The sequence below is a fragment of the Xenopus laevis genome, chromosome 6S (genome assembly GCF_017654675.1).
Source record: "Xenopus laevis strain J_2021 chromosome 6S, Xenopus_laevis_v10.1, whole genome shotgun sequence".
NCBI classification, from domain to species: Eukaryota; Metazoa; Chordata; class Amphibia; order Anura; family Pipidae; genus Xenopus; species Xenopus laevis.
Window position 1 is genome coordinate 43,215,969 of NC_054382.1, and position 72,089 is coordinate 43,288,057.

At 37.6% G+C, this 72,089-nt stretch overlaps 1 long non-coding RNA gene across 1 annotated transcript; it reads right to left on the reverse strand.

The window, feature by feature from the left end:
• Positions 1–3,546: 3,546 nt before the first annotated feature.
• Positions 3,547–35,300, reverse strand: LOC121395032. The gene is made up of 3 exons (XR_005962193.1): positions 34,676–35,300; positions 16,128–16,196; positions 3,547–3,973 (listed from the first exon to the last, which is right to left on the reverse strand). It is a non-coding gene; the product is annotated as an uncharacterized LOC121395032 (long non-coding RNA).
• Positions 35,301–72,089: the final 36,789 nt, after the last annotated feature.

Sequence of the window (72,089 nt, forward strand, 5' to 3'; positions counted from 1 at the left end):
ATTGTTACTGGGAAGGGCTGAATATACTGTAACTCCAATAGATCCAAAGGAAATGGAGTCCTATCCTATATATTCAATGGTGCCCTAACCTCAAAATGTTGGAATGGCCTAGTGCTGCTGCAAGGCTACAACTGTTACAACATTCTTTGCAGCTAATGACTGGAATGTTAAGAATTGTGGAAGATTATGATTACACTGTACTTGCATAATTTCTCTGGAGCACAACGGACACTTTCTTAACATGGACATTGTCCTTGTAGGGTGAACTGATCAGAAAATAACTGCACCCTGGAAAAATATGATTCATGTTCAAATACTAGAACTTTCTAAAATATCAGGTAACCTGCACAATACATACATAGCATTGTGAGTTTATGATAGTTCTACCTTTTACAATGCCAATAGCTCTAGATCTTTTAAATTCCTTTACAATCCTACCACAAGGGCACACTGCATTTTTATTGGTGGATCAAACACCTTCCTCTAGGGCCAAAAGTCAAACACCTTCTTCTAGGCCATCCTGCTGCTTATAAAACTAGTTATAGCTAAAGTGCTGGCAGTCATGATTCACGCAATCCATTTTTTAAATCTGTAATTAAAGGGAAACTATACCCCTGAACATTACACTTCCATATAAAAATATATCAAACAAAACATCCCATTTGTAAAACACTGCTTCATCTAAATTAACTATTTTCGTAAAAAAAATGCATTTCTCTAGTAGTATATGCCAACGGGAACATCGTAAAAAGAAAATTGCCACTTCAAATACTACCCCCCCTCCCGATTGCATAATTCATGCACAAGAATGTACAGGGCTCTGTCTTTTACTCTCACACTTCTCCCTGATACAGTTATTGAGCTGCAATGTTTCATGCCAGGTGATCCTGGAGGGAGTTCATATGCCATTACAAAATGGTGGTTCGAAGAAAAAGGGCAAAATTTACTGATGCCTAAACAATACTATGAGCTTGATGATTTTATGATAATTTTACCTCGAACTCGCACTGGAAAGTGGGGAAGAGTGATGGAATTGGTTTTTGGAAGCCTCTTTCCTGATTGCAAAATTAAATTGCACAGCCCCTGAAATCGTTATGTAAATATACAATGCACTGGTGTTATTTTTGAACACTGTAATGTGACTATTAAAAATGTTAGGAAAAAAGATGTTCTCTTTGTTCGATTGTGGGCATGAATTTGTTTTATCATATCATCAGTTACCATTTTAATGGATGACTCTGCAATTCTACACTTATAAAGAGATCGATGCCAGCATGAAATGTTTCACCAAAAGGAAGTTTGCTATGTTCAAATAAAATGTAATTGGCTAAGGCTTTATCTTACTCTAAGAACAGTATTCCCAGTATGCAGCTGTAGTTCCATTTCTAAAGCTTTCCAAACTCATTATTGATAAACTATTGAACGCCTAAGCTTGATGCCTGCTAAGAAAGTCCTCAAGTGCAAATAAAAGTACCAGTCAACACCTTACGAGAAAAATTTACAATTTAATTATGCAAATCTGCAATAAAAATAAAAGTGAAAATGCTGGAAAATAAGGACACATATGAACCCAGAGTTTATAAATGGAAAGAAAAAAAATTATACAACACAAAAAACTAATGAAAATTTACTTATAATGTACTATTTACAATCTACAATTTATTGGTGAACTTCCCATTTACAGTGAGTTGATCTTAGAAATAGTCTGTAAACCACTTCACTAGCCTATAGGTTACTAAAACTTTTAAGCAGCCCAAAGCAGTGGGCTTAAGCGTGAAGGCCAGTTACAGAGTGAATTTTGGTGTATGTTCATTTGCTCTTCTACATTTTCTTGGTGCAGCAACTACAGCATGATGATTACAATATATATTTGTTTTTATAAATCTGTAATGGAGTACTAACAAGGGCGTGAGTCTTGCAGTACCCTTTGCTGTATGCACAAAATGTCCTTCATACTTTCATGCATACTTTCATGCACTGCATGTGATGTAGTGGCTCTTGTTTGCCTGCAACTGCAAATCTTGGTCCTAAGAAGGAACAGGCTCCAATTCAGTGACCTGTGAAACTTGCACTATGCGGTTTAAAACGATACCCTTGAAAAAATTCTAATTAACAAAAACAAAAAACAATTTACTGCTAAGGGCTGAAGAAATGTTGGAATGCCAAAGTCAAGCATATTCCTGACTTACAAGGTAAGGGATCAATCCTATATTCTCGAATAACCATATAAAAAAAATTACTTTGCTGTATATTTCACTAAAGCTTAACCAACACCGTGCAAGAAGGAATTGCAGTCACCTTGGATTTCATGGCTACAACTTGAAAATCATGACTATAAAGGGACCAGTAGAATTTTAAGAATGTATTCCAATTCGTTTACGTATTTTTTTTCACACAAAAATACCCAAACTTTACAGAATGTAGAAGGTAGAGCTGAACACCAAAAAATGTAACACGGAAAGGCTCTTAGATATTGGGTTTTAGAGTTTAGTGACTCACTCTGTAGGACCATTGTATATTTGAATTTTGGAAATAATTGGTAACACTTGGCAAATCTCAGCCATCAGCAAGCTGATTAAAGCCTTAAACTGCAGTTTATGTTTTATGCTATGATCTCCATTTTCCTGGAGATGATTTATGAGTATTGCAATCTTGTTATCTCCTTCCCTACTACGTACATTGTATTCAAACCTTCCATAATTAAAAAGTCAATACTCCAAAGAGAATTCTGAATGCCAGTAACTAGCTATCATATAACACAGAATGTAAACAACACAACAACAGACAAAATGAAGAAAAAATTAAAACTGAAAAAGTGGTATGAGTTTGGTAAGTGTAATAATGCTTTCTTATACATATAATACTAGAAATGTCTTAGAAAATATATTTGATGGTAAGTGTGACTGTTTCTGCTTTGTCATCTATCAGAATTTCAATAGATGTTCAGATGTTAATGGATGCATTATACATGTGCTATTATTATTACATTCATATCATATGCTCTTTTATTTTCTGTAGGCAGGGAGTAAGGAATTTCTGACAACTGCATATCCTGAATTCATTTAATGTTTTTTGTTTTACATTCTAATTTAAAATTGTTGCCTGTTAAAAATGTAAAAGATGGGTCGCATCATTCTCAACTTCTGTATTTTGATCCCTGTGGGGTTGAATAAAAAGACCAACCATTTTGTAGTTTTAACCTTGGAAAGCCAATTTGTCCCTTTATAAATCAAATGAAAGTTACAGTAGAACTAGTTAGATCATTGATAACTTAAAGGGGATATTCACCTTCCAAACAGCTGTCTGTAATGAAACCCAGGGATTCTGCTCAGCAGGGACAAAGATAAGAAATGTATCAACTAAATGCATCCATTTAGAACAGTTTAAAGGGTCGGCACCCCCCCCCCCTCCCAGGGCTGCTTCAAAAGGTGAAAAATGACACTTTACACTTCAATATTAGAAAAACACACATAGAAAATAGAAAGTCATTGGAAAAAGTTGGTATTTCTATCTGAAACCAACTAGTTGTTTGAAGGTGAACCTCCCCTTTAATGTACTAAAGGCGTTAGCGTAAACACACCTTGTTTAGATTTTTACTAGGTCCAACTAGCACTAGAGTAAAATATCAACATCACCAGCTCCGACCACTGAGTATTGATTATTGAGCTTGATTCTCCTTTAGAAAGGTAGTAAGTAATTAGAATGGTATTAATGCAGCTCAGAGGACTTCCCAGATTAAATGGATATAGCCATTTTGCTCTACATTTAAATTAGAATAACATAAAGGTTCCATAAATGTTGATAGTTAACATTTTTAAAAGAATGGAGAAGTAAGTTTGGGTATATAATACTTGCCGGCCATTCATCTTGAGTAAGCAGTAAAGAATATCTTTTTCTTTGGACACCAGCAAGCTATCGAGTTCCATGTTTTATGTTTCTGTACCATAACTGATTGGTTGCATGGTTTACTGTGCTGGTGGAAAAACATAAAAAGAATAAGAGGGAAGAAAGGACGACTGAAAGGAAGTACACAGTGTACCTTAAACCCTAATGTTTTCTCTTTCACTGTTTTATTTTAATACAATTATTAAACGTTACGTTTTAGAAAGACGGCACAAACCTTCCAAAATGTCCCACTGTGATATTTTTCCATTTCATAAAATATTAAAGTATATGAGATACTCTTAGGATGTAAGTGAATATGGAAGGGCAAAAACAAGGTGGCTATTGTTATGGATGTAGAAAAGCACAGGTAACTTCATCACATTTTGATTAGAAAAAATCTGACTCAAATATAACATAATATGTGGAAAATGCTGATACAAAACTATGCTGTAGCCCCTTCCAGGTTACCAAAATGATCCCAATATCTGATAATATATATCTGCATGAAAATGAGGCAGGAGTACAAGCAATGTGTGCAGAAAAATTCCCATGTGCACATTTATAAAACCTGTATGCTCAGTTCAGAATAAATACATCATTTTGTGTTTTCACACAAAATTCTTTGTGCATACCGCAGTTTGTTGTTTCCGCTGACCTCAAAATATGTGTGCGGCGGGACAACCACACAGTTTGGAGGGAACTTTGGTACCAGGAGAACACCTGTCTACATGCATAATGCAGATGGTAAAGTTTTGTGGAAAAAGTGGGTTTGTCTGGAGCTGTTTTCCATTCTTTGGGGCAGAGCTCCTGGTTCCATTTAAGGTTTTACCTTAAGGCTACAGCATACAATGACATTCTTGACAATTCTATACTTCTATGTTTGACAACTACTTTGCAGCTGTTTAAGAATAGTTCTTTCCTGTTTCGGCATAATAATGATCATTAAAGGAAAACTAAAGCTTAACTAAAGAAGTAGACTAGAAATGTTGTACATAACGTTTAGGGTTTCTGTACCAGCCCAAGCCAACCACAGCCCATTAGTAGGTAAGATCTGTGTTTCCAAAGATGCCCCAGTAGCTCCCCATCTTTTTTTTCTTCTTTTCACTGCACATGATCTGTGCTGCTGTCACTTACTGAGCTTAGGGACCCACTCACAATATACATTACACATAGAATATACTGTAAATGTCACAATATAAGGGTGATATTTAATATAATACAGATAATTACTACATGGCTGCACAGAAAACAGTGCAACTAACGTCAGAATTTAAAGGAACAGTAACATTAAAAAATAAAAGTGTTTTAAAGTAATGAAAATATAATGCAGTGTTGCTGTGCACTGGTAAAACTGATGTGTTTGCTTCAGAAACACTACTATTATTTATATAAATAAGCTGCTGTGTAACAATGGGGGCAGCCATTCAGAGGAGAAAGGGCTCAGGTTACACTGCAGATAGCAAATAAGCTCTGTCTATCTAATAGTGTTATCTGTTATCCATTAGTTAACCTGTGCCATTTAGCCGTTTTTCAATTTTTGTCATTGCTCCACAGCAGCTTGTTTATATGAACTATAGTAGTGTTTCTGAAGCAAACACATCAGTTTAACCAGTGCAGGGCAACACTACATGGTATTTTCATTAATTAAAAATTTTTTGGTGTTACTGTTCCTTTAATAATCAGCCCTGTAGCATTATCTTATATTACAGACCAACATAATTTTCTGCTTGATAATTTGTGACAACCCCTAAGCTTAGCTTCTCAACAGCTGCTCAGAGCCCACTGAGCATGTGAATGTCGCAGACACTTTCCAAGATGGTGGCCCCCTGTGAAAAGTTTGAAGTCCTGGATCACTGCTGCAATTGATTAGCTGAAACTTTAGGTGGATGCAATAAGTTTAGTACTTAACACTCTATTCTATGGATAGCTGAACACACGTCAAGCACATGAAAATGCAGCAGGCAGCATCTAAACAAGCGCAATGAAACGCAAATGGAGTAAAACCCAACAGCCAGGCAGAATATAATGGAATCAATTAGCAAATGTGATTAATTGCCCTCAAACCTGCATTTAAATGCATGTTAAATGCAGAAAAACGTCCATGTGTAAGAGCCATAACACAAAACCTGCAAAAGAGCTTCACTGGCATGCACACAGCTCTGACTTAGTGAACACCTCTGGGATGAACTGGAACCCTAACTGTGAGCTAAGTCTGATCTCCCCACATCATTGACCAACCTCACTTTGTAACAAACAGAAATGTGAACAAAAAATGTATTTGCAAGCAATGTTTCCTCTAAGGGCTTTTACACACTGGCATTTTTTTCTGCATTTAAACACGTTTGAGCACAAACGAAAACATTCACAGATTAATGCAGTTATATTCTGCCTGGCTGTACTCATGAGTGTTGAATTTTCTTGCACTTGCACATTCAGAGGGTAGCATTTGGAATGGAAAAAATACACTTATTTGCGAATAAAAAGCACAAGATATGTTTTTTTTTGCACATAGCATGCGTATAAGAGCCCTAATTTTTTTACACCAGGGGTCCTGCTGTAACATGTTTTTGAGAAAATGTAATAGTAAAAAATAAAAGTGATTTTCCCCAAAACCACAAGGTTGTTGACTGCACCACTTGTCATTCTCCATATTTATCCTGGCAGAAACTAAAGAAATGTTTCTGAAACCTGTGTTTTGACTCACAGAGATCACTGGCATTCTACAATTGGGGTTGCCATCTGGCCAGTAAAAGTGATGCTTGAAGCCAATCTTAATGTTTCAATATAGGTGCATTCCAAAAGAGCAAAACTGCAACATTCCCAAATAAGGGGAGATTACAATGCAAACCCCCCTCCAATCTCTCACTAACAGTTGACTGACCTGCAATATACATCCCCGCTAATTTTTTTAAGGTGTCTCCTTCACACTGCTGGCTCTGTATATATTTGTTAGATGATGCTGTGATAATCAATAATTAGGATAAGTAATGATTTGACTATGTCCTAACAAACCTACTGACAAAACATTTACTGTCAAGGGAGTAACAATGCAGGCAGAATGCTGTGTGGCTGCTGGGCAATAAGCATCAGAAGATTGTCATTGATTTTGCCATTTTGACTTCTGCTGAAGTCAAAAATCAGACTTTTTATCATAGTTTCAAAAATGAACATAATGATGGATTTAAGTGAAAGAACCCCACAGGTGTAATGTTTATGTGAACCATAAAAAATAAAACCTTGTGTGTGTTAAAGAGAAAATATTTATTGTGGTGTAATTTGTAGGAATTACAATAAAACTACCAATCCTTATTTGAAATAAATGTAGGGACATAGTAGTACACACTTTCTCCATCTACCTTCCACAATATATATATATATATAGCAAAGCCCATCATAATACAGGTATAGGGCCTGTTATCCACAATGCTCAGGACATGGGGTTTTCCAGATAATGGATCTTTTTGTAATTTGGATCCACATACCTTAAGACTGCTAGAAAATCGAGTAAACATTAAATACATGGAATAGGCTGGTTTTGCTTCCAATAAGGATTAATTATATATTACTTTGGATCAATCTGTTTTATTATTACAGATTTTAGAAATGAGATTTTTTGGGATAAAATTTAGTCTATGGTAGACAGCCTTTCCATAATTCTGATGTTTTTGGATAACGGGTTTCCGGATGATGGATCCCATACCTGTACATAGAAATGAATGGGATTCAAAGTCTGTGAAGGTTTTTATTCATCAATGTCCTGGTAAATCTATAGTAAAAAGTCAAGTCACCTGGATTTGATGTATATTTTTTCTCTTGAAGACGTTTCACTAGTCATCCAACTGGCTTTCTCAATTCAGGGATTTTGAACTGAGAAAGCCAGAAGGATGACTAGCAAAACATTTTCAAGAGAAAAAAAATACAGCCGGTCCAGTTGATTTGACTTATCACTATAGATAATGCAACTCAATGTGTGGTGTGTAAATAGCAAGCTATACAAATGCATATTTTGATTCTATTTGAGAGCCCCTCCATAATTTAGAACCCAGTGTGCCACATTTATTAATCCCAAGGGGGCAAGTACCGGACACATCCACAAAGCACTTGTGTACAGGGTATTTTCACCTTATGCTGAATCAACACAAAGCACAGTGATGTGGACACAAATCAATTATGTTCTTATAAAGTGTTTTACATCAAGGGGCAGATTTATCAAGGCTTGAATTTCGAAGTAATGGTAGTTTTTTCGAACTCCATAACTTCGAAATTCGAATAAAAAAAGACCAACCAAAGTTAATGACAAAATTTTCTGCGGGTGAATAGGCTGTATTCGATCGTTTGAATTGAAGTAAAATCGTATTTGATCGAATCTGATTCGAAGTATTTCCAAAAAAAACTTTGGTTTTTCAAAGTCCACCAACTGACTCCAAATAGGTTCTAGGAGGTCTCCCATAGGCTATAACAGCAATTCAACAGGTTTTAGATGGCGATAAAATTTTGATATTTGATTTTTTTTTAAAATTCAAATCTAATTTGGACTATTCCCTAGTCGAAGTACACAAAAATAGCTTGAAATTCGATTTTTTTTTTTACTTCAAATTTTCAATTCGACCCTTGATAAATCTGCCCCCAAATGTTGCTCCCTAGGTGGTGCATCTCAATGAAGCATGAATACAGAGATGCTGAATGCAGGCAGCAATGTATTCATGGGAAAACAGGTCTTTGTGCTCAATTTTGCTAAGTGCAGGCCAGGGTGGAAAATACATGTAGATCTGTTTGTTAAATCTTCCTCCACACTTGTTAAGGCCTTGTTGTGAGTTTTATTTACACCCATGCTCACTTGAGGGATCTATTAATAAACACTGATATAATCTAATGATACATTAATAATTGGCAATGACAATGGGTTAAGTGAGGCTGTTTTGTTGGGTGATGTTAGTGAGAAAGCACAGGAATCTGACTTAGTAGGCTAATGCAAAGACTTTCCATATATTGGAATAAATGAACAATCTTTCCAAGTCAAAAGGTTTTTTTATATCTGCCATAAATTGGCAAAAAAATCAAGCCAATTTCAATAAGAAAAACAGATTAATCTATCTAAATTCTCTCTGATAATTTAAAAGGAAGAGTTCTTTGTACTCTATTCCCTTTTCATGTATATAATTCCTTCTTTCAACTGCATCCAACTAAGTGTGGCTATAATTGGAAAGTTGATCTTTGCATTGCCTGGATGGTTGTGCAATTTGCGAGCTCTAAAGAATAAAATATCTTGAAGGAAGTTTTAATTTTAATTACCATGGTTCTTCAGCACAAAACCTAAAGGATCATTATTTTAACAAGTTAAAATGGAACAACATGTTTGAAATTGTAGCATATACTGTTTTGTAAAAACCTGGTCATCTTGGGTAATATACATCACAAAATCACAAGAAGGGAATCTACCAGATTAGGAGCAAACCCCTATATATATATGCAACTTCGGTGGTTAATTATGGGCAAAAATAAAGTAATGACTGTTATGTAATTGTATTATTGTGGAACGGCTGAGCAACTCTCCCCCTGTTTTTGCTATCTTTGGTTCTCTCTCTTACTCCTTTAATGGCTTTCTATACCGACGAATCCTACACATAGTACCTTAAGCTACTTTCATCTATTGCTCAAATGGTTAGAACAAGAAAGGAATAGGCAGACAAATATTATTCTGAGGTAAAATCATAGCAGGTATTCTAATTGATCTTTTGTACACCTATGTAATTTACTGGGATAATGTGCTTAAGTAAAATATAGGAATCAGATATATATCTTCTGAGTAACTAAGACAAACATATTTTGTTTAATAACTTTTGCATTCGCTTCCCTTGCTGACTACTTATTGTAAAAGGAAAATGTTTGTTTTCTTATATAAATAATATACAAAAAAAATTGTAGCATATATTTTAAAATGTAAGCCATCTAAATTCCATAAATGTTCAGATGAAAGTTTATCTGTTTTTGCTTTGTTCTGACACAGTATGACCAATATGAGCAATAGAGACCAAAACTGCACTACATATTCAACACACAGACTTTCCTACCCTCCTGTGAATCTATACCCTTTTTAATACAGGACAACACATTGCTGCCCTTCCTGATGCTTACTGGCATTGCTTGCTGCAGCTACGGTAAGTTTATTATCCATAAATTCCATAAGTCCTTATCAAGGGTTTGCCTAAAATAGTCCCATTTATAAGTGGCTTGCATATTTTTAAATCACAGGTGCATACCCTTACATTTATCAACAATGAATCTTAGCTGCCACTTATAAATCTTTACATTTGTTATGTATTTACGGTGTAGCCTCAATTTACATACCCTGATTCTAAGTTTTCCTGCATTTTACACTACTGTTCTGTGCTCCCACCAGTTTATAATGCATAATACATTTCTCTGAGTTCCAATTTTTCATGGTCCCCAGAAAAAGGCAAAATGGGGGTCCTACAGAGTCTCTCTCTCTTTTTGTGGAATTTAGATTTTTTTGTGGAAAGCACAATGTAAGTAGCTAAGTAAGTTAACCAATCAGTCATTTCAATTAGTTTGGAAAATATAAAAAATGTCAGCTATTAAAACATGAAGATTAGTGTGTAAATACAAGAACCTATCGAATAATAAGTTCTGATAAAGGAGCATTATCCTGTTTTCAGGCTCTGACTACTCAACATTCAACAATTTGTTTTTATAGTCGACATTCGCTGTAATAGCAATTTCCATATTTGCATAAAACATGACAACATGTTGCTGCATTAAGCACAGATAGGGCTGCTATAAAAGTTTTTTTTTGGCATTGCACAGAGATGTATATCTTTAGAACGAATATTTTGAGATTCACTGATTTGTAAAAAATAAGGAAGAATTTAACAAAAGAAATACAAAGCGAGTTTATGCTAAAAGGAATTGTTCAGTGTAAAAATAAAAACTGGGTAAATATATATGCTGTGCAAAATAAAAAATGTTTCTAATATAGTTAGTTAGCCAAAAATGTAATGTATAAAGGCTGGAGTGATTTGATGTTTAATAAGTCAGTCAGATCACTACTTCCTGCTTTTCAGCTCTCTAGGTTTCCACTGACTGGTTACCCGGGTTACCAGGCAGCAACCAATCAGAGACTTGAGGGGGGGCCACATGGGTCATATCTGTTGCTTTTGAATCTGAGCTGAATGCTGAGGATCAATTGCAAACTCACTGAACAAAAATGTACCATGTGGCCCCCCTTCAAGTCGCTGACTAGCTCAGAGTTATAGAGCTGAAAAGCAGGAAGTTGGATTCTGGCTGTTTAATTAGACATCTGTTCACTCCAGCCTTTATATATTACATTTTTGGCTAACTAACTATATTAGAAACATTTTTTATTTTGCACAGCCTATCTATTTACACAGTTTTTATTTTCACACTGAACTGTTCCTTTAAGCCACAAGCTATAGAGTAGCTTTTTGTGTAATGCTGACCAATGTGACTCCTGTGAAATAAAAAGATCTCTCGGAGAGCATAATATGGCTGCCGAGCTCTGACATCTAGTAGGACGTCAATAATGCAATCAGGTGGTAATGATTTTTTTGAATGCCATTTTATGGTTCATATGTTTAAGATTGTGTGTATGACATGCCTTTTATTCAGGCTGTCTATCCTTCCCATTGTCAGAAAACACACACAAATGTAAGATCTGGGTATATATCTAAGGTTGAATATAACGATCACCATAGGTGGAAAGTTTATAGTTCTTGTATAGAAGAAAAATCCTATACAAATAAATAAAGAGATGTGAAAATGCCCTTCAGGGAACTGATGTGAACTTTGATTTACATTATTCAGCTGGCTTCTGCTATATAATTTCAAGAGTCAGGGGCTGGACTGTAGAGAAAACTGCTTTTAATAGCAATTCTGTACATTTACATATAACAGTAATTTAAAAACCTGCTGAGTGGTTGTTATGGGTTTACTACTGCCCTAGCTCTGATTTTTTTTTTTTTTAAAAAGATCTATGGTATTCAGCTGGCTTCCACTACATTGTTTCAAAAGTCAGAGCAAGGAGTGCAGAGAATACTGCTTTAGCAATTGCTGTACATTTACACACAACATTATTCCAACTGAAAATGTTCAACTGATGTTTAGGTGAGAGCTACTTAGAATTGCATTTTCTTTCATTATACAAAAATGAAGTGCTAATAAATGTCACAAAATCTGTTTCAGCTTTAAAACCCCATAACAACCACTCAGCAAGTAGCATTTACCAGTCATCTCATTGGTAGCTTTTTATATTTGTATCCTCTATAGCAGCCATGCATATTTATAACCGAAGGCTAAATTCTATCTTTAATATAGCAGCACATTTTGAAGCAGTGCCTCAGAGCTGGAACAGAGCTAGTTTTGTTGAGGTTTATTTAGCAAACAATTTAGTGGATTCAATATTCAAATTATGTGCTAAGGGAAAATGGTGGACTCAGTTTAGTCTTCCTTATTTTCTATATTAGACAATTTCACTGTAGCCTTTTGCGGCTGGTAGAATTATTCACTGAGATTTAATATGTGTATGCGTGATAACTGCCTTGAAATAGTAGAGCTCCAACACAGCAAAACTGTATAAACATATATGTTTTACTTAGAGATAAAAGCATAGTGTTCAGGAAATGTGTATTCCCCAATTGTATGTGGTTCTGCTACATGGCGTATTTACAGGGCGCCTTTTAGGGATTATCATTGTTATTATTAACACATTTATAAAGTGCCAGCACATTCAGCAGCAGTGTACAATGGGTCTATACACTGAACATATAAATATACATACAAAATAACCAATACAAGATGTTAAGAAGGCATGCCCAAAATGTTTAGATAATGTTCTTAAAAAACGTGCAGCCACCAACCCTTTAGATTTAAAAAACATTGCAGATGGGGCAGGGGGCACCTTCCAGTGAATTAAATTGCTTTTTTCTCTACTGTTCATACACTAGTCTAATTCTGATGAGGGATGACTGGGAAAAGTAAGTAATACGGCGCTGCAATGCTGCGCTAATTTTTTACCAGGCCAGTGCATTTTCCCCCCAAAAGGAGCACTTTGACGGTGGATGTAATTTTCCAAGGCTTTTTTGGCCATACTGTACCATGTAGAGACATAGGGGTATATTTATCAAAGAGTGAAGTTAGAGATCATCACAGTCCTCTAGAGTGAAATTCTGCCACTCAATAGGGCAAATTCACTAAGATCCGAAGTTGCGCCGGCGATAGCTTCACCACACTTCGACAGGCGTAGTTTCGCCAGCGCTACGCAAATTCACTAAAATGCGAAGTTGCGCTCAGGGAGGCGAACGGTAGCGAAGTTGCGCTAGCGTTAATTCGTCAAGCAAACCATCCTTTGATAAATACGCCTTTCAAAATCGCATAGAAATTAATAGAGAGTGGTGGCATTTCACTCTAGCGGACTGTGGCGATCTCTAACTTCACTCTTTGATAAATATACCCAATAGTCACCATGTATAAGAAGTCTTATGTAGTAACCCATAATATTTAAATTCAGTATTTTTCTTTTCTTTGTTATGTCCACAATACAATTACAGACATCACAGCAAAAGAACAAATGTTGCCAGGATACCTGTCATGTTCAAAGCAGAGTAAGATTAAGCCTTTTTCATTCTTATGGCAAAGGGTAGGAGTAAATGCAGATTATAGGACCCATTAATTAACTTCCCTGCAGACTAACAGCCAGTAATTTATGTTAATTGCTGCATGTGAGTTGTAGTGGGGATGAGTCTGTGGAGGGATGTAAGCTTCATTTATCTTTATCTGCTTGGTGGATTCTTTAATAAATGGCACATGCTTGCAGGGAGAGGCCTAGAAGTTGTCATGGAAACATAAAGAATCGAGCATGAGAAGTCTGTGTGGTTGGGTACTGAAAGGAATTCTGCTTGGAAGTATAGTAAGAAACAAATTCTCACATGATGTTCGTTCCAGAGTGTTCTCTGCTAGACTTAACCAAACCAGGAATTTTTTTCTGCCTGTCAGTGAAATTAAAACAAAGTATTTTATCTTCATCCTATTTTTCTAAAAGTCCATGCCTGCATTGCATTGAACATCTCTGCTACTCATTCCTTCATTTTAACAAAATGTAGTTAAAGGGGAAAAAATACAGAATAAAGCAAGGATTGATCCTAGTGGATGGGGGCTACTAGCTGTTTACAGTAACTGCATATCCTCAATGGATAAATCCATGCAATATAAACCCCACCGTCACTTGTAAAGCTATAGTTCTTCTGGGTTTGCATAATAACGCAAAGTAGCCTGTACAAGCGTGGTTGGGTCTACTAAGATTTATAGTATCTGTGCATATAAATCCAAAATAAATTATTATATTTGTACAGAACCCTGTGGCTTTTCCAACTGTTGCGGAACTATTAGTTTAAGATATGAGAATGCTCAGTATGGTGGCCTTCTTATTCTTTTCCTTCCTGCCACACATTAAATTCTTATATTGCACAAATGATCAGGTAAGATTAGTCTTACTTTGAAACATACAACTAAACTGGAAAACAGCTCTAGTGTAGCAAGTGATCCACAGCAACTCATTAGTTTAATTGTATCAACAATAAAAATTTAAAGGGTTATTCATCTTTAAGTTAAATTTTAGTATGATATAGAATTCCTATTCTGAGACAATTGCCAATTGGTTTTAATTTTTTAAGGTTTTTGCGTTATTTAGCTTTTTATTCAGCAGTTTTTCAGTCTGCTATTTCAGCAATCTGGTTGCTATGGTCCAAATATTCCTAGCAACCAGGCAGTGACTTGAATGCAAGGCTGGAATATAAATAGGAGAGAACCTGAATAGAAAGAGGAGCAATTAAATTTAGCAAAGCATTTGTTTTTTTAGGTGGGGTCAGTCATCCCCATTTGAAAGCTGGGAAAATCAGATGAAGAAGGCAAATTATAAGAAAAGCTATAAGAAATAAATAATGAAGGCCAACTGAAAAGTTAACTTGAAGGTGAACAATCCCTTGAAATGCAAAGTCATTTGCCATGCAAATACAAATGTCACACCAACACCAAGGATGAATCCACTGATATCAATGCTAGCTTACAATCAGTTAGTGAGCACCTGTCATAAAGAGCATAAGATTTAATTTTGCATGTTTGCTCCAGAAGACAGGTAGGAGAGTAGGAAAGCACCAAATCTATAGTTTTAGATTCCACTATTTTTTTATCAAAAGATTTGCCCAAATGCTGAACCATATCCTAACCCTAGTTTGCATATTCAGATTTGAGTATACATAGATATTGTATCAATTGTGAACAAAAAATGGTTCCGTTCATCTGCCTACAGACTTAGGGGGTAATTTATCAATGTTCAAAACTGAATTTTTGCCACAATTCAAAGATTTTTGCAAAAAAAACTCACCAACTGAATTATTTCAGAAACTAAAATATTTGATATTTATTAAGCATAAAAAAACTTGAAAAACTAGGCAGGAAGTGACGTCACGCAAGGAAAAGCCACGAGGGTAATATACACGCTGACAGGAGGGCCCCTCAAGGAGAAGGAAAGCCTGTGAAACCTGTACATTACATGTGTGATTTACTTTGAACAAATGTGAGTGTTAAATTTGTTTAATTTAAAAATCTTTTTTACATAAACGGTATTACACTATCCTGGATTTGTATTTTCCATATTGAAACACGTGAGCTGACCCAGAAGAGAACGGAGATCTGCTAATACTACGGGCATTTTATTGCATTATCGTTTTGTGATTAGCCAATTTAGCCATATGGTGGTGGAAAAAGATTGGATGTAAAGGAATCTTGCATGTCACCATTAAGAGTGGAAGATTAAAGGGGAACTACACCTAGAAATAGATCCTGGCACCGGATGCTGCCGCAATATTTAACTATACTGCACTATTTTTTTTTCTCTGTTGCAATAAGCTGATCCATATAGTAAGCTGATCCATATATCATTTTTTTAGGATCAGCAAGGGAAAGTTAATCTAAAAGACTGATTTTTCTCCTATATTTTTTGCTTTTGCTAAATGTTACAGTATTGTACTTTCAACAGTGTGTTAAACCCCCCCCCTTTTCTTTTAATCAATCTTGTTGCATACATTTCACATAGTGCTTTATACAAACAGTATATTAATTTACCTTAGCCCAATTGTTTGCAGCTGTTCGCAGTGAAATAATTTTAAAATGGATTTGTTACATTATATGAAGATGGTTTATTAACTTACCCAAATATTCTCTATTCTCAAGCGTCAAATAAAGCATCAACTTGCCAGCAGCCAAAAGGTATAGCATTTCTACAAGATAGAAAATGAAAATAATCAAATTTTAGATATTCTTACATAATAATGACAACAATACATGTACATATACAATGTATTTGTGGCTGAATAAATGTAACTTTAGTCTAAGTAACAGGCAGTACAGCATATATACTGGCATTCTCTATATAGAAATATATTTCTACCCACAAATGCAGGCAAACCTCAATTTTACATACCCTGATTTAAAATTTCCCCCATTTTATACTTTTTTTTGTGGTCCCACTAATTTATTTTGCATTTCAGTGGGTGATTTTCCCTGATTTTACATAATGTTCCCAAAATGGCTGTTTATCCTCTGTGAATGTTATTACAGGTATAGGATCCATTATCCGGAAACCTGTTATCCAGAAAGTCCTGAATTACTGAAAGGCTGTCTCTCATAGACTTCATTATAATCAAATAATACAAATTCTTAAAAATGATTTCCTTTTTCCCTGTAATAATAAAACAGTACTTTGTACGTGATCCAAACTAAGATATAATTAATCCTTATTAGAAGCAAAACCAGCCTACTGGGTTTATTTAATGTTTACATGATTTTCTAATAGACTTAAGGTATGAAGATCTAAATTATCGAAAGACCCGTTATCCGGAAAGCCCCAGGTCCCGATCATTCAGGATAATAGGTCCCATACCTGTATTAGTGAAATTAAGAGGTTTGAAATACTAACCGAATGCATATTTTAGCCACACAACTCTTTAATCAACAATTATCACTTTAGATTGTGCATGTAATATGTAATCTACTATGCTTAACTCCTGTCATCAAGACAGTTAAGGGCATATTTACTAGAACTCTTTTAATAAAATAACTCACATTAATAAAAAAAAAATAAATTGGTGTGAAAAAAAATCACAAATCAAGCGTCAATTCGAATTGTCAGGCAGAAAACTCGCATTTATCGAGTTGTTGTCCAAAACATTTGAAGTTATCGGTTTTCCTAACTAAACCCAGCGCTAACAGCCTCAAACTATCGAGAATCCTGAAGGTATAAACATGTTCCAATTGTTAAGATCATCTGCCATTGATTTATAAGTGATTTAAGCTGGAGTATTTTTGGATTCAGATTTTTAGCAGCATAAGAGCACATAAATTTAGAAAAAAAAATTTCCTCTAAAAAGGATTTTTGAAAAACTCGACCAGAAAAATTTGAGGCTTTATAAACCCTAAATATTGTATTTCAATGTGAAACTGACTCCTGTACTTATATTCTTTCAGTACTTAAGAAATAACTTGCTTCAAGACATTTCCCTGATTTTACATTTCCCTGCACTTGGCACTATTTTTCCCGATCCCCTGAAAAACATTAAATGGGGGTTCTACTGTACAGTGTATAGGATAAAAAACTGTGAGGGTTGCAGACGAATATCTTGTATGAGAATTATACTGTAAATAAGAGAACATTCTGCCTTCATTATATTTATACGAAAAGCTTAAACTTATTCCTTGTTTACATAGTGCTGATATACTATAAAACACTTCCCAAAGTATGGCCATTCATCCAGACCAGTCCCTGCCACAATGGTTTACAATCTAATTTCCTTATCAGTTACACAGAAATAGATGAAGTGTAGGATAAAAATATGAAACATAGAGAAAACCCACCCAAGCATGGACATGGAGAACATACAATCTCTTCACAACATTAATATTAACCTGCGCAAATGTTATATATATTTATATATAATTTATTTATTTCTAATTATGATAAATAAATGATAACGTTTGAAACTTTTTTTTAAAACTCGTTGGGGGTAATATAATAAAAGGTGCTAAGTTTGCCCAGGAGCAGTAACCCATACAAACCAATCAGCAGTTAGCATTTACTGGTCACCTGTTTAAAAGCAAACATCTTATTGGCTGCTATGGGTTACTGCTCCTGTGCAAACTTTTATTGCCTTTTATTGCATATGGGGTACATTCATCTGTCTAAAGAGGACTAAGAAATCAGAGTAAGATAGCACCTGGGTTACTAGCTATTCTGTGAGTGGGAGTGCTTGACCTCTTAAAATGTGTCATATATTTATGAAGCTGTTGTCCTTTAAATAATTGCATGCTTCCTGTTAGTGTAACTTCCATATATACTTATGCAGGAATTTATGCCAAAATGTTACACCTCAATAAACTTGTGAAAGACACTGAAGTGTATGGGAACAAAGTATTGTGAGTCTAGAAAACTGATATAGTTAGTGAAATTGCAAAGGAACTTAATAAAACTTTAGTAGAACATTAAAACAAACGTATTTATGTGTATTTTAATCCAATTTTTAACCATTGATTTATAACCACTTCACACCAAGTAATGTGCGTTATACTCATTAATAGGTTGTGTAAAAAGAAGCTTTATAAAAAAAAAAGACCTAGGAGCACATTTACTAAGGGTCGAAGTGAATTTTCGAATTTAAAAGCTTCGAATTTCAAACTAATTTTTGGCTTACTTCGACCATCGAATAGGCCTAAATTCGACTTCGATTCGAAGTAAAAAAGTTCTACTTTTTTATCGAAGTAATGCCATTCGATGGTTGAATTTCGAAGTTTTTTACACTTTGAAATTGGACCCTTGATAAATCTGCCCCCTAATGTGTAGATGAAACATACAGTATGTAACCAACAGCCTGGAATAAAAGACCCTTGGTCAATGCACACCATTAGGCTTAATAGGAAAGGCCTTCTAAAATATCAAGATATAGTGTACAACTCTAAATCAGTTTTGTGACCCATACATTTTCATAATTGCATATTTCATATATTTCCAGCAGCTCAGCACAAATCCATTCACAGAGTATTTCATCCAAACATTTCCAACACTATTCTTTTTGACAGTATTAGGTCAAATCATATCAGCTGGGTTTGCTAAGATGTAGATATTCAATATAATGAATGCAGAATATGACAAATGAATCTTTCAACCTTAGCTAAATAAAACAGGAGGACGTGGTTCAGTATTTACACTCTGCTACCCATTTATCTGGGCCAGATGCCAGGGTGAAATAACTGGGGCGAAATTGTTCTTCAGAAGGTCAAAGCTAAATAAAAGTTAGCGCACTGGCACAATGGTAACCAATAATATATGAATGGAAACAAGGCGAAGTGCAGGATTTAAATATATATTGCCATGTAGTCCTAAAAAGAAGAAATTAAATAATGCATGAGTGGTAGTGAGATCTAACTTGCCTTAATTTAAGATAACATGTATCCCATTTATAAAGAGGGGCTAATTTTCAGTACTTATAGCTCTATACATATGCGGCGAAGATACAGTATATAACAGATCCAATAGATGCTATACTGCATGAAACTAATTCATTCATCTTGCATTTTTGCCAAGATTCAGACAAATCCACAGTGCTTAGCTTTACCATATCTTTACCCAAAAAGTCTATAATGCACCATAGATTTAAATGTAAACATTTTTTAGGGGATTAAACTCAAATTTAAAGATGCAAACTAATGTACTTCATTGCCTAAAAATATACAAATTAAGGGTTCAGTTCATCACTCATTGTATTAATTATTAATATTTATACATTAATGAGGCATTAATGTGCCAAGATGTGCCTGTTTAAAAGTGAAGTGCAATTAGTGATTGGAATTTAAAATTAAGTCAGTTATAAATTTCTTACCTTGTCTGCACCTTATCAGGAAGTTAAAAAATGTTTAAGGGTGATATTTAATAAAACTCTAAAAAAATTTGACCAAACTCCCAAATGTGAATAATTTACGAAAAGGTTGGTGCAGAAAAAAGCACAACAAAATTGTGCGTCAAATTGAATCATGCAACTTTTTCAATTTACTGTACTGAAGGTGCATACGTTGGATTCTTCTTTGGATGGAGTCACTATGTGAAAAGAACTATAAAATGTATTCCTTTATTGATCAAACTTGATTAAAATCACAAAGTCCAGATGTACATGGCAGGGGAGCGCATGGCTCAACGCGTTTCGTGACTACCACGTGACCAGAGTGGAACGTTGGGATTTTGGATAGAGCGCTCACCCAGTCCCACGTACGGACTCGGTCCGTGTACAACTTCAAGTTGTTAACTTTTTCAATTTGATGCTCGAATCATGCAACTTTTTTCAAGTTGTCATCCGAAAAACTGGACTTTTGGACTATCAACGAAAACTAGCCCAAAACCCTCGAAGATCATGAAGGCAAGAAACAATGATTCAGAAATCATTTACCATTTTCTTCTATCAAAGCCAATATTATACTACACTTCACAATATTATATATTATACAGGTATGGGACCTATTATCAATAATTCTTGAGACCTAGGTTTTACCAAATAAGGGATCTTTCCGTAATTTTGGATCTCCATACCGTAAGTTTACCATTTAAACATTATATAAGCCCAATAATATTGTTATGCATTAAATGGTGATTAATTATATCTTAGTTAGAGCAAAGCACAATTAACTATTTTATTATTACAGATAAAATTAGACTTATTTGATTAAAATTGAATTTTTGGAAGATGATGATCCCCTTATTTGGAATTTTCTGGATAACAGGTTTCCGAATAATGGATCCCAAACCATAGAATACAATATTACACTACGGGGCACATTTACTAAGCTCGAGTAAAGGATTCGAACTAAAAATCGTTTGACTATTCGATAGTCAAAGTACTGTCTCTTTAGAAAAAACTTCGACTACCTACTTCGTCACCTAAAACCTACCGAGCACCAATGTTAGCCCATGGGGACCTTCCCCATAAGCTTTCTAAGTAATTTCTGATCGAAGGAAAATGGTTTGAAATCCATCGAATCGTTCGATTTTTCCTTCGATCGAAGTAAATGCGGTAAATCCTTTGACTTCGATATTCGAAGTAGAAGGATTTTACTTCGATGGTCGTATATCGAGGGTTAATTAACCCTCGATATTCGACCCATAGTAAATGTGCCCCTACGTATTCTGGAAAGGCCCCTTTCCCAAAAAAGTCAGAGCATATTTAGGAACTTTTAGGGGCAAATTTAGTAAAGGGCGAGGTGGCTAACTCTAGCGGAAATTCGTCAGCGTGAAGTAATTTCATAAATTCGCTAGATTCGTAAATTCGCGAAGTGGACCTACTCTAGCGATACTTCGCACCCTTATTCCAGGCGAAGTTGCGTTATGGCAAAGGGACGTAGCTATGCTAATTCAATAACTTGCGGATTTTACTGAACGTTACCTATTGCTCCAGACTTGCCTTCACCACCTCAGACCAGGCGAAGTGCAATAGATTAGATAGGGCTTATGAGGCCTATTGGGTACTTATGCTCATAATAGATTTTAAATGGCAGTTACTATGACACAAGTGAATGAATGGCCTGTGCCTTTTTCTGATATCTGTCTTCTTTTTCCTGTCTGGCTTTTTATGTGTTTTGGCAGTTTAAAGTAGAACTAAACCCCCCCCCCCCCATCTTGCAGACATTGTCCCACTCCCCTCAACCTTTCTCCTTTTTAAGCTTGAATGTCTGCCCCCACGGCTACATAGTAACCTATTTATATGAACCATAATAGTCTGTAAAGCAAACACATAACTTTTACAAATGTATTACTTTAAAACGCTTTTATTTTTTGGTGCTACTGCTCATTTTAACTCATTACACACCATTGGTTAGACATTTCACTATTTGCATGTTCTGTTGCTTTACATTCAGATGTTCAAACTGCTTCAAAGATTGCTTCTGGTATCCAGAATGTAAAAATAGACATAAAGAGATCACTTTTTTTCCCCCCGCGATGTGCTTTAGTGTTAAAAAAGCCATTCAAAAATTCTGACCTTACATGCAGAGAAGCACAGCAGAGCTCCTGGTCACCATCTTCCGGATCTTCGTGTAATCTTTGTGTCATTGCGCATGTGCCACTGAAACCGATTTGGCCCAACTATGCATGTCCCAGCAGGCTTTGAGACACGAAGAGCCCCTGAAGACTACACGAAAATCATGGAAGATGTCGACCGGGAGCTCCGCTGCGATTCTCTGCGCAGCAGAATTTTTAAAAGGTTTTTTTTTAACACTAAAGCACATCGCGGGGGAAAAAAAAGTGATCTCTTTATGTCTATTTTTACATTCTGGATACCAAAAACAATCTTTGAAGCAGTTTGAACATCTGAATGTAAAGCAACAGAACATGCAAATACTGAAATGTTTAACCAATGGTGTGTAACGAGTTAAAATGAGCAGTAGCACCAAAAAATAAAAGCGTTTTAAAGTAATACATTGGTAAAAGTTATGTGTTTGCTTTAGAAAGACTATTATGGTTCATATAAATAGGTTACTATGTAGACGTGGGGGCAGAAATCCAAGCTTAAAAAGAAGAAAAGGCACATGCTACTTAGGAGATAATGGATACGCTCTGTAATAGAATACAGTGGGATTCTACATCTGCATCTGTTATCTGCTATGTAACGTGCTTTAAATGGCTGTCCCCATGGCTACACAGCAGCTTGTTTATATATTATATATAATATATATATTGCAGTGTTTCTAAAGCAAACACACCAGTTGTACTTGTGCAGTGAAGCAGTATATTACGGGGCAGATTTATTAAGGTTCGTAAGGTAAATTTGAAGAATAATTTTCGAGTTTGTTTTTTGGTCAAAACTCCCAAAAATTTGGGAATACTCCAAACTCAAATTCGAGATTTATTATACTTCGACCCTGGGAACAACTCAAATTCGATAGTACACCACCTAAAACCTGCTGAGTTCATGAAGAAGTCAATGGCAGAGGTCCAGTGACCCATTTGAAGATGTTAATAGACTTCCTGACATTCGAGTTTTTATCAGAGAAAAAACTTGTATCAAGTTCTGTCAAATTCGATTCGAGTTTTTGGGTCGGTAATATATTATATTTATGTATAAAAGACATTCCAGTTTTTTCTTAAATAAGATAACATTCAAATTAATTTGAAGTCACTCAATCTTTGATAAATATGCCCCCTTATTTTAATTACTTAACATTTTGGTGTTACTGTACATTTTAAAGAGAACTAAACCCTAAAAATGAATATGGCTAAAAATGCCATGTTTTATATACTGAACTTATTGCACCAGCCTAAAGTTTCAGCTTCTCAATAGCATCAATGATCCAGGACTTCAAACTTATCCAAAGGGGTCACCATCTTGGAAAGTGTCTGTGACACTCACATGCTCAGTGGGCTTTGAGCAGCTGTTGAGAAGCTAAATTTAGAGGTCATTGCAAATTATCAAGCAGAAAAGGAGGTTTGCCTGTAATATAAGCTGATGCTATAAGGCTGATAATTGAATTATCATGCTAGTTGCACTGGTTTCTGTGCTGCCGTGTAGCAATTATCTATATTAATTAATAATCAGCCTTATATTGTGTCATTTATATTCTATGTGCACTGTATATTGTGAGTCAGCCCCTAAGCCCGGTGACAGCACAGAGCATGTGCAATAAATAGCAGAAAAGATGGGGAGCTACTTCAAATGCACAGATCTTCCCTGATAAAGGGCAGTGATTGCCTTGGGCTGGTACAGAAGCCCAAAACAAAAGCAAAAATGTTTGGTACAGTTTGATTTCTGAAGAGGTGTAAGTCACTTTACCAGCACAGGGGCAGTATAATGACTGGCTAAATTTATTTTGGCACTGCTCTGCAATTGGCCCACAAGTGCTTTCACATCATAACATTATGCGCCTATCTGACACAATATCCAACTAAATAAACTATATGGACCACAGAAAGACTGGAAATATAAAAGTAAGAAAACCAAACACATACCACTAGAAAATATAAAATGGTGTAGCTTTTTCTCTGAGCAACTTCTGCCGGAACTTTCTTACAAAGGAAGCAGTGTAAAATACCAGCAGCAAATCTGGCATTTGCATGGCATAAAATTAAAACACACCTTGATAAATTTATTTGACAATTAAAGATTTATTTTACACTGCTTTTTTACTCAGCATAATAAATGTACTTTCTATATATGCCTCTCCCTTAGTTAAAGAAAGCCAACAGCTAATAAGAACACACATCCACATCAAGATATAGAAGGGAGAACTCTGGTTAAACCAATGTACTGTAAATCAGGAGTAAATCTGGTTCCTTGACAATAAAGTATATCACTTTTCATGCAAATATTAAAGCAAGTTTGAAAAACACTTCCCACACCCTTTCTATTCATGCAGTAAAATAAAGACATTTCTTTCCCTACATTTTTCTAATACAATCACTTACATAAAAATGAAGAATATCACCCAAAAGAGAAAAATGCAAAGTACATAAATTAATTTTAAACCTTAACAATGTAACACCCCAAATGGACAGGAGGAGTACTGGGTAATTGGGGAAGACATATTATTGCTCCCTGGAGAGCTTTCTCTGCATTATAGCTTTATTCTAACATTGCCACGATAATGAGATGCAAATGTTATATCAAGCAAACAGTAAAGCCTACAGTCTGTGTCATAAAATAAACCTTTATACACTATCTGCTGCCAGACACAAGAAGATTCTGTGCACATCTGTTTTACAGTCAGATCTCCCCATAAGATTTGGGGGGAGGGGGGAGGACCAGCACCATCTACTTACCCAGTTTGCATTATTAATACATGTTAATAGCTCCATCACATCAGTACTGACCTTTTTCTCTGTATATATTCAGACTGATTTAAAAAAAAAAAAAAAAAAAAAAAGATGCATAAACACGCACTTACATGCATATATATTTTAATGTGAGTACTTAGTAACAGGGCTGAAAAGGAAATATTTCCATCCCCCACCATATAGATTTCTCAGCCAATAAGAAATCAATGCAAGCCAGCAAACATCTGCATTAAAGCAAAGAAGCAGACAAAGACTCCTTACCATAAGGCATCATCTTAACGTATAGCATTTTGAAGCAAAAAAATATGGAGGAGATTGCTGGAGAGTGAAGAATAAGATCCTTTATTTTAAACGGCAGTCATGTGAAAATGCTGCAGCAGTATTCCTTATAGCATGCAAAGGACTGATAAGAAGTTGAAAAAAAATCTGCTTTTGCAACTGGCTAGATCCAAGCAAGCAGGAGTGTAAGAATGGTGAATCCTTCCAGCAGATTGTTGTGGGAGGCTTGAACACACGACACATTCCCAGGCTGCTGATACTGTATCTGCATTTCACCACAAGGCAAAAGAGAGCGAACAAATGAATACTGCTGAAGGTTCTTAGGGATGCTGCTTTCTTCTTCCCCATCACATCTTCAAATTATGAACTGAGGAATTCCCCCAGGGGTTGTTCAGAACTGGTAGGTGCAGAGCAATCAAAAGCGCTATGTATCTGAGGACCAAACCATACCCTATTTTTATCTGATCCCTTTGTGGTATTGTTCAGGTACTGTTGGGATGAATTGCATCTCTATTTAACCCTTACATTGCAGTGTTTAGCTACAAAGCACAAGACTTGCCTACAGGTCAGACAAGTGCCATTGTTTGCTAATACTCCCATACTGCTTTGTTTCCTTTCATTTTCTGGTGCCCCTGCGAATTACACATGCACAAAGATGAATATATGCACCACCTATTTCACAGCTGAGCATCTCCCAGAAGAACTGAAAGCACATTTTTTATTAAAAGAAACAATAAACATAATTTATATGTATGTTCATGTACTATATACTCAAGGATGTAAATAATGTTAGAGAGTGTGTGTGTGTAGAAATGTTGATGCTGTGTGCATGTAGGGGTGCTCCGCCAATGAGGCAGCAGCACCCCACTGGGTACCAGGGGCAGCAAAAATGCTGGTACTTTAAGAGTGAATTTCCGGGGATGGGGGGGCAGCAGCAGGCAGCGGAGGGGCCAGGATCACCCCTGTGTGCATGTGTATGTGCTCTACTAAACTTATATTGTTATCCACTGCCAGTGACCAATGTGCTGCTATTGGTCATTTTAACTCCTTGTGTACCAATGCACAATTAATTCTGGCAGCCACAAGGTATATAATTTTGTTTTAAGCTATTTACTATACTGCCACTGCTTGACAGATCAGGGTTTGGTTTAAAAGACATCATTTTTAGCCATAATAACCTCAGGGAATGTTCCTTTATTTTGTAAATATGGCCCGCCCCTGATGTCTAAACAATGGCAATTTATAATATATGCACAGATTGTGTCTAATCATTCACTCAGTGTATCTTCCTACACACTGTAATACATATAGCCTGATACATTACAATATCTGCAAATTGTTTTATATCATATTATATGTGCAAGGCCTTTAAAGAGATTTCCTTTATAGGACACATTTACTATATAGTCAAAGGCCTTTTCCTTAGAGCTGCAGGTCAAAAACTCTTTTTTTTTTTTTACATTATTTATGCAATATTCAGGTTTTGCAAACATTCCAGTATAGATAATGATTCAGCCCTTCTCTGGTGTTTGAGCCTTTTCGACTGACGCTTGAGCAACGCTGAGTGTCTGATCTCCAGTTGTGAATATGCTTGGGGCTACAGAACACAAAGAAATAGCTACGATATCTAAAATATGAGGATTTGGTCTCATTTAATAAATTACAGATATCGCTGGTGTGATCATCTCTCTCTTTCTTTCTTTGTAATTATTTATCCAGATTGAGCCTGACTGCTGGAAAATTAGCTCTCTACAGGAGGTAACAAAGCTGAAAGGAATTTTTTTGTGTCCTCTCAGGGAATGAAGGGTTGATGCTAAATCCTTGCAGAGTGCAGGACTGTTTGCAATGCAGCTAGACTTGTGAGATACAGAACCTTCCGCTCAGCATCATGACACTTGCTAGTGTTATGTGAAGCACTACTGGATTCTAAGCCCCAGCCCTGGCAGCACGAGAAATACTGCACATCAGGGATACAGTTATATGCATACACATCTCTTCAGCCTACATCTGCAGAACAACCACAACAGTTGCATTTCTTAATTATATATGCAACACAGTGCATGAACAAAAACGTAATATATGATTGCTGTTTGTAGCAAGCATTCGATATCCCTGCATTGAAGCATGATTGACTTGCTACACTTTACTGCTGTGCTGAAATCAAAATTCATCCTAGCCCTACCCATCGTTATAATGCTAAATTGAAAAATTCAGTAAGCCCTATAATGATAAAACAGGCCTGTATCTTGCCCAGGTTATTTCTCCCTCACTAACATGTTTTACTGTCAAAAAAGTTTATTTTTTTCAATTTATAAATCATTAAATCATGTAGACTTAAAAAAATCAAAAGTCTCCCCCCAGCTATATAAAGATAACTGAAAATACTATCCATTTAAGAGATAGCTGTACAAGATGCTGAGCAGGAACAAAGAGTTAGGCTTTCATTTTCATTAATAGGATGCATTATAAAAATGTGTTTTATATCCACTGTATTCATTTTGCAGATTTAAAAACGCCATGAAAGACATAGGCTCTGCAACACAATATGTTAACAACTGGAAACCCTAATGGAGGAACAAAGACATTTTTCTCTATACCACGCCCAGCTGAGGTGTTTCAGCTCCAACGTGATTTAACCTCTGAAAACCTCACAATAAAGCTGTACAGCTTATCATTTCACAATGCATATGATTAATTCAGAGATGTATTCTCTTAGCGCCATATCTGCTTCACAGAATATTAATATTCTGACAGAAACATTCTATATATAGAGAAGATGCAGGAGATCCTACGACAAGGCACATTGGGACTACAAAAATGCAGATATGTATATAGGGCTGTAAAATATAAATTCAAACAGAGTTTACGTAATCAGAATATACAAACATGTTTTATTATATTGGATAGGAGGTTGCACTTTTAACATGGATTAACAAAAATATTATTGTCCAGCTTGATCACTAAGAAATGTCCCATTATGTTAATCTGTGAATCGAGTAGAAAAAGATGTGCTGAAGCAGATTACCTGGGCTATAAAATTAAGTCTGTGCCTTTTTAATATGTATATATTCAGGTTCTCATATGAGAATCTTTTGAGAGCATTCGTTTATTCTGTAAATTCTCTTTCAAATGAATTAAAAAAAATTATATTTTTGTTAAATTATTAGTTTTAAGTTATTAAGAAATTGTATTTTTTATGCAATATCTGCATTGAACTCTACAAATATTAATGGTTAAAATTCACAGAATAATACCCAACTAAATTCCAGCTGCAACTAATATATAAGCATGTTGTTAACACATTAACTAAAATACCTTCCTTCGTGTAGTTCAGGCTTTACTACAATGACTACTATATATGTCGATAATTAAAGTGCACAAAATATAAAATGTTCAGTCTTTAACTGACACATCAGCCTTCCTTAATATTGTGTGAATGAAGTAACAAGTAATTAAAATGTTTCATTTATGTGACAAGCTAAAATGAAATGGTTGTTCAATCTAGAACACAGAGCACCTGAAAATGTTACAAAGTCTATGATATTGTAATTTATCAGTTTAAAAAAAAAAGTGGACATTTTAAATCTATTGCACTTTCTTGTCTTTATAATACAAGAATGATTTTTCTTAAATTTAAATCAAATTTAACTCAGAAGTGTGGAAACCTTATATGGATCTAGGTGTGGGTGGTTTCTCTGCAATGATAAGTGTTTGTATAAACCCATTAGAAAAGTTGAAAGAAACCTTCTTAAAGGTAAAGATACGTCTTAAATGCTGGTTTAAGGCTCTTGAACAAACACGTTCCACACTACAATATAGTAATACAAGCAAAATTAACCAGTGAGATAATAATGGCTAATCTAAACAAAAGTGAGATTTCCAAATCCATTTTGAATAATACAACTCTGCTTTTATCACACCCCAAGCCTTTATTTTTAATCTTGTATTTTTACAGATGAGATGTTAAAATAAATAATATAGTATGTTTTTAAGTCAGGCTATTGTATAATGTTAAAAATAATTTATGAAGCTTTTCTTATTTCTTCAAGGAAAATTTAACCCTGAAAATGATTTTTGGCAGAATGGATAAAACTACACTAAATTAAAATTCGTAATCTATTTTTACAGAAAATATGTAAGTATTTTTGTTTATTGTACTTGCACAAATGTGTGTACTTCAAAACAATAAATCAGTTTAATAAATATTTTATACAAGATGTTTAGATTTATTTGGGCAAAATACAATAATGAAATCAGAGCACCTAAAGAATGTAATTTCAGCAGCCTTACAATTTTTTGCCATCATTAGAAGCTTCCACTTGTTGCACGAATGAAATGAATGACTGAAAAATACAGAAGCATGTTTTAAAGCTAGCAATGCAAATGAACCATAGCACAATGAAGGGAGAAAAAAAACGGCATAGAAAACTGTCTGAGCACCGTGATGTCGGCGCTTAAAAACTCTTATGCTGCCGTACTTTTATCACACAAAAGCATACAGTTGAATACTGCATTGAGCCCCACCCTAATGGCTGCAAAGACTGCTTCTTTTCTTTGCTAAAAATGTAGAAAACTGTCTTTTATTGTGGGGGTTGGCTTAGATTAATATATGGACATAAAATTGCCATAATAATATAAACTTTTAGTGCAAAAAGCTTAGCTGGAGGACCCTGTTTATAGGCAAAATGTGAATTAGTAACATGTGCTAGCTAAAAAGATATATAGGATTTTTAGTTCATTAGATAAACTGAAAATAACAGATACAATTCAGGGCAACCATTATCTAGTAACTATCTATTACAGAACAATTCATCAAACCTTTAGCTTGAGGCTGCAGGAATAGATAAACCAAGATGTGTAAGCCCAGTATAACCCAGATAATTCTGTGCATTTATTGAGATAACTATATTTTAATGAAAATGTACATTTTTGAACTTGAATTATGTCATTTCTAATAATCATTTTATACTGAAATGCATGTTTAGGGAACACATGACTGCAGATATAGACCTGTCTGTTATGTATCCAGGCAAATGCATAAATAAAATGAATGCCACTATTTGCTAAGTCTTTCAAATCTTTTTAAAGACAAATGACAACAGTTGTAAATCCACCAAGATGCATTAACCTCTTAATGTATCTAGACAAACTGAATTCTACATAAGAAACACAGGATGATATTCTCAACTTAGATGACTATTGACATTAATATGAGAAAAAAGTCAACAAGTCAACACGTTAAGTTGCCCAGACCAAAGTTACCAGTGTAAAGAATTGGAAATAGCATAAGAAAGACAATATAATTCACAATCATCACAACCCATAACCCCTCGAGAAAATTAATTCTGCTAATAATGTTCTTCCAGTCATTGGATGTCCAATGTATATTATTTAAGCCTTTCAGATTTACCACCCCATATAACCTTGGCAGTATATATAGTCTGTACAAAGTCCAATGGCATACATATTATTTTTAAGGTGAACCAATTGTGAATCGCAAATTAAAAGCTTATCTGTTCTGCACTTTTGTATATCGGATAATGAGGGCTAACAAAGGAAAAGAAGAACATGGAGATGAAGGTATGAAACTTAAAAAACTATGAAGATAAAATTAGAAATATTTATGATAAACCATGTGGGAAATAAAAACTACATAAGGTTTCCAATATAAAAAAAACACAAGGAAAGGTAAAGGAAAGTAGAAAATGTCCTACAAAGCATACAAATATAAGAATTGGTTTTCTGTGCCCTATTTCCCTGAGTAGATGTGCATTTATTACTACACTGTTTTCCTTAGATTAATTTTCCTCAAGAGATATAGTTTTTGATCAACAATTGTGCCACTTTGTGTTGATAAATATGACTCTAAAGTCAAGAGTTAAACTAGGTGTGTGCCCTACAATTCTCAGAGAAGATTTAGGGCATCACAGCATTTAGCCATGCTATGCATGTACTGTAAATCCTTTCTCATGTATTGCGTTTGTAAGCAGAACTCCATGCTGACGTAGCATGAAAAGACGTGTAGAGAACTCACCCACACCCTTATCATCTGCACTGAATACAGCAGTAGACAAACTCAATTATGCTTTCATATATGTCAATATAAAGTTTACTGCGTTAAAAAAATGATAGCCTTGCAATGAATACCTTGAAAGGAACCTGTCATTTTTAATGAGCTGAATATCAAGGAAAATCAAATTGTTTCATAATTAAAACCAAGGTGGTATCTATTGTTATAACACAACATATTTTACAACATTTTAAAAAACTTTAGATATGACAAAATGAAATGAAATAAACATGCTTGTGGTGACATACTGATTTAATCAGTGAATAGATTACTGTAAATCGCACCTTCTGTGATCCAATATGCTTTTAAAACTGATAGCAGAGAAAAGCAATTTCACAAAAGTAACAAATGGGATTTACTGATTTATGGACTAACATTAGTTTTGTGGATAATGATGCCACACTGGTAGCAAAAACAGGTCAGAACAAAATTACTTAAATAAAATAGGCCATATTTATTTGTATGTATTCAAAATGACCAGGCAGGTATGTAAATTTTCTATAACTCATCAGTAATCATAATTTAAAATAATGGTACAGTAGTAGACAACTATTATAATGGTAATTCTACACATGTAGCTAAAGCAGTAAATTAAAGAGAAAGATAACATTTCACCAAATTCTGCCAAAAGGCAATTGCACTTATACATTACACCACTATTCAACGGCTAATGACTCTTTGCCTTTTATCTAATCTGACAACTATAAATCCAAAATACTGTTACGAAGATTAGTAACAATCCATAGATTCCACGTATAAACATTATTAAAAAATATTATTTACAATAATGTGTAAATACTTTTCATCTTAACAGGCTGGTAAGTGGGCAGGCCTCAAGTTCCTTGTATCAAGGATTTTATTGCACAAAATTATCACTGCCTGGTCTTGCTATTTTTAGTAAAGCCGATATATATATATTTACATCGCCTAAAGAGCAATATGGACCCTTCATGCATAAAACAGTAAAGATTTCATCCCTTGTGTATTTTTAAAATTTTTAACTACTGCATTTAAAATAATGAATTTAATGGCTACATTTTATTAAAAATAAGTGAATGATCTTTTGAAAGTACAAATTAGGGTTATCTAAGTCTATGGAAGTGCTATGAAAAACAGGGAGTGGCTCACAGCAGATCATAACATTGTACAAATTGATAAAGAATTACACTATATTTATTATAAGAAGTGGACATGTTAATATACTCATGTATTAATTATTATGGATGTTTGATTGATCATGATATAGATTTAAAATTGTAATTTTTTTTAGGCAAAGATATGGCCGCCATATTGGTATCTCACACAATATCAGAATGCAGTTGCTTGACTCTTGACAGTTATGTGAAGGTCACACTAACCCTCTGGTTAAATGTCCATTGAAATATCAAATAGCAGTTCACTAACCAATATACAGTATACAACCCCAGATAAAATTAATACCACTTGGCAACTTTAAATTAACCTTGACTACTTAACTAGCATATTGTTTTCCAGGCTTGCTTAACATAAAGCAGTCCACAGTTAAAAACCAATTATTTATTCACATCATTCGTTTGTCTATTCTAGAGTCTTCCAATGCACAACGCACTACGCATATTCATTAGCATACACATAAGGCGGTGCTATTCTGGAACATTCTCATAAGAAATTTACTGTACACTAAGAATAATTCCCAGCTATAGCAACACTGAAGCGTGTCCCACAAATAATCTTTAGCTATTAGGACAAATCTCAATTCATGATTAAGGTTTTTAAAGATACATTGACTGTTTGTCTTTATGATAGTAATATCTCATGTTAACTTAAATTACAGAATCTGAAGAGTTGTGTTTGCATTATTTCTGGGGCTGCACCTTGTCAAGGGCTAGTTAGGCCTCATTTTAGATACACGACTCTGTACACAGTTCTGATGAATGTGCATCAGAATTCTGAACATGAATGTGTTGTCGCAATACTGTAATAATTGGGAAACTATAGATATGTTGTTCAATTTATAACTTATTTAGAATTTGCATACATAAAATATAACTCAATTTGTGACCTAACTTTTCTCATGAGCTCATGAACCAGATTTATAATCACAATGCCAGACATTATAGCAGATCCCACGGGCATTCGAATAACTGGGAAATGAATAAGCAATATTTCACCACATACAGTATATGTAATCTCATCAACACCAAGACGTGTTTATTATTACATTATAATAATAATAACAACTATACGCTTAACTTTACAGCAGCAACCCAAATCTATTTTACACATGCTCAAAGTATAACTGAAGAAACATTTGCTTTTAATATGAACAAAAATCAAGTCTACTTCTTTTGTTCCCGCAAAACAGACTCCTAGATCATGATCCTAAAGAATTGTGACTCACAGTGCATCTGTCTATTTAACTGTCTCTATGAATAAACAAATATGTATATACAAGTTTCTCCGTGTAATCTCTTTTAAACATGGTCCTCTTGTATCGATCAGGACTTCTATGTTATTCGTACCTTCGATGTATTTATCCATCTAACCATTCTATTGTACAGTGCTGTGGAATATGCTGGTGCTTTATAAATAAATGCTAATTAACAGTCATCATGTAGAATGTGCCATGTGAGTAGTTTGCATGTCCCTTTACAGGTACCAGTGAGTGACAGATGAAAGTCTCCCTCCCTTGCCTACACCATCTTTAATTCCACAGTCATCAGCAGACATTTAGCCAGACAGTACTGCTGCCAAATTCCCAGCTCTTCTTCAGTGTCTCTTTCTGACACGCCCAACCATCTTCTCTTCAGCCACATCCCTGTAGCCTGTGAATTGGGATGCAATGTATGACGATGCCACTTATGTGCTTCATTCCCTAACATTTTGATAACGTTTTTCTACATGCAGTTTGTAGGATATATAGACGCTCTGTTAAAATTAACAAGTCGTTTATTTAAAAAAAAAAATGATTATAGTTTACTAAATTGAGGGAATTTATATTAAGATAACGCAGCATTTTATGTATCCTTTTCATCCCTTAAATCAAAGTCAGTGCTGGCATTGCATTTCCTAATGCTCCCTCTCGGCAGTATTGTTTCTGCGGTGTGACAATATAAGGAGAGACATTGCAATTAAATCGCCAATTAGGAAGGAAGATAGAGTTAATGATCTCCTGAGCTAATTGTGACATGGTGTATTTTTTACCCACAACAAACACAATAATAATGTATTTGGGAAAATGTCTGTCAAGGCAGAGAGTTCATAGCTGGCATAGTGTTTATGTATATAATTAAATGGAATTTCTGCTTTACATGCAGCTATTTTCCCTGACTCATATGTGTCTGACATTTATTTTGAGTAGAAGTTAGAATTAAAAGGCATAACCATATACTGCAGCTTCCTCCATGTGTGCCAAGTCATGCAGCAGAAGGAAAGAGGTTAATTGCAAAAGCCAAGGTGTAATTAGCTATGATGCTGCAGTCATTTTTAGACATTCAGGAACAAAAGAGACAGAAGGGAATGTGCAAGCTATACTGTATATCAGTGCCACTGCTCTAAACGCTCACCTCTGGCCAGTCCAAGGTAGGAGAGTGGGAAGTCCAAGTAGTATGTACGCAGGAAGGCGCTGCAGAGGACTCAGTGAGGAAGAACCTAGAGGCAAAGATGATGAGGAGGATGCTTCCCATGCGCTTGCTACACCCAGGCACACAGCTCAAGCAGCACGTGGGAGGGGGAATTTGTAAGACTGTGGACCCGGCCATCTGTCAGACGCAGAGGGGGTAAAGGGGCGGAGCCATACATGTTCTGGTATGTGAGTCCAGCCTATAGGAAACGCTCACATGACAGTTACTTCCCCATAAGCAGGAAAACTCGGTGGTTCATTCCTAAAGCAATGGTGCTTGTGAGTGAATCCGCCGCGTAGTACAGAGGCTACAAGGGAGAAGATGTTTAGGCGTGGCGTCTGGGGATGCTGCTGTCTGTTAGGGGAGCCTCTACTCCGAGGGAAGCCGTCCGCAACACTTGTTTGATGTATTTTCTCGCGTCTTCTACAGCAGCAGCAGCGCCTATATGTTACCCTGCAGAAATTCTTGTCCTTCTCCCTTGCTGCGTGTGCGTGGTTGCGCTGCTGAAACTGGTGCGTGGGAAAGCTGGCGCCTGTTAGTGGCCATGTGTTGGTTACTGTCAATCAGGACTGGACTGGAATGCAAAATAGGCCCTTACATCCTTAGTACTGAGAGGCCCAAACAGCTCTTACCAGCCCACTAAATAGTCACATTCTATGGCACCTTACAGCAGTCACTCTGGCATTTGCCAGAACCCACAGATTGCCAGTCCGGGCCTGCAGTCAATAGAACAGCTCTTAGTTTCAGAGTGCCATCTTCAATAGTTATTCCCCTCCCTAGCTTTGTTCTGTCCATATGTAACAGGTATGTGCAACGAGTTGTAGCCCAAGAACTTGGTTCACCTTTCAGTTGACTTTTAGTATGTTATGGAATGGGCAATTCTAAGCAACTTTTCAATTTGCCTTCATAGTTTTTTTTAATGATTTTACTCTTTGTAGATTTTAAATTGGGGTCTATGACCCGATCTAAAAAACAAATGCTCATTTCATTACTTTTTATCCTGTTCGGTGCCTCTCCTATTCATATTCCAGTCCCTTATTCAAATGAATGCATGGTTGAAATTTGGGCCCTAGCAACCGGGTTGTTGATATTGCAAACCGGAAAGCTTCTGAATAAAAAGCTACATAATTCAAAAACCACCAATATCAAAATTGCAAATTGTCTCAGAGTATCACTCTACATCACGGATCCCCAACCTTTTGAACCGTGAGCAACATTTAGAAGTTAAAAGGAGTTGGGGAGCAACACAAGCATGAAAAATGTTCTTGGGGTGCCAAAAAGTGCTGTGATTGGCCATTTGGTAGCCCCTATGCGAATTGTCAACCTACATTGAGGATCTGTTTGCAGTGCACCTGGTTTTTATGAAACCAAAACTTGTCTCCAAGCCTGGAATTCAACAATAAGCACCTGCTTTGAGGCCACTGAGAGCGACATTCAATGGGTTGGAGAGCAACATATTGCTCACAAGCTACTGGTTGGGGATCACTGCTCTACATCATACTAAAAGTTAACTCAAGTTGAACAACCCTTTGAAGGCCTCCAGTAGCCCCCCCCCCACGTAATTAGAGTTGACTATTACAATTCCATTAGGTTTTTATGACTCTTTTCTCTTGGAGGGTGCAAATAAAGTTGGAGAATTAGAAACCAAAATGGTTTGTTTTCCTGTCTGCTTCCAATTTTCTATTATGGAAGGAAGCATTATGGTGACCCACTCAAAATGGCATGGGAACCTATATTTGGTTCCTGACCCATAAATTAATAATCTAAAATCTAAAAAAGAAATGTGCTGCATGCAAAATATAATGATGGTAAATAATAATCCTTCTTTTATTAGCTTCTCCAAACTGAATTAAACTTCTTGAGAATAAAGATGTTTTACTGTGAAGATTACTTAAACCTTTAGGTAATTTTTTGCATCTGTAGATTCTCAAACAATGTGATATTATTAGTATTTGCCCTTGATCTTTTTTAAGGGGGTTTCTACTTAAAATTTTGGCAACGAGTCCTCCTTTTCAACTTTAAATTGCTCTCTTTCTATTGCTACCTGGATAGACTAAATAAATCAGATAATTCCAGTAAGGAACTTGAAGTTTATTTTAGCTTCTTGTTGTTTATAAAATATTTATAGTAATTTACATTGTGCAGTAATGTACGGGACAGAATTGATGGAGGAAATACTACACTCATGGAGTTTCCCCACCTGTTGATTGCGTGAAGAGAAAAATGTACTAGGCCCATTATTGCTTATATGGCAGACAGGCCCCATGATTAGTTAGAAAGTGCTAACCCATTGAAAAAAACCCTAGCCTGATATTACCTCTCTTTCTTGATTTATTAATCCACTCAAGTCTTTCAGACCAATGCCGTTTAAACAGTCCCTGAATTATACATGTGTTTTTCTTATTATTGATACTGACAATTCAATATGCCAACAGTATTTTAATTGTGAATTTGTGTTGTTTTCTTTGCCAACCTATTTAGTGGGTGTTTGTATAGCAAAGGGCTTGGTACTTCTTCATTTTGAGAGTGCATTTACCAACTAAGACAATTTTGGTGCTCCACTCCGTGCACTACTGCTTGAGTTGTATTGACAACATATGGTGCATAATCACAGAATAAGTACTAAAAAAGACCACTATTAATATGTGATAATTCACTGGTATCATTAATAAACCAAAGTTTAAATTTGCTTTATATGAAAAGGGAGACAAAAATGGTAAGATGCTGGCCTTTCTGGCTAGAGAGGACCAAACTATAACAGCTATCCATGCACTCCAACAAGATGATAATACGCTTATGACTAACCCAACCGAAATCAACCAAAGTCTGGCAGACTATTATCAGGCTCTATATACCTCTAGACTTAAAAAAAACCCTACAGATATTAAAAGCTATCTTCAGCAACTAGATCTTCCTAACCTCCCCATAGAATATAGAGTTTTCCTAGATATGCCAATACAGGAGCAGGATGTCCTGGCGGCCATAGCTGCATTGCCCTCTGGCAAAACTCCCTGATGGACTTCCTAACACCTGGTATTCGACCTATGCTGCCACCCTAGCCTTGCATCTCATAGAGGTTTTTAATCATGCCCTAACCTCTAGGTCACTCCCGCCTTAATTCGCGGAAGCCACAATAATCTATTTTAAAACCAGGCAAGAACCCCATGTCTCACTCCTCCTAACGTCCTACTGTATATCACTTATTAATTCAGATTCAAAAATATTAGCGAAGGTATTGGCAAGACGTTTAAACCTTGAAATCACATCTCTAGTGGACCAAGTGGGGTTTATGCCACATAAAGTGGCTGAACTTAATATTAGAAGGTTATATACAAACAGGATTGTGGCCCACGACACCCTGGCACCAGAGTCTCTTGACAACTAGATGGCATTTGACTTGGTGGAGTGGACCTACTTATGGGAAACTCTGAAAAGGTTTGGCTTTAGAAAGAACTGTCTGACATAGCTACAAGCGATGTACAAAAGTCCCAGGGTCAAAATTTTAACAAATCTTCAGCTGTCCGCTCCAATTGCCCTAACTAGGGGGACCAGGCAGGGTTGCGCCCTGTTACCAGGTCTATTTGCGTTGGCCATGGAACCTCTAGCATGTTTAATCAGGGGTAATGAAGAGATCTGAAGGTTTGAACTAGGCGGCCTTAGGGAAAAGATCTCCCTTTTCGCAGATGACACTCTACTCTACCTAAATGACCCAGGCCCTTCACTTAGACTGGCCCTGCAGCTTATCGACGACCATACACTTTACTCGGGTCTCAGGATTAATTGGGCCAAATCCTCATTATTGGAGCTAGACCCCCAGGCAGGGCCGCCATCAGAAATCGTAGGGCCCCATATGAAAACATTTCCTGGGCTTCGCCCACCACAAGCCCTACCTACAGGTTCACCCTCCCCACCCCACAGGTCCACCACACACTAAAAAAAAACATTGGTTGCTATGGTTCCCACATGTTAATAAAAAAAAAATTGGTGGTTAGGGCCCCCCATTGAAAAAAACATTTGTGGTCAGGGCCCCCCATTAAAAATGTTGGTGGCTAGGGCCCCCCCACGTTATAAGAAAATTGGCAACCAGGGCCCCCCTTAAACGCCCATGTAAAAAAACTTGCCCCCCCCAGAAGTTTAAAAAAAAATTGGTGCCCAGGGCCCTGCCATGTTGCACTTCATTAGTGTGGCCCACCTGCTGTCAGTGAGCTGCCAACTACAGAAGGGAGGAGGGGAGCACAGGTGGCTGCATCTTCTTCCAGTGACAGCATTTTCTTCCCTTATTGGTCACAGAATTTCAAGTCTTGGTAAAGCTGCATGGTGATTGGATGAGCTGGAGGAGAAGTTCAAACCTCAGCTATCCAATCCCTGAGCAGCTTAACCGGGACTTAAACTCAGTGATCAATAAGGGGAAGTAATGGACAGAAGATACCACCCCTTGTGCTCCCGCCCTGCCTTCCCGAAGTCAGCAGCTCTAAGAAAGCATGGGGGCCCGGCTAATCAAAAAAGTGCGGCGTGGCTGGCCCCCCTTACCCTCGGGGCCCCCTACAACTCTCCCCCTTGTCCCCCCTGATGGCTGCCCTGCCCCCAGTCCACTGAAGTGATAGATTCCTCTCTTCCACTGGTTAGGGTTGACACACGCGGAGAGATTCAAGGAACTCAACATTGATCCGCTTATGAAATTGCTCCAAAAAACCATTGAGAAATGGCTCAAGCTTCCATTGTCATTAATTGGTAGAATAAATCTGTTTAAAATGAAGTACCTTCCTAAGTTCTTATACCTGTATTGACAATCACCAGTATGGCTCCCAGCCACTTTTTGAAATTGCTTAGAAAACAGCTAAACAAACTCTATTGGTCCGCTGGGCCAACAAGGGTAAAATATAATGCCTTGACATCCAAACTAACAGACGGTGGATTGGCAGCCCCTGATATGCTTGAATACTTCCTAGCTGCTCAATTAACACCCTTGAGGTGGTGGCAAAACCCAACTCTGGAAGACTAGGTGACACTGTTAAAAGCCCAAATAATAGGGTCACTCGAGGGGTTACGCAACCTGATATATAGAAAGGCTTCATTCCCCACTAACCTTACTGCTATGATGACAAATGTGGTCAAGGCATGGCAGCTCAGTTGCAAGAGGGTGTGGAAAGACACTTAGGTTATATCTCCCCATACTTAGCTATGGTTTAACAACACTGTTGTAACGTTCACATCGGGAAGCCGCTGTAACGGGAGTAAGTTTCATACTTGGTAGTGGGTGTGGTGGAAGCCCAGGGAAAAAGCCATAAACAATTGGAGCAGGCATAGGGACTTTGCAGGTTTAACACCTATACGTGCTTGCAGGCAAGTGCAGGCTACGTTCTTTAGCAGTAGGAGTCCTATGTGCGCATCAGCAGATTTAGCAGGTCTGCCCCTGCATTTGCGCACTCAGGAAGGCCCCTGGCAACGAGCAGAGGCAGGTCTCTCCCGCCGACCCGATTGGTTGCAGCATGACCCCAAACAGCAAGCACGTCTGTGCGTGCCTGCTGTTGGGGATGGAGAAGGAGCTGCCTGGCGCTGATTTTAGCGACGGAACGGCTCTGCAGGAAAGGTATGAGGAAGATGTGCCGGAAGAGGGCAATAGGGACGATGTTGCAGCTGGAGGAGTGCCTGCGTGGGGGCCTCCAAGCGTGCCCCCTATGGGATCAAATTTTATAAACTCTGCGAAAGCAGCTCGGGGTACACCAGTCAATTTATGATTTATGAAGGATAAGACTCTCAGCTCGACCCCCCTGGTTGTCTCCCTGACTTGACTGTCAGTGGCAAAATAGTATGGGAGCTCATCACTCCACTATTGGGCCGAGGTTACCACTTAGATGTGGATAATTTCTACACTAGCATTCCCCTTTTCAGAGTCCTATATTGTTTTCAGCCTGTGGCACCATAAATCCTAAGCGAAAAGGGTTGCCCAAGGATCTGTTGGACAAAAAGTTAAAACGTGGAGATTGTTATGCCCTACGAAATGATGAGCTCCTGGACATGAAATATTTTGATACCAAAAATGTATTCATGCTGACAACACTCCACGATGAGTCAGTTATTGCAGAACAGAGACCCGGTTGGCCCCCTACAAATAAGCCTCGCTGTAGCAAGGAATACAGTAAATATATGGGTGGCGTTGATAGGGCTGACCAAATCCAACATTATTATAATGCCAATGGAAAACAAAAGCCTGGTATAAAAAAACAGCAGTATACATGATTCAGATAGCCCTTAGAAATTCCTATGTGGTGTATAAGACCGCAGCACCAGGCCCAAAATTATCTTATTACAAATTCCAGCTGCAAATACTCTCTGCCCTGTTGTTTGGTGGTGCTGAGATTCCTGAGATGCCTGCTAGCGATTATGTTGCCAGATTGATGGTAAAGCACTTTATTGATAAGATTCCACCCACACCTTGTAAAAGATTACCCCAGAAAGCCTACAAGGTGTGCTGCAAAAGGGGTGTAAGATAAGATACAAGGTTATATTGCCCAAAGTGCCCTCGCTACCCCGGGTTATGTTTTCAGCCGTGTTTTGAAATTAATCACACACAGTTGCATTACTGAGCAAACTGTGGTGTGCTGGCTTATTGTATTTGTATTTTGTGTAGGCCATGATTATTTTTGCTTTTTTTGCATCATTAGGGTTGGGGCAGATAAGCAGATTCGGGGCGATTTAGTCGCTTGGTGGTCGTGACACAACTTTGGGCAACTTCGGAAAATGAATCGATCCTATTGCCATTCCACCGGCGATTTATATTTTAGCCGGCGGTAAGGCAGGGGAGGCAGTTCGGTGAGATTAGTCATCCCGAAGAAGAGGAGATTTGTCGCCGGGTGACTATCTCCCCCAATCTGCCTGTGTGCCCCGACCCAAAGGCTGCAGACTATATTTGACCATACTTATTTCTATTCCTTTTATAGTCTTAAGAAATTTTGCAGGCAAACATCTCAATAAGTGTGGCATAGCTTTTGTATTTAGTGTTATAGCATAGTAAGAAAAAAAATCAGTTTTACCTGAGAATACACAACAGTGCAGACTGAAGTAAAAGCTCCAAAGGTGCTCCACAAAGCAAAAAAAGGTGAGTAGATTACAATTTGTGATAATATAATTAGTCAATGTGGGATCTTGGGAAGAAATCTATCCCATTATCTGTATCCCTTCATTTTTCAGCAAAGAATTGCGCCCCAAACTCAACATATATGAAAGCAAGGATAGCACTCTAATATGGCTTTGCTCTGAAAAAGTGTGTTTGCTTGTCTTTCCAGGTAAAAGGGGGATATTTAGATAAAAAATCTGCAAAGCGTGCACATAGAGCATAGCCTCCAAAATGATGTATTATGCAGTTTTGTGATGCCCGGTGGCCACATTTTTACTTGCACTAATACATATGGGGTATTGTTTTATTCAGTAGAAACTACAGATTGATATTTAGCATGTTCTCATTGCATATTGTAGAACTTTTGGTCAAAGCCCCAACTTTGAATCCATTTTTTAGGCAATCTACAAAAACTGAGGAATTCTATGAAGAAAGGCGTTGAGAATTCTGCATGTAGGACAAGAAGGATGGTGCCTCCAAATATCTGTAGGTCTGCACTTTCAAGAAATATACAGCTTGTTGGAGGAATTTCACAGCTAAAGGGGTGTTAACTACTAAAACGGTGGATGCTACACTCCCAAGTGCAGTTTTTTAGTTTTTAGTCTGATTTTACTGCCCTGGTTTTGGTGCATTTGGTGCCCATACCTTTATGTTCACTCATACATGTGGGGTAATCTTTTATTTGGGAGAACATGCAGAGTGATATTTAGCAGGTTTTTAGCTGTTATGGAAATTTGTTGGAGAAATCTAACTCAAAGTAAATGCACTAACAGTCATTCTATAATAAAAATAAAATTATATAAAATCTAAATGCTAATCACTGCATTTAAGTCTTAAGTACCTGTAAAACAATTGGTGATTTTTTACTCCCATTTTCTGTTTTAAAAAAGAGAATGAAAATCGAAAGACAAAAATAGGAGAGATTGTGGGTAAGAATGTTGTAGTATTGAAAGGAAATTAATCAGGATATAGCATATTAATAGTAATCACAAAAGCTTGGTAGCTAGGCGATTTAAGAATAACATGTTAGCGATCACAAGGGCATGTGTGGGCAGTGGAAAAGGATAATAAACGCATCAGAGGAGGCAATAGGGACCAACTTACAGAGAATTTAGATGGATTTTTCATCTGTGGAAATCTTAAATTTAATGGCTCAAATGAAGCAACACGACTGTTTTAATTAAAACCATTGAACAATAATATGGTATTGGTATACAAGTACAGGTATGGGATCCCTTATCCAGAAACCTGTTATTATTTTCAAAAAAAATCAGTACAACAAAAATTTGAGACAATTAGAATCATGCAGCTTTCTTGATTTGATGCTTGAATTGTGAAACTTTTTGTAATTGGCATGTGAAAAACTTGAATTTGAGCGAAAACCAGCATCAAACACCCCAAAACACCCAAAAACCATGAAGGCAAAAAATAGCTTCAAATGGTTAAAGGGACCTCTGCCATTGACTTTTACATGAATTCGACAGGTGTTTTGCTGGAGTATATCCGGTTTCTGATATTTTGCTGCTTTGGGGCATAATAAAAATTTGAGGGTTTTTTTTCTCTAAAATTTTCAATAAAAAAACTCGTCCAGAGAAACTCGACCCCTATAAGTATGGCAATCCAAGATCCCTGTTTTGGAAAACCTGAGGTCAGGTCTAAACCTGTAGTAGTAGAAATATCTTTAAATGTAGGCATCAGAGAGTATGCTACTGTTGATTGCTGTGGTTAATAGCACCAATACAGAACAGGTAGAAATATTAAGTTTACGTGCTAAAAATTACACTTACACACATACCATTAATCCCTTTATATAAATAGGCTGTATTACTTACTTTCACAGCTCCCATTAAAATGTATCTGGTATATATGAATATATATGCAGAATCAAGAGACATTATTATCCCTGTTTTGCTAACCCAAATAAATTTAAAGGTTGAACAAAGATTTTATTTGAGCAGGGCAGGTAATCTGAATTCTGTTATGATTATCAATATAATTTTATGTGCTCTCTGTTACCTTACTGTGATAATTAGTAAAAATCTAATTGGTAACAGCATTTTGTTTATAGTTGTTTAAATGAACACAATTGCCTTTAAAAAATGTGGTCTATATTGCTGCGCTGTTGTATATGAGTTGTTAGAATTGGTATCTTTATTCTGTACTATATACTGTATCTGTAGTAAGAAAGAAAATAAAATGTACCTATAAATATAAAAATAAAATAATAAAAAGTAATTTTGTAATGATTAGAGGAAAGCTGTATATAGTGTCTGTGAATGAAGCACAGTATTTAAAATGCTTCTTCGAAATGATCTTTATGTACAGTATTTCCTATAAATGGGCATGGAAACTGGTTTTACTTCCGCTGAATTTGCATTGTTGCTTTGCAATTAAAGAAGACTTATAAATTCCAGTAAGCTTTTAAGAGACCTTAAAAAAACTACTGGCTCAAAGTGTGATTAGCAATTCCATAGTTATCCGGAGTATGGGTATTCTCTTCCATATCCCACAAAGAGGATGACAATTGTTCTCCTATTGACTATAATTGGCCAGTATAATTTAGATAAATTGTACCAGTAAATCTTTCATTAGCTTTTGTTGTTCACAGTGACCATCACAACTAAATGCAGTGTCTAATAAATAGACAAGTTGCTGGTAAAACTTAGTAACAATATATAGATGCATAAAAAAATGGAAGTCAATCAAATGCAAGTCAGTGTAGGGCAGCCAGAGCAGGTAAGACAAATTTGACCATGGAGTTTGCTTGTTTTTGCACAAAGGGCCAGAATGTATGATCTGTAGAATTTAAAATATGGAAATGTTCACATTTTATTAAAGTTTTTGCTAACTTCAGATCAGTTAGTGCACAGACACCATGTCTGATAGACCTTTGAAAACAGCAGTTCAGTATTTCATATTATCATTATTATGAACACATATTTATAAAACACTAACATATTCCACAACGCTATACAAAAAATTGCTGTATAAAGCTTACATCCCAAAAGCAACCATTAACAGAGGTAAAAATCATTAAGAAATTCATATAGTGATGAAGTATAAATAGCATACAAAGTAATTTTCCATGGCTGTCTCAGTGTAGACTGTAATTTTTAAAAAATTAATAAAGATATATAGAGTCTCCAACTTTTTTCCAAGTTTATATCAACCTTAAATATTACAGAATATACCCTGAGATATTCAGTTTTTCAGTAATATTTTGGGATTTCACATCTGCATCTTGAGCTGTATTTGTTAGCATGAACACTAGCTGATTAAGAAACCATAGCATCCTAATTAATTTTTCTATCGCATTTCTAACTGTGGAAAGAACATCAGAGATAGTCTTATAATGCTATTTATAGATAATAGCTTTTACTGTTACAAATTTAAGATCAACTCATGGGTTGAATGTTTGCAGCCTCAAGAGAATATTGAAAAGCAATCAGCATACAGTTAGGCATTGACTAAGAGAATAATCTTTCTCCGGTAATGATAAGGTTAAATAAATTGGGCATTTTGAATTACAGTATCAGCAGAACTTGCTAATGTAAGGCTTTTAAGTATGACTAGTGCAGATACAGTAGTAATTTTGCTAATCTGAATGCATGTAACTGCTCAATACTGATTACTGGCAACACCAAATTGGTTGGATTAGCTTGTTAAGCCTTGAACTTCATTGTCCAATCATGAGAAAAGTTATTTAAAGTGGCCAATTGCTTCTGTTTGACTCTCCTCTGAAGAGTGACAGCATGGGATCCCCAAAGCAACTCTCAAAAGATCTGAAAATAAGGATTGTTCAGTATCACGGTTTAAGGGAAGGCTACAAATTGTAAGGAATGTAATCAGGAAATGGAAGGTCTCAGGCACAGTTGCTGTAAAGCACAGGTGTGGCAGGCCAAGAAAAATACAGGAGCGGCATATGCGGATGATTGTCAGATTGGTTACAGACAACCCAAAGATCACCTCCAAAGACCTGCAAGAACATCTTGCTGCAGATAGTGTATTTGTACATCGTTCTACAATTCAGGGCAATTTGCACAAAGAACATCTGTATGGCAAGGTGATGATAAAGAAGCCCTTTCTGCGCTCATGCCACAAACAGAGTCACTTGTATGCCAAGCCACTGTCATTGTGGAACAAAGTGCTTTGGACTGATGAGACAAAAATTTAGTTATTTGGTCATAACAAAAAGCGGAAGAAGAACACCACATTCCAAGAAAAACACCTGCTACCTTCTGTCAAATTTGGTTTAGGTTCCATCATGCTGTGGGGCTGTGTGGCTAGTTCAGGGACTGGGGCCCTTGTTAAAGTCGAGGGTCGGATGAATTCAACCCAATATCAACAAATTCTTCTGGATAATGTTCAAGCATCAGTCACAAAGTTGAAGTTACGCAGGGGTTAGATATTCCAACAAGACAATGACCCTAAAAACACTTCGAAATCTCAAAAGGCATTTATGCAGAGGTAGAAGTACAATATTCTGAAATGGCCATCACAGTCCCCCAACTTGAATATCATGGAAAATCTATGGGATGATTTGAAGCAAGCTGTCCATGTTCGGCAGCCATCAAATTTAACTGAACTGGAGAGATTTTGTATGGACGAATGGTCAAAAATACTGCTCATCAAAGGCGATAGGAGGATTCTAGAGGCTGTTACATTTGCAAAAGGAGGCTCACCTAAGTATTGATGTAATATCTCTGTTGGGGTGCCCAAATTTATGCACCTGTCTAATTTTGTTATGATGCATGTTGCACATTTTCTGTTAATCCAATATACTTTAAGTCACTGCTGAAATACTACTGTTTTCATAAGGCATGTTATATATGAAAAGAAAGTTGCTACTTTGAAAGCTCAGCTAATGATAAACAAAGCTCCAAAGAATTAAGAGGTGTTCCCAAACTTTTTCATATGACTGTATATTAAGATTTCCAGGTAAACAAACAAAATTATCCATAATGCTTATAACTAAGCATTATAAGAAAGGTTGACAGGGTACTCAGTTGTTAGTGCCATCCAGGGTACTTGTAAGATAGTGGCAATCAAGTGACATGATGTCATTGCATCCGATTGTGACTCCAAAGTTGATCATACAAAACCCACTGACACACAAGTTCATTTTATTGAAAGTTTAAGTTTCTAGGTTCCTGTGTGTAGTAAAAAATGTTGGTCATTGCTGATTTCACAGGTTAATGGCTTCTTGCCTGTTCCTGATATGAATAAACTCAATCCAAGATTTGGTTTGGTATTCTGTTTTTTAAACAATTCATAATAATAAAAACAGTTAGTAATATGCAGAGCCTACTTGAGTATATGACTCCAAAAATGTTTGCAGGGTCTTTGGGATGTCCACTAGAGAATACGACCAAAAAAAATGGAAATACTGTAGATTAAAAACAATTTATTTTAAAAAACAAAAAACAACTACAATATGTGCCATATCTATATACCCCCTAAGGGGGTAGAGTCTCTAATCTTTTAATTCAACCTGCTTCACATTTCAGTAACTTCTTAACTCTAACTACACCTCTCCTGAATTTGGGGATTTGTTGTAGCGCCTGAAACAGCAGCTGGCCTACCGTGTGACCTGCATCAGCAAAATGACATGCAAGTGGACTTTTTCTCACATTTCTCCTGATGTCTGATTTATGTTCTTATAACCTATCGTGTTATTGCTTAGTTGTCTGGCCTACATACATAAGTCCACAGGGGCATTTTATGGCATAAACTACATTAGTTCATATGTAGGTGTGATACCCCTTAATTTTGATTGCTGTTCCTCTATGTGGATGGTAACTTGTATCACCTTTTAAGCAACTGTTGCAATGTCTACAGGACATACAAGGGAATGAGCTAATTTCCTGCCCACAAAAGGTGTATTGTCGCAACAGTCTTTCCGAGCACACATTGGCCTTGTCTCTCAAGGGTTGAGCTTTTTTATATGCAGTTCTCGGGGGTCTCTGAAAAACACAGACCCCAGGGAACTCCACCCTTAATATTCCCCAACGTTTGCAGTCTATTATACCTATCTGTCTTGATAGACTGTTATATCCACTGACAAATTGCAATATTTCGTCAATATAGTGAAACCAATATTTACAGTGTCACTTATATTCCTTATTTGTATACATACATTTCTCCTCAAATAAAATATTTTTTTTTTTCTCTAGTGGACATCACAAAGACCCTGCAAACATTATTGGAGCTATACAATCAAGTAGGTTCTCCTTATTACTAACTCTTTTTATTATGACTTGTTTAAATATATTTAAATGATGGGGGTTATTTATCAAAGGTTGAATTTTAGAGTAATGTGAATTTTATTTTTTTTAAACTCTAATAAATTCGATTTTTGAGCATCAAATTTTTTTGGACGCACAGCATTTTTTTTTGATGCGCAACATTTTTATTCTCCCATTGGAGCCTATAGGGTGTAATTTTCTAAGCAAAACTTGTAAAAAATTTGGCTCGTCGCTACTATTAACATCTTCAAATAGTTCAAGGGACCTCTGCCATTGACTTATACAGGAACTCTGCAGGTTTTAGGTGGAGAATAGTCAATTTAGAACTGTTCCCAGAGTGAAGGTGTGATAAATCTCACATTCAAATTCGAGTTGGTGGTTTTAAATTCGAAAATTGGAATTTACCAATTGGAACCTTAGTAAATCTGCCCCGATGTGTTTAATTCATTTGTTGAGCCATGTGGTATGCATTTTCTAATATATTATATGTAAGGCAATGAAATAGTTGGGTATAAAAAGGAAGATGGTTTTAATTAGGGATGCACCGAATCCAGGATTCGGCCTTTTTCAGCAGGATTCGGATTCGGCCGAATCCTTCTGCCCAGCCGAACTGAATCCGTTTTCTCATTTGCATATGCAAATTAGGGGCGGGAGGGAAATTGCATGACTTTTTGTCAGAAAACAAGGAAGTAAAAAATGTTTTCCCCTTCCCACCCCTAATTTGCATATGCAAAATAGGGTTCGGTATTCGGCCGAATCTTTCACGAAGGATTCGGGGGTTCGGCCGAATACAAAAAAGTGGATTCGGTGCATCCCTAGTTTTAATGATACTTTGTTAGCTTGAGAAAGGACTGCCTGGATTCAAAACATTGCCATGCCACATGTGAAAAAAAGGCGTTTTTATTATGGAATAGGAGTGCTGCAATTCTTGTGCATTTGAAGTGGAGGTATGTGGAGATAAACATACAATTCTGTTTGCACCCCTTGAAGAGAAACCTAAATAAATGTAAAAGTGTGCTGGATAATTAGTGTGATTCTGTTTTTTGGCAGGATTTGGATTCACTGCATCCAAAGGCTTTCACTACATGTTTTGTATTGTGGCTCTTTTGGTTCCATTTAGTCCTTATCAGGCTTAACTTTTAGGTTTATCTGTATTTTTCATGATCCAATACTTTCTTCTGGAAGCAATATATAATTTAATGCACATTCCAAATACTGAATGAAGAAGTCAATTTTAAATCACCTGTTAGATAAATAATTTACTTCCTAACACACTGGCTAGGAATGCATTGAACAAAATACAGTTCTGTACCAGGCCTAATAAAGGCTTTTCAAAAACAGCTTTTAAACCAGGTAACCCAATGGAATGACAAAAAAATATTTTTCTATGTGATAGCAATAAAAAGGTGGCCCTTTACTGAGAAACATGCAAGATGTTTGACTTAATAGAAACAAGTAGCCAATAAAATTTAGAAACAACTGCTGAATCATCACAATGCAACTAGACTTCCTAAAGTCCAGATTTTAAAAATGTTTTATCACTTATAGCAGTTTCTTCAGTTTACCAGTATGGAGTGGTATGGAATAGTGATCTGGAGGAATGAAAACAACATGGACAAGAGGGATAATTTACAGCCACAATCACAGTTTTCCCTGTCAGTTCAAACCCCATTCTTTACATGTGCCAAAATGCCTTCCTGTGCCGAATCGAGCACTGCTGAGTGTAATGATGCATTGGAAATAGTGGTGCTACTAGGGTTGCCACCTTTTCTGGGGCTGGAAAATTGGCAGGGGCCGGGCAGATGATGTCGGAGGCGGGGTGGGGCTGGTGACATCAGGGGCTGGGCCAGTGACGTTGGGGGTGGGGTGGTGACATTGGGGGTGGGGCTGTTAACATGGCAATCAGCGATTGGCTGATCACCATGTCATTATTTTCAATGTCCACACCACAGTCTTGCATGCCGCACACTAGCAATGATGCCAATTGGACAATTGCTGCGCAATATCTTGGTGCTCTATAAATACATGTTAATAATAATAACATTAATAATAATGGCATTGGCTTTCCTATACAGTGGGGCCTAAATATTGTTTTTTGATAGGGTGTCTCAGACATTTTATGGATTAACTGACTGTTTCAATTCTGGAAGATCTAGACCGCACTTTCCAATTATGCAATGACTAGCTAGTAACCCAATTCAAAACTGCAAAGTGAAACCAGCGCTCATCCAGCGCGAGGTATAGGCAAAACAAAAGGGAGCAAGAAATTTATTCTCATATAGTGTAGTAATTTTTTCATAGATGGATTACACCCCTTGTGAAATTAGATTATTTCTAAAAAGGTGCCTCCTCCAGATTATACTATTTGCCGTGCTTAGAATTTACACACTGAGGTGAGACTCATGTGAGAATACTCACGAACGTTTAAACGAAGTTTGGGCGTTTAGAAATATAGTTAGATGTTCATCCCCTCAATTTTCTCCAGGCTCTGTGGCTTGAAAACAATGCGCTGACATAGTGTAAAACCGTCACTTTTTTAATCTCAAAAATATCAATAAAATCACACTCACAATATTGCTGTTAAAATATCGCATTTGAAATAAAAGTCACCAGTCCGCCATCTGTAGGAGTCACTCAGGCAGCCGGTATGGTTGTTACTTGCCGGCGTCTCGACCGCCTCGTGTGTCCCAGTGCGCGTATGGATGACGTCACTGCCCGACGCGTTTCGTCTACCGACTTCCTCAAGGGCTTCAGAGCTGTCAGTGCGCATGTCGCCTTTTGAAGAGGCAGCGGATCCGCTTACGTATTCCTCCCTTCCGCTCCTCTGTCATGTCTGTTTATATGTTGCTATGGCAACATCTTTCCAGCGAAAAAGTCTCTACTACATTGCCACAAAACCTAACTAACTATTCCAATCACGGGGGAAAATTTTTTCATATATACACACACACTTTCCTCATTATTAAATGGATTTATCCTTATATCCCCAACCTCTTCAATCTTTACCATAAAAATATCTGAGCAATTTTGACATACACCTAACCGTCGTGGTTAAAATCTTAGAGCATTTGGAATGATTTATATAAACAATAGATATATATTTCTATGGCTATTGTATTATTACATACAATATGCGTTACTTATTCTCATTAGGTTATAAAAAAGCTCTCAGATTAATATCTACATTGAGTCCTTTAGGCGTAAAGGTTTCTAAACTGTAAATCCAACGACTTTCGCACTGTAGGGTGGTTTTTACCAAATCTCCCCCTCTCCATCCCTTTTTCACTTCTTCCACCCCCCAATATTGTAAGCTAGCGGGATTCATTCCGTGGGTATCTTTGAAGTGTTTAGAGACACTATGTTTCTCATTTCCTTTTTTGATATTATTAACGTGTTCTCTAATCCTATCTCTCAATTTCCTATTAGTTTTCCCCACATATTGCAATCCACATATTGTAGGCAATAGATCACATTTTTTGTTGAAAACTAATAGGAAATTGAGAGATAGGATTAGAGAACACGTTAATAATATCAAAAAAGGAAATGAGAAACATAGTGTCTCTAAACACTTCAAAGATACCCACGGAATGAATCCCGCTAGCTTACAATATTGGGGGGTGGAAGAAGTGAAAAAGGGATGGAGAGGGGGAGATTTGGTAAAAACCACCCTACAGTGCGAAAGTCGTTGGATTTACAGTTTAGAAACCTTTACGCCTAAAGGACTCAATGTAGATATTAATCTGAGAGCTTTTTTATAACCTAATGAGAATAAGTAACGCATATTGTATATAATAATCCAATAGCCATAGAAATATATATCTATTGTTTATATAAATCATTCCAAATGCTCTAAGATTTTAACCACGACGGTTAGGTGTATGTCAAAATTGCTCAGATATTTTTATGGTAAAGATTGAAGAGGTTGGGGATATAAGGATAACTCCATTTAATAATGAGGAAAGTGTGTGTGTATATATGAAAAAAATTTTCCCCCGTGATTGGAATAGTTAGTTAGGTTTTGTGGCAATGTAGTAGAGACTTTTTCGCTGGAAAGATGTTGCCATAGCAACATATAAACAGACATGACAGAGGAGCGGAAGGGAGGAATACGTAAGCGGATCCGCTGCCTCTTCAAAAGGCGACATGCGCACTGACAGCTCTGAAGCCCTTGAGGAAGTCGGTAGACGAAACGCGTCGGGCAGTGACGTCATCCATACGCGCACTGGGACACACGAGGCGGTTGAGACGCCGGCAAGTAACAACCATACCGGCTGCCTGAGTGACTCCTACAGATGGCGGACTGGTGACTTTTATTTCAAATGCGATATTTTAACAGCAATATTGTGAGTGTGATTTTATTGATATTTTTGAGATTAAAAAAGTGACGGTTTTACACTATGTCAGCGCATTGTTTTCAAGCCACAGAGCCTGGAGAAAATTGAGGGGATGAACATCTAACTATATTTCTAAACACCCAAACTTCGTTTAAACGTTCGTGAGTATTCTCACATGAGTCTCACCTCAGTGTGTAAATTCTAAGCACGGCAAATAGTATAATCTGGAGGAGGCACCTTTTTAGAAATAATCTAATTTCACAAGGGGTGTAATCCATCTATGAAAAAATTACTACACTATATGAGAATAAATTTCTTGCTCCCTTTTGTTTTGCCTATACCTCGCGCTGGATGAGCGCTGGTTTCACTTTGCAGTTTTGAATTGGATTCGTATGCGGGTCTGAGGGAGAACAGACCTTTTGGAAACCGGCAGAGGAAGTGAACCATCAAGACCTTTGATATCCTTTTTATTATATAATGACTAGCTAGTAGACTACTTTTCCTCATCGGTAGTTGAAGATGATTGTTCTGGAGCTCTCAAGTTAAAAAATCCGACATTCTGCCCAATGTGCACATTTTATTTTTGTTCCCCCTAAAGAACAAAGAATGCATGAAAAAATCATTAATACTTATGCGTAATAAATATGTGAGAGATTCTGTACTGTTCATGCTGATATAAACAGGATCCTATCTTGAAAGACAATTTGCAGAATTGGCTACGAAGTTTATTTCAATTGCACAGCGAAAAACGTACCCAGAGACTGCCCATTACGCAGCAGCAGCCAGTATCACACGGGACATTCTGCACTGAAATTCAAATGAACCTTTATTCAGCTACAGGAGAACTTGTTTCTTTAGATTTGCTTACTTGCAGAGTTAGGCCAAGTAGTTTCTCCATCCAAGGCACTACCTGGTCTGGCACTGCTGCTTTTGCCACAATACTATGCTAACAACCCTCAAAATATCCAAATGCATTTCAATGGTCAGCTTCTAAATATTTCCAATATTAATGCTCTCAGTGTTTTGCCTGCTTCAGTTAACCTTCCATGTCTCTCCCGCTCTTTTACATAAAATTAAGGTTAAGTAGAATATAGTGCTGTGTATGTGCAAGGGGGTACTTAGATCCTTCAGCTAATTGATTATTAACCTTGCCATAAGTCCTGTGAGACTATTGTTCTCATTTTGAGTCTATATCTAGAATCCCAGGGGAAAGTATGACAAAACTGTTTATTTTTCACTGTGAAGGAAGTAGAAAAAGTCACACTAATTATTTGAAATTTTACTTTTCTGTGCATGCACAAAAAGTTATGGTATTCATTTCAAACTTAAAATCATCTTGTGCACAAGAATATACGGATGGGGGGCATTTACTGTTAAACACGTCCACTATTTTGAGAATAGGCTTAATTTCAAAATCCTTGTGAAAGATTCGTCTGAATACCGGACTGAATCCTAATTTGCATATGCAAATCAGGGGTGGGAGGAGAAAAAGAGAACCACTTGGTGTTCCTAATTAAAAAAACTTTTGTTTCCTTGATTTATGACAAAAATTAACATGAATTTAAGGATTAAGATTTGGTTTGGCCTGGCACAAGGATTCGGCCGAGACCTGGTCGAATACCGAACTGAATCCTGCTAACACATTCTGCTAAACTATTATCCTCTCACTAACAGCCATAACACTTACAATATCTCTTCAACATATACTTTACACGCAGGTACATAATTACAGTATATACCTTGGATATCAATTATCCCCCCATTAGTTGCTCTGAATATTTTACCATGTTCCCCGCTATATACTATCAGGAATACATTGCATAATGGCAAACTAGTACAAATTGTCACTTTTCCTTAAACCTAAACTGAATGTGTAAAAAGAAAGAAAACCAATATTAACTTTTTGCTAGAAAATTGTTTCACAAATTCCATAGCTTGCACTTCAGAATCCTTTCTCCCATATCATTTCTCATTTCATCTCTGTTTGAAACAAATTATTTTAGTTGTTGCGGAGGCTGACCTTTGCTAACTTGTTTGTTATATGTTATTATTCCTATTTTCCTAAATTCATAACATTTAATAAATAAGCTGAATTGCCTTTCATCATTATTATGCCTTTGTATTCAGAAATTCAGAAAATCCAGAAATTCAGAAAATCGAATCCAGTTTCTTCTCTGTAAAGCTTCCCAAAGTGATTAATATTTGCTTTTAGCAAATAACTTGTTTGCCTAGATCCAGTTTTCCTTTAGCATATATAAAATAATACTGTATTAAAATATTGCTGAAGAGCTGTTCATTATGTGTACCCGGCATGAATTAAATGTGCATGGCCAGTGCATGCCCACAAAGGGCTATTAAGAGATACTTGAAGCGACTGAGGGAAAAAGAATTTGCAGATTATCTTTTTTGTTGTTGATTTGAAGGAAAGCTGTAGTATGTCATTGAAGGAAATAAGCAGTTTAAAGGGAATGAAAACTCAGTTTCATTGAATTTTGCATTTGCATTTTAAATAATAATAGTTATTTAACCAACTATTTTGCATGTTAGAGCATATGGGAATATAACGTATCTCCATTCCTTAAAAGTGGTGTTTGAGATACATAGTTATTTATTTGTAGGAAGGAAAGGCCTATTTAATTGGGGGTGCCAAAAGTTAGGCACCCCCAAGCATTTATGTATACTTACCTTACACCCCGGGCTGGTGCTCCTATCAGCAGAAAACAGCAGTGGTCCGGGGTTCTTCTTGCGAGCACCATGGAGCTTTTGGCTTCCTTCTTCTTCTTTCTTCAATGTCCCGGGGCAGTCGCATGTGCAATAGAACGAAATAGCTGACTTCTTCATTAAAGTTCAGCTTGAAGAAAGAAGAAGTCAGAAGCCAAATGCTCCCTGGTGCTCACTGGAAGAAACCCATGCCAGTGCACTTTTGTGCTGATAAGAGCACCAGCCCGGGGTGTGAGGTAAGTATATACAATCACTTGGGGCTGCCTAACTTTTGACACCCCCAAGTAAATAGAGCCTTTCCTTCTCCTATAAGGATGTGACAAGACCCTATACCCACTGAGTAGCCAAGGAATGTAGAGGATTATTATTATTACATACAGTATTTATACATATAGGTAAATAAAAATTGCCATGCAGACAAACTGATACAGTAAGTAATTAGGCCCCTGCCCACACAGGTTTACAATCTATAGGGTTCAGAGCATTTTCTATCTGCCATTAAAAAATACTACAAACACAATCATTTTATTGCAAATTATTCTTTAAGATGCTCTCCAAAAGTTATTATTTTGAATGTGTAAAAGATAGGTCAGTTTACATTTATGTTTTCCTCAATTTTACACCATTATTTCTGGTTCATTGAAAAATATAAAATGAGGGTTGTATTGTATATAAAGAATAGACAAAGTTTATGTTAATGAGTAACCTGAAGTTTTTCTTGCTTAAATTGTATAGTGTCCAATTAAAAAAGCACTAGATAAGAGCATTTTCCTTCCAACCACTGTAATTTAGAGGCTTACAAAGATTAAAATAACCTCCCGCTGTAGGAACCAGGATTGATACTTACAAGATAAAAAAAATAAATGAAGAAATTCAAGGCATGAATGATGCCACATAAAGGGTTGAATTTTCAGGTCAAATTTTGCAAATTAAATTTAAAACAGAAGGGTCTGGTGTAAAACAAGTATAAAGCAAATAAAATGTAGTCGATTGGAATATACAAATATCATATTGCCTATTTTGCAGAAGGACTTGAAGTCTCTTCCAAATTAATGTTTCAGTTACTACTTATCACTTTTAATAAGTAAAATGCAAAATTGGTTAATGACAGACTAGTGATAAAACTGGCATAATAAGACCCCGGCTGTATACTTTTCCCAAGGCAGACCCCCCAATATATGTACATAATAAATGTATTGTCATGTCAGGTAATTACATTTTAAGTTATCTTTCTTATTACACTAATGTGTTACTGATCAAGTTAAGTCACTGTGCACTGCATATTATTAATGTGTTTTACTCTTTTGCCACAAGACCAATTTTATACTTAACAATTTCTACTCGTGCTTGTATTGTTTACAAACAAAAACTTAAAAAAACAAAAACATAAACAAAAATTTAAAATAAAAACCTAGAAAAAATTAAATGCCTTCAAAGTATAAACTTTGTTTCACAACGATAAGATATAGTTGCAAGGAAAACTGAAAATGTACTTTTACTTAACTTTCCTTATTCTTTTATTTTAGCTGTTCAGTCTGCAAAATGTGTGTCTTTGTGATCAAATGAATAATCAAGGCAAATGCAGATGCAGTTATAAAAGATTTATACAGTAAAAAGAAAGTTTGTTTCACGACAATACGATAAAGTTGCAAGGAAAACTAAAAATTTACTTAACTTTCCTTATTCTTTTATTTTTGCTGTTCAGTCTGCAAAATTTGTGTCTTTGTGATCAAACCATTAATCAAGGCAAATGCAGATGCAGTTGTAAAAGATTTATACAAAAATCCTTACCTTAATGCTTTAGTTTAATATGTCTGTGGCCTGTGGTTTCCAAATGACAAATATTACTATTTACAATTGTACTCATTGATCAAGGGTACACAGTGAAAATGTAGAGGTTATTCCTCTAATTCCTCTAATTTATTTTAGGAATTTAGGTACCTTTTTTTAGCAGACCTATAAATACTGTAAGCATTTATAATAAAGGCTGTGAAATTGTATTTTACATGAGATTTAATAACATATTTAGATTTTTTTTAAATTGAAAATTGCTATAAAATTGCTGAACAACTAATATTAATGTCTGTTATTCTTTGGGCACAAGTCTATTGCACCAATTGAAACAGCCTGCTGTGGAAATCCTGGAATTACCACCAAGTGTGTCAGTTGCTCTGCGGATCCCATGTGTCAATATTTACACTTGTGCACAATTTTTGTAACAAACAGATACTCAGCACAATGTGGAAGTGTAAGGAGTATGCTTAGATGCAAATACAGGTATGGGACTTGTTATCCAGAATGCTCGGGACCAGGGTTTTCCAGATAACCGATCCTTCTGTAATTTGGATATTCATATCTTAAGTCTACTAGAAAGTTATGTAAACACCAAATAAACCCAGTATGCTGGTTCTGCTTTCAATAAGAAACAATGGTATATTAGTTGGGATCATGTGCAAGGGACTGTTTTATCATTACAGATAAAAAGGTAATACTTTTTTAAAACTTTGATTATTTGATTATAATGAAGTCTATGGAAGACATCCTTTCCGTAATTCCGAACTTTCCGGACAATGGATCCCATACTCATAGTGCCAATCATGCTAATGCAATCAACACCTTACCTGCATGAGGTCTCTGACCCCATGCTGGTTTTACTAAACAGATTATGCTGATTGGAGTAAGAATCCAGGGCATATAACCACAAATATTTTTATACAAGTCATTTTGAATTGAGAAAACCAGTTGGATGACTAGTGAAATATCTTAAAGGAAAAAGAATATACAGCAAGTCCAGTTGATTTGTCTTATTACTATAGCTATACCATGACCTGGATGAAACCTCCACAGACAAGTGTCAATACGGTAACAGCCTTATGCCCACTTGAGAATCGACGTGCTTGTATTTTCTTCAAATAATTAGCCATTAATGTATATTTGTGCTTGTTGTAAGCTATAGGTAGCATGACCCAATATTGGCCCTCAATTCCCAAGTTGTCAGAACAGAATCTTGAGGGCAGTCATAGGAGTGATTAAAAGGTATGTGATTCCAAACTTCCAGCAAAGCCTTTTGGAAGCTCTTAACTGGTTTCCGAGACATCAACAGTAAGTGCTAATGTATCAAATAGTTGTTTTGTTTGTTACTTTTCTAGTAATCTATCATAACCAACCAGCATGTAAAACTTACTGGTTAGCTATTTGAAACAATAGTTGATGTTGCCAAACACCAGTAACTAATAGTACATTGATTTATCTTGATTTATCTGTTTAGGGTATATCCTGTGGTTGCTTATTTTTGTTACGTATAATTTACATCCCCTATTGGTGTCCATTCCAGATAAATTAAATTGTTAGACAAATTGTACTATTGGAAGAATGAGTACTTCTACATGGGGTAATCATAACCTGTTGTACAAGGTTAATTAATGTCCATGATTACAGAAACCCATACTGTGTGTAAAAGCTATGCACTAAATAAATCCTGTATATAAAGAGAAAGAGTGTGTATGTATTCAGAATATCTCTGTACATCTTATACATCTCTTTTTCTGGTAAATGGGGCAAACACAATCTGTGTGTGTGGTTAAATTAGACAGAATCTCTATGGGCCAATCAGCTAAAAAAACATCAATTCTGCCTGTGTATAGTTGCTACCCTTATATTATGTTTATCAAAGGGTAAAAAGGCAATTCACTACAAAATCTTCTGTAAAACACTCAATCTTCCTATGTGATTGAATTTGTAAAGAATTGTTTCTTCATTTATTAATAAACATTCCCCAATAGAAAGCATTCAGGATAACAATGGTGCAATATAGCGAAAAAACTTTGTGTATTGCTATATTCATTCTAGACGTGCATACATAAAAGAACCATAAGATTATGCTGTTTTCCTATTCTATTTAGTCAAATGGGGCTGAATGACAAGGATGATTTATCTTGCCATTAATTGTGCTGCATAAGCTATTACCAAACAAAAAACATTTTTTTATGAATGGAAAAGGGGAAATGAAAAATTAATGATAATGTGTCCCTGATGCTTTATTAAATAGATTATGTACTTTAGAGGATGGAAAAAAAGGACAGGATATCTTACAGGGGCATATAAAAGCAGCAGAGAATATGAGGAAGAGATTCTGGTAAACAAAGGTAGCTTTTATGTATCACCAAAAAGCATAAAGTATGTCTATTACTAAGTGCGTATTTATAAATTCTACACTGTGTACTATACCAGTATAGCAATGTTTAGGAATTCTTTGCTTTGTCCCAGCTTTCTGTGATAACTCTGTCAGTATTATTTAGGTATGTGTCTGGGACTTACCACTGCAATGTGCAATGCTGGTGTATGCAAGGCACCCCTTATTACCTGCCATAGGGCAAGTGGTAAGAACAGGGCTCCTTTGCACATTGGTGCTGGTGCTCCCTTATTTACATGTCTGCCTGATGCAGGCAGTTCTGCATTCATGGGGTGGGGACATGTCCATTTTGTTTCACATAGGCTGCAGAGTATAAAAAAGATATCAACTTGTGTCTGTGTTTTTGCACTTTGTGCTTTGTAAAAGCTTATTGCTCTGGATTAGTTCATACTCCTGCCCTGGATATAAGCGCTCCCTGTATGACCACTTAACACTCTTACACCTTAGTACTTAGTACTTGCAATTCAGTCCAGGGTAAATCGGATCAGTTCGGGATTTCCTCAAATGTCTGCTTTATTTACTTAGAGCTTTGAACTGTACCTAACCAAATGTTAAAGTGGAACCAATTATCAGTGATAGTAGCATTAAAGGAATTGTTCAGTATAAAAATAAAAACAGAGTAAATAGACTGTACGAAATAAAAAAATGTTTCCGATATAGTTATTTAGCCCAAAATGTAATGTATAAAGGCTGGGCTGGATGTGTAACATAATAGCCAGAACATTACTTTCTGCTTTGGAGCTCTTGGTTTCCACTGATTGGCTACCAGGCAGTAATTGTAATTGAACAGCACCACTCAATCTTTATAAGATAAAAATGCCTTTATTGCAGCCTTCTGGGCATCACAGCGACGTTTCAGGCCTCAAATGGCCTTTTTTTTTTAAAGGTTATGTTTTATTTGCTTTTAATAAACATTACAAACAAGAAAAAATAAAAGTAATATATCCACAAACATGTGCATAGTTAAGACATGTGTCACTGGTCCATAATTATTTGCTTTCAATTGGTACAGCGTAGATTGAGGGTAAATTAGCATCAGAAGACATTACAGGTATAGTGTAAGTATATATATATTATCCGGTTGCATGATAAATTCTCGGTTGCACGCCCGGTCCCATTTCCCACCAAGGACTCCATATCTTTTGAAATTTATCTGCGGTGCCTCTCACTTCATGGGTAAGCTTTATTTTGGGTATAGTTGAATCAACAAGGTTAATCCAGGAGTCCTTTGTGGGAGGGGTAGGTCCCATCCAGTGCATAATCACACATTTTTTAGCATAGAATAATAACGCTCTAAACCTTAATCTCGCACAGACAGTGGGTACAAGGTGTTCCACTACACCCAGGAGACACACAATGGGGGAGAGTATATTTGGGAATTCGAGTGTGTTCGCTAACGAGGCCATTACTTGCGACCAGTAAGTATTTATCACTGGGCAAGACCAGATCATGTGTAGACAATTGGCTACTGGAGTTCCACATCTGGGGCAGGAGTCAGTGTCCGTCTTACCCATCTCAAATGGCCTTTTATCAAGCTTGTAGCTTGTAGGTCAATATTGAATTTCTTCAATATTGACCGGTGATAAGTGGCCACTGGGGAACCTGCACTACAACTTAAAAAGAAAAAGGTGTAAGAAGTCATGCTGACTGCTCCTTTTACACATGGTTACCAGGCAGTAACCAATCAGTGACTTGAGGGGGGGCACATAGGCCATAACTGTTGCTTTTAAATCTGAGCTGAATACTTAAGATCAATTGCAAACTCACTGAACAGTTATGTCCTATGTGGCCCCCTCTTCAAGTCGTTGAAAAGTAGGAAGTTGTATTCTATTCTGTTATTTTAGAATTTTTTTTATTTTGCACAGCCTGTTTACCCAGTTTTTATTTTTACACTGAACTGTTCCTTTAAGTAGCAATCCTTAAACCTCCATGCCTATAAACATAATAGAGCGCAAGGGCAGTGTGCAAACTGCAGTTTCGGCACTATGTAACATGGACTGGGCTCATTCAGTGTCAGACTGGCCTACCGGGATACCAGGAAAATTCCCGGTGGGCCAGTCCGACACTGAATGAGCCTTGATTGCTGTCCTACATATCATTACTTGGAACATGCTGATGTAGCGCTATAGTAAACTGACTTGTGCTAGGGCCGATTACTCTACTTTCCTTGGTGGGCTGAGACCACCGATGAGCTCTCTTTCTCAGGGGTAAGCCCTCGCAGCGGGGTGGAGGCAAGGGTGTAGTGTAACTGTAACCTGATTGCAATAGCACAATGATGGGCGCCAGTAGTTCTTTAACAGTTGAACCAAGAACAGTATTTATTAAACAATAGCACAGAGATCATTTAGCACATTGATCCACAATAGAGTATAGAACATACACAGCAGCATAAAGGAAGCATATACTCACAGCACGTATAGGCTGAATCCCCACAGGCTAGGGAATATACAGCAGAGAGTAAGCTGACAGCATGTGATGGGTAGTGCCCGGTTTTCAGGATATCTTCAAGTGGCAGACTAGGGGAACTCCTGACATCCCTATCTCAACACTTGGTTCCTTACTCTGGGTCAGTAATACCCTAGGATCTTAATCCCTCTAATCTCCTCGGCGGAGCCTTGAGCTGCTCAACTATTTAACCTCTCTATCACTCCTAGAGCGATCTTTAAAACGAGTATAGCTATCTAATTACTAGGGCCAAGGCGCCTAGGGTCAGCATCACCCATTCCCTTCCAGCCTGCTTGGTTGGGCTAAAGCAATGGACCCAGAGCACATGGTTCCTAAACCTTTTATACTCTGGCACAGTGCCACTAGTGTACACTGTGTGAACTGCAGGGGTTACATAAGCACAAGGTCCCCATAAGGACCCACTGAGGTGTCCATTTTACTAGGGATGTGCCTGTCTGTAATGGGTAAAGGTGTCCAAGATTTTCACATCCCTACACTGACATATGATCAATATTAAAGGCATTCATTTTGATTTACACCCTAATACCGCCACTGTAATTGTTTTATGTTTTATTAACTGCAAATTAATAAACTGCGATAAACGTTTTATCACTCTGTTATAAAACAAAAATTGACCAAACTCCCAAACCCAAATCCCCTTAATTTACCAAAAATTATTGTCGAAAAAATCAGTGTGTGAAAAAGTTGTGTGACAATTTTAATCATATTGCTTTTTTCAACTTGTCGATGCGACAACTCAAATTTACTGAATTTAGCGGATTATGACATGTTATGTCATTAGAGCTAGATTCAAGTTAGTTGTGGCTATTGAGGCAGCATGTTATGGGTACCACATAACAAAAACTGGTACACACAGTGGATCCAAAACCTAATGAAAAACAAAGCAATGTCCAGTGTAGCGAGGAGTGCACTGACCCATACACTGGGGAGACAAAACTACTGCTCACCAAGCGAATGGCTCAGCTTAGGAGGGTGAAATCTACAGGGCAAGACTCACCTGTCTTTCTACACCAAAAAGACAAGAAACACTCCTTTGAAGATAGAAAGATCTTTGCATCTATGGCGACCTTTAGACACCACCAGTCTGCTACATACAATGCTGTTGTAACATCTGTACACAGGCAGTTACAGAACACTTCACACATCCATTTATGCAACTCTCGCAAGTAACACCTGTTTCTAGAAGTTTTTCTAGAAGTTGCATGATACCTTGGTAATCCTATCACAGTAACCCCACAGAAACACACCTCTGTGAATTTCTGAAGGGTTACAATGTGCCACTGTGATTTGAGTAGTGGAAGAGTTTATATGCCGAGGACTTCCCATACCATAAATTTATAAGCCAAAAAACAGTGAAGGAAGCCTCAGGAAGCAGGTCTTTATGCAATTAAATTTATTATAATGTGCCACTACATGTTTCGGGCCGCAAACCCTTTCTCAAGTATACAAAGCACATACACAATCAAATACAAGCTGAAGCTGAATATGGGTTTATCGGTAAAAACATATCATCATCTTGCATTATAGGCCGATACCGTTTGATTACATGTTCCATTTTCCTATTAACTGTACAATATTTACTTACAAAGATGTTTTTTTTGTCTATTGGCCAACAAATCCGCTCTGGGTATTGTTTTAACTTCTGCCCGGGTCTGATGTAGGTTGTGTACCTATTTAGCCCTTTTCTCTAAACCTTTGTATCAAGTCATCACTTGCTTTTACAAACTCCTGTTCATTTGATGTTAGCTTACACGCTTTAATGAATTGTCCCTTAGGGATAGCATGATTACTGTTGGGTTGTGGAAGCTGGCTGCATTGAGTAAGTTATTTCTATCGGTGGGCTTTCTAAACATACTAGTTTCTACTTTACCACCAACTATGTGTAGGGCTACATCCAAAATGTTAATCTCCTTATGGCCGATTTCATATGTGAATTTTATAGTCTGGTGCTGTTGATTCGCCTCCATTACCAATTGTTGAAATTTTTCAACTCCCTCATCCCAGATGACTAGGATGTCATCCACATAACGAATATACACCCTAATATGTTCACTGTAGGGATGTTCAAGGAAGTATTTCTTTTCAAGGGTATGTACAAAAATATTACCAAAGGATGGGGCGACTGCAGCTCCCAGTTGAACTGAAGAAGCTGCTCGGATGAGTAGTGAAACGTCTTCAATGATTACTCAGCAAGTCCAGTTGTTTTAGAATTACTTATACTAGTTACCTTCCCATTGTTCTGCTGATGGGCTGCTGGGGGGGGGAGGGAGGGGAAGGGAGGTGAGTGATATCCCTCCAACTTGCATTGCAGCAGCAAAGAGTGACTGAAGCTGAGCACATGTCATATCAAGTCAAATGACTGGGGGCACCTGGGAAACTGACAATATGCCTAACCTCATGTCAAATTTTAAAATTAATTATAAAAAAATCAGTTTGCTCTTTTGAAAAATGTATTTCAATGTAGAAGTCTGATGGAGCAGCACTATTAATGCATGTATTTTGAAAAAACATGTTTTCCAATATTTAATATTGCATTCACTAAGCACTTTAGCTATAGCTGCACTCTGAACCTCATGCCAGATGACACATCCTGCTGTTGCTCCCTAAATTTTATTTTTTTTGTTTTAGATTTTTTTTAGATTTACCTATACTAGATATCAAACGGTCTTCTTTTTCTCTATGTCTGTAGTTAATTTGGCCAGATCAGTAGCACTTCCATTGTACTTTAGTACATTTTTATTAAGCCATGGAGTGCTCCCACAACCTTTTCTTTTTGACAAGTTCAGACATCCTGAGTCATGGGAGAGTGGCAGCATTAAGTTTAGGTCAGCAGCCAACATATAGTTAATTGTTAACCCCCCCCCCCTCAGCGATTGGCTGCAGTTCTGAATTGCTGTATCCTAATTGATCAATTTATGGGGAAGGGCAGGTTTAATATAAAAAAGTGAGCTAACAGGCCTATATAAGCAGGTCACTTATGGAGCTCAGTGTCATTTCAGTGGAAGGCAGGATAAGCGAGAACCAGTATGGAGGACCTACCCACCCATGCTGGTTACTGTTAAACTGTTAAATAAATAAAGAATTTTTGAGAACTCTCAATCAAGTTTCATCATGAATTTCACAAAAATATTTTTAGAAACTTGCTGGTAACCTGCTGCTATCATTTTAATACAGGTATGGGACCTGTTATGCAGAATGCTTGGGACCTTGGGTTTTCTGGTTACCGAATCTTTCTGGAATTTGGATCTTCATAACTTGGGGCAGATTCCCTAAAGGGTGAAGTCGCCAGCGTGACGTCATTTTGTAACTTCGCCGATTCTCTAACGGGTGCAGGCGTCACTTCGTTAGTGAAGGAGATAGACGTTAGCGTTGCTTCGCACTCTAACGCCAGGTGAATTTTTCGATCTGGCGAAGGGACGTAACTCCACAAATTCACTACTATGCGGATTTTACTGAAGGTTACCTCATCCGCCAGACTTGCCTTTGCCAGCTCAGACCAGGCAAAGTGCAATGGAATGCATGGAACTTCCTCAATTTTTAGTGAAAAAAATGTCCCGAAAAAAACGCGTCTTTTCCTTTTTTCAGAGTGATAGCCTGCAAATTTTGATTATTAGAGGGTTTATTATATTACATTCATATCTAAGCAGGATTTTTGTGGAGATTTGTTAAGTCCAAATAAAAGTTTCTTGCACCGTGTTAGCCCGTTGAGAAAGTTATAGGGAAGAGCTTTTGATATGAAACATAACAAAAGTGGTGTAAAGGTGACACCTTTATTGGCTAACTAAGATGATAATCACAGCAAGCTTTCAGAACATTGCAGTTCCTTCTTCAAAGCTGATTTAAATGCTTTTTTTTATGAAGATATGAAGTTCCAAATTACAGAGAGTTATCTGGAAAAACCCAGGTCCCGAGCATTCTGGATAACAGGTCCCATACCTGTACCCTTGTTTTCATCATTAATCAAAAATGTAGTACCTAGCTTGTAAAGCTTTGCTGTTTTCTATAGATCTTCAGTGAAACTTGGTGAGGGTCATTTATAAAGTTTGCTCAGTGCATATTTATTCACAAATGGCTTGTTTTGCCCATGCTTTTTTCTGAACACTAAAATATTGCACTGCTTTGCCCGTCTTTTCCATTTTTGCGAATTCACATTGCACATAAATTTTCACAAATGAGATGGGTGTTTGCATGAGTGCACCCACTATGCAAGTTGGTTGAGCACTAATATAGTGTTGACAGTAACTTAAATTCGAAATTTCTAGCCACCAGTTGTGGCATAATTCAAATGCAGAGTGTGCACATAAATGTTAGCAATTTGCGACAAAAAAATTGCAGTTTTTGGTACAATCCAATAAGTCTAGCAAACAAGTATTTGGATGAAGATTCAAGGAGGTGTGAAAATTCATCAGCCATAAATGCAAAAATGTTGACACCGTCGGGACCACTGGCTGTCAGGGTTTGTTAGAAAGAGGAGGAAGCAGGCACTGGGGAACAGGCAGCACTGGCAAGACTGGGAAGTTTGCAGCAGGTAAAACAAGTAAAGACGAATACTGGATAATAGGCAGAACAGCAAAGGGAAATGCCATGGTAACAAAAATGTATAATCAATATACAGTCTCAGACCAGGGCAGGCAATATATAGAATAGTCAATAAAGATCAAGTGCTCAGCAGAAACAGGCAGAATGAACTTACAGCCAGACAATAGGCATTTTCTACAAGGCAATGAATTGTGTTGTTTCTTCTTGCAAATTGGTGGGGACAGGTAAGCATAAAGGCAGATCCCAGAATGGTAATATCAAGGTCCTAAGATTCAAAGGGATGTGAGCTGGTAAGAGTCAAGATGTATGCTGGAAATATTCCAGCCTGCTCATCATTGCAAGGTACAGTGTAATGGTTAGGGATGTCGCGGACTGTTCGCCGGCGAACTTGTTCGCGCGAACATCGGCTGTTCGCGCTCGCCGAATGTTCGCGAACGTCGCGCGACGTTCGCCATTTTGGGTTCGCCTTACCTGGCGCTTTTTTTGACCTCTCACCCCAGACCAGCAGATACATGGCAGCCAATCAGGAAGCTCTCCCTCCTGGACCACCCCCACACCCCCTGGACCACTCCCCTTCCATATATAAACTGAAGCCCTGCAGCGTTTTTTCATTCTGCCTGTGTGTGCTTGCAAGAGCTAGTGTAGGGAGAGAGCTGTTACTGATTTCACTGATTTCTTTGAGGGACAGTTGATAGTAAGTTTGCTGGCTAGTAATCTACTTGATACTGCTCTGTATTGGAGGGACAGAAGTCTGCAGGGATTTGAGGGACATTTTAGGGTAGCTTTGCTGGCTAGTAATCTACCTTCTACTGCAGTGCTCTGTATGTAGCTGCCTGCTGTGGGCACTGATCTCTTCTGATCTCATCTGCTGACTGCTGTAATAACCCAATAGTCCTTGTAAGGACTGCTTTTATTTTCTTTTTTGTTGTTTTACTTTGCTACTTTAACAGCCAAGTGCTATTAGTCTAGCAGTGTTGGGGAGTGGGACTGGTGTGCTACTGTGCTGCTCCTAGTAGTTCAGCAGCACCAACCCGAGAATATTTTTTTTTTAATATACATATAATTTTTTTTATTTTACTTATCTTACTGTTCTTTAAGGTGTCCAGTGCTGTTTGCTGTTCTTCATAGTAGTGCACCAATAGTAGTGCACTTGCAGGCATTATTTGCCCAGTGGCCATCTAGCTGTGTGAGCTTTTTCACATTCTGTCTAAATATCAATAATAATACCGTCTCCAGAAACACCACCTGAGTGACGTTTTTCAAGCAGCAATAATATATTCCGTATCCACCACTGCTGTAGTGTATACGTTGACCTTGTAGGCATTATTTGCCCAGTGTGTTCTTCATTTTCAAACCACTGCCACTTAGCTGTGTGAGCTTTTTCACATTCTGTCTAAATATCAATAATAATACCGTCTCCAGAAACACCACCTGAGTTGTTGTTGTTTTTGTTTTAAAAATAATGCCAGGCAAAGGCAGGCCGCCACGCAGAGGCACTAGGGGCCGTGCTGCTATGCTATCCTGTGGCCCTAGGAAATTGCCCAGTTTTAAAAAGGCGATGACCCTGAACTCCCAAAATGCTGAAGAGGTAGTTGACTGGCTTACACAGCACACCCCATCCTCTACCGTTTCTAACTTTACCACAACATCCTCATCCTCCACTGCTATGGGCACCCCACGTAACACTTCCTCCACCACCGGCGCCCCTTCTTCACTGGAGTCAGAGGAGTTATTTTCACATGAGTTTCTTGAACTGAGTGATGCGCAACCATTATTGGCAGAAGAAGATGAAGGAGATGAGGACGATGAGGACGTTACACCAGATTTAATTCTGGCAGAGAACACAACAGAGATGGACATAATGAGTGATGACGAGGAGGTCCCCGCTGCTGCTTCCTTCTGTGAGCTGTTAGAAGAAATTGATGCATCTGAGGAGAATGATGATGAGGAGATTGATGTTTTGTGGGTGCCCAGTAGAAGAGAGCAAGAGGAGGATAGTTCAGATGGAGAGACGGAGAGTCAGAGAGGCAGGAGGAGAATAAGACTTAGAAGAAGCAGGGAGGACAGCTCGCAGGGAACAGTAGGGCAACAACATGTATCGGCACCTGTGGTCAGCCGGCCAACGCACCCGCCATTGCCGCCAACGCCGCCAACTTCTACTGTTACCGCCAGATTGCCAGCTTCAAAAAGGTCAGCAGTGTGGGATTTTTTTAATGTGTGTGCCTCTGACAAAAGCGTTGTAATTTGCAATGAGTGCAGTCAGAAACTGAGTCTTGGGAAGCCCAACAGCCACATAGGTACAACTTCTATGCGAAGGCACATGAACGGCACTTTGGGAGCAACACCTCAAAGGCAACAGGCAAACTAAAAGCCACCCTCCTTCTGGTCCAGCATCTTACTGCTCTACCTCTGCTGTCCTTGACCCGTCTGAACCACCCTCCACTCCGCCTTCCACCTTGACCACCAGTTCCCATTCCCAGTCATCTGCCCCCAGCCAAGTTTCTGTGAGGGCCATGTTTGAGCGTAAGAAGCCAATGTCTGCGAGTCACCCCCTTGCCCGGCGTCTGACAGCTGGCTTGTCTGCACTCTTAGCCCGCCAGCTTTTACCATACCAGCTGGTGGACTCTGAGGCCTTCCGCAAATTTGTAGCAATTGGGACACCGCAGTGGAAGGTACCCAGCCGCAATTTTTTTTCAAAAAAGGGAATACCACACCTGTACCACCATGTGCAGAGCCAAGTCACCGCATCTCTGTCACTTAGTGTTGGGCCAAAGGTCCATATGACTACTGACGCATGGTCCTCCAAGCATGGTCAGGGCAGGTATGTCACCTACACTGCCCACTGGGTGAACTTGGTCATGGCTGGGAAGCAGGAAATGTGTGGCTCAACAACGACAGTGGAGTTGGTGTCACCGCCACGGATTGCACGCGGTTCTGCCACCACCTCTACTCCTCCTTCGCTCTCTACCTCGTCTTCTTCCTCTTCTTCGTCCTCTGCTGCTGGGTCCTCCTCCTCCACACCTGTGCACCCCCAGCTCCCCCTAGGCTATTCGACGTGCCAGGTACGCCGTTGTCATGCTGTATTGGGGATGACGTGCCTGGAAAGCAAAAACCATACTGGATCTGTACTCCTGTCATCTCTGCAGTCACAGGCCGATCGGTGGCTGACCCCACACCAACTGAAGATCGGAAAAGTGGTGTGTGACAATGGAAGCAATCTGTTGGCAGCACTGAGACTGGGCAATTTAACACATGTGCCCTGCATGGCACATGTTCTGAATTTAATAGTACAACGTTTTGTCTCAAAGTACCCAGGATTCCAGGACGTTCTCAGGCAGTCCAGGAAGGTGTCGGCCCATTTCAGACGTTCCTATACAGCCATGGCACGCCTTGCTGACATTCAGCAGCGGTACAACATGCCAGTCAGGCGTTTGATTTGCGACAGCCAGACTCGCTGGAATTCAACGCTCCTCATGTTGGAACGTCTGCTGCAACAACAAAGAGCCATCAACGAATACCTGTTTGAACTGGGTGGTAGGACTGGATCTGCAGAGCTGGGGATTTTTTTCCCCCGTTACTGGGTGCTTATGCGCGATGCCTGCAGGCTCATGCGCCCTTTTGAAGAGGTTACAAATATGGTCAGTCGCACCGAAGGCACCATCAGCGACCTAATACCCTTTGCTTTCTTCCTGGAACGTGCCGTGCGACGAGTGACAGATGAGGCTGTAGACCAGCGTGACGAGGAGCAGGAAGCGCACGATTTCTGGTCGGAATCACCAGAACGAACCCAGGCACCTGCTGCAACGCAGGGAGAGGTGTCAGAAGTGGAGTCAGAGGAGGAAGGTGGCTTTGTGGAGGAGGAGGACCAACAGGAGCAGGCTTCCCAGGGGGCTAGTGGTGACCTTTTGGGGACCCCTGGTCTTGTACGTGGCTGGGGGGAGGAGACCGTGGATGATGCAGTCCTTGATAACGAGGAAGCGGAGATGGATACCTCTGCATCCAACCTTGTGAGAATGGGGTCTTTCATGCTGTCATGCCTGTTGAAGGACCCCCGTATCAAGAGGCTTAAGGAGAAGGACCTGTACTGGGTCGCGACTCTACTAGACCCTCTGTACAAGCATAAAGTGGCAGAAATGTTACCAACATACCACAAGTCTGAAAGGATGCTGCATTTACAAACCAGCCTGCAAAACATGTTGTACAATGCTTTTAAGGGTGATGTCACTTCAGGAACTCATCAACATTCCAGGGGCAGAGGTGCCAGTAATCCTGCCACGAGCGCACCTGCAAGGACAAAGCACTTTGGCCACTCTGTAACGTCAGACATGCAAATGTTTTTTTGTCCAAGGCAGTGGCAGAACCCTTCTGGATCCACCCTCAAAGAACGCCTCGACCGGCAGGTAGCGGACTACCTGGCATTAACTGCAGATATCGACACTCTGAGGAGCGATTAACCCCTGGACTACTGGGTGCGCAGGCTTGATCTGTGGCCAGAGCTGTCACAATTTGCCATGAACCTCTTGTCTTGCCCCGCCTCAAGTGTCCTCTCAGAAAGGACCTTCAGTGCAGCAGGAGGGATTGTAACTGAGAAGAGAACTCGCCTAGGTCACAAAAGTGTGGATTACCTGACCTTTATTAAAATGAATGAGGGGTGGATCTCGGAGGGTTACTGCACGCCGGAAGACTTGTTCTGAGTTTCTGATTCTGACTCCCCATGCAGCTGTCCTTCTCTGCACGCCTCATGACTCCACATACAGCTGTCCTTTAGCGTCCTCCTCCCTCCACCGTTACAAACTAGGGTGCAAACCCTACTGGTTTAATTTGAATCCAGGTAAATCCTGAGTTTTTCTGGCCTCTGTGCTTCAGTGGCTGCGACCAAAAAAAACAGAATATTTTCAGCATTTATATGGCATATTTTTTCTGGCCTCTGTGCTTCAGTGGCTGTGACAAAAAAATGAATATTTTCAGCATTTATATGGCATATTGTTTCGGCCTCTGTGCTTCAGTGGCTGCGACAAAAATAAATGAATATTTTCAGCATTTATATGGCATATTTTTTCTGGCCTCTGTGCTTCAGTGGCTGCGACCAAAAAAAACAGAATATTTTCAGCATTTATATGGCATATTTTTTCTGGCCTCTGTGCTTCAGTGGCTGTGACAAAAAAATGAATATTTTCAGCATTCATATGGCATATTGTTTCGGCCTCTGTGCTTCAGTGGCTGCAACAAAAATAAATGAATATTTTCAGCATTTATATGGCATATTTTTTCTGGCCTCTGTACTTCAGTGGCTGCGACCAAAAAAAACAGAATATTTTCAGCATTTATATGGCATATTTTTTCTGGCCTCTGTGCTTCAGTGGCTGTGACAAAAAAATGAATATTTTCAGCATTTATATGGCATATTTTTTCTGGCCTCTGTGCTTCAGTGGCTGCGACCAAAAAAAACAGAATATTTTCAGCATTTATATGGCATATTTTTTCTGGCCTCTGTGCTTCAGTGGCTGCGACCAAAAAAAACAGAATATTTTCAGCATTTATATGGCATATTTTTTCTGGCCTCTGTGCTTCAGTGGCTGCGACCAAAAAAATTGAATATTTTCAGCATTTATATGGCATATTTTTTCTGGCCTCTGTGCTTCAGTGTCTGCGACAAAAAAAATTTATATTGTTAGCATTTATATGGCATATTTTTCCTGGCCTCTGTGCTGCAGTGGCTGCGACAAAAAAAAATTAATATTGT